Here is a 72,089-nt window from a genome sequence, read left to right as displayed (position 1 = left end):
TTTACAATGAAAGTTTGCATCTCTATTTATAGCAAAAATTCTATGGCGGTGAATGGTGTGAACGAAGAAGGTTGGCGGAAGTTGGCGGCCGTCATCGTGTTCAAGTTTGCTACTTCCGTATGAGTTGTTCAAAGCTGGAAACGTTGAACATCTAGATGGCAGCTGGAACAGAGCCATCTAGATGACGGCTGGAAACCACTGGAAACCATCAAGTGTGTGGTCAAGTTTCCTATTGAAGATGTCTCTGCTCTAGGTAAGAATCTTATTTAGTTAGTATGTTAAATACTCCGTATATAACTAAATGAGTAACTATCAATACAATTAACTAAATGAGCAACTATCATTAAATATCAAACGGTATGAAGCTTAATCTGACTTTTTTTGAGGATCAAGAAGCTGCAACGTCTCGAGCAATGGATTTCAAACTTTCCACCTAATACAGTTTACCATACTTAGAGGTGGCAACTTCAAACAAATTCCGATATTCACATTTTCTAAGTTGTCATATTTCTTAAAAAAATATATTTGAGTAATTCACTAAGAACATATGGTTAGTTTCATACTATCATGGCCGTATAAAGAGATCAATATGACCTAGGAAGCTAGAAAAGATTAGTTTCATAACTCGTTAAGTTGTCATTATTTACCATCAATGAGCATGCTAGAACCACAATAAGGTCACTCTAAGTCTAGATGCCAGTACAAAAAGGATTAGTAGCCTACCTTACAATGTAAGTCATACATTCAAACTATTTGCATTTGCATTTTTCTCATCCCTAAAACTCCCTTTCCTAATAATTAAAAAAAACACGGGATAATCTAAACCCTATAATGAATCAAATCGTCAACTTCTCATCGTTGATTCGACATTATCAAACCCTATATCATTTCGTTCATCCGAATATACAGAACGATCTTCGATTAATTTGATGAAATTCATCCAGACCGATCTTCGGGTCATGTCATTATTGGTAAGTAACTTCATTTTTAGTCGTTTCGTTCTATTTTTGTTTCTATTGTTATAATTTTAACTGTCAAACTAATTAATCGTTCATCAATTCGGTGTTATGTATTCGCAGTAGGCGTCTTTGGTTTTTTAGAAGAAAATGTAGAGTCACGATTTCATCCTTATGTATTTCTGTTTTAAGCTATTAACCCTATTTTTTGATTCTGGCATCTTCTTTTACTGTTTATGCAACTAATAAACATTAATTAGATGGATTAGGTAAAGGTCCATATAGTTTAAGACCAAGAATTTTAGGGTTTATAGTTTAGGGTTTAGATTTTAGAATTTAAGGTTTATGGTTTAGAGTTTAAGGTTTAGGGTTTAGGGTATAGCGTTGGTTGTTTAGGGTATAGCGTTGGTGGTCTGGGTTTTAGAGTTTAGGGTTTAGATATAGGGTTTAGAGTTTAGTGTATAGTGTTTAGGGTTTATGGTTTACGGGTTAGGGTTTAAATTTTAGAATTTAGGTTTGCAGGTTAATGTTTATTTTTTTGTGATTATGATCTTGGTGGAGGGTTTACATATAAGTTTTCTATAGAAGTGGACAGATGCAAAAATACCTATATAATCTATTCTTTGCAATACATTTTTATCCTAGAAAACAATTGTAATATTATAAAATGAGACAGAATACTAAATATTAATTGTGTGTTTAGTGTATAGGATTTAGTGTATAGGATTTAGAGGCTAATCATCATTTTTAGGAACCAGGCAAGCGAGTCCGTGACAATACTAATAAACTGCCAAAAATGCAATCAACGTCACACCCGTTATTAAAACAGTAATGTTTTTGGATTAATATTAGATTATATAATAACTTTTAACTGAATATATTGGCTTTCTCATTTTTATTAAAAATCTGGTTCTTTATAATTAGTAACTATGTTTTTATTCCATTTAGAGTTGAACAATACATGTCCAATTCAGTATCATATAATACTATTACTTTACATTTTATTACACTTCAATATTTACTTCATAAACTAAATGTGTAACCATTGTTTGTTGAAATACATAATGCATTGCTTAAACTTCCAAGCAAAACAAATGGGAAACATGATCAACTTCTCAAGGTGCATTGGTTTCACACAAAAGAAGTTTTTAAGACGCTGAACTATCTGATGATAGTTCGGAAGTCGTAGAAATAAGTAAAACAGAATTTCTCAATTCAACCAGAAATCCAGATGCATCCGTTCGTACAAATCTGAATATTAAAGAACAACTGGATGAAGCTGAAAGACGACAATCCTGGACAAGCTGTCAATACGTTTTTTGGAGGTGCCGAAAAACAAATCGTTGGGTGAGTTTATTTTTTATTTTTATTAGATAACCAGTAAAAAGTCACATTTAGAAGTACTTTTAACAATCTTTTATGTATGTGATTTAGAAGTGTCGGAGGAACTTCAAAAACTACAAGAGCTGGAAATCAATTGTGACTATGTGTGTTTGGATCTGAACTATATGGGGTGTGAGGGAAGACAAAAAATCGAAGAAAAAGATTGTTACTAAAGGGTGATTGTTGACTGAAAATGGTTATGTTCCGAACGATAGGTGTTTGATTGCTTTCGTGCGTAACGAACTCAGATTCCTCATTATCCTAGATGGAACTCACCCGGAGTAGAAGTTTGTTTTCATATCTAAATCTTTTGATTATGCAAATAGTACATTAGATTGTACAGAAATGTTTATGAATATGAAATTAGCTTCTGCTTACTATGATGATTAGGTATGTAATTATTAAAAACTTTAACAAATAACTTTTGAAGGTTGAAAACAATGAATACTTTGGCATGTAATTGAAATTCAATATATGCCAATGGTTGAATGAAGGTAATTTTGATATGATACAAATCTTAAATTATTAACCATTGTTAGATTCATTCAGACTAACAAAAATAAAAAACTATAAAAAAAAGGATGCTTTTGGATGATTTGTTTGTTTTTGGATTAATAACATCAACCATTGTTTCAAAAGTTGTTTTGTCAAACCACACTTAAAAGATCATTAAAGCCCACTAAATAGCCCATTAAAATCCATACATTACAAACCAAGTTTGGATTGTAAACCAATTATTAACGATAATCAATCATCCAACGATAATCCATTGAAATATATATTGATCATACAAACAATATATAAAGTTTAGGTAATAATCACAAACAACTACAAAAAAAAAAAAAAAAAAAAAAAAAAAAAACTTGATGTTATAAAAGTCAATATTGGATGCTAATTTTATTATTATTATAGATATTGCATAGTATATTTTTTTGAGTATAAATATATGTGTTATGAGTTCATAATTCACACATTTCAAACATATATAAAACACATACTTCTCTCATATTCTCTCTATATACTTATTAGTCTATAGTCAAGAACCAGACCACTAAAGGTAGTTATAAGCCTACTGAATTATAACACGTTATCAGCACGAAGTGCTCCATATAATCAAGGTTTATCTAAGCAAGCACACGTCACTAATCTAGGTAAGAAATTGTTTAACTTTTATTAACTTCACTAACATTTATATTTATGTTATTTAAGTTATATATGGTCGGTTATACCTCCTGAATTATATTTCTGTAATCTAACTTTTATTAACTTCACTAACATTTATATTTATGTTATTTAAGTTATATATGGTCGGTTATACCGCCTGAATTATATTTCTGTAATCTAACTTTTATTAACTTCACTAACATTTATATTTATGTTATTTAAGTTATATATGGTCGGTTATACCGCCTGAATTATATTTCTGTAATCTAATTTAACACCCCGCCAAATTACCATCTGACGGCGCGTTAATCAAGGTCCCACAGTTAACAGTTACGCCCTCTATATGAGACGTTTAAAGCAATCGCATTTAATTTTATTAAAAATTGACTTCAAAACATAAGTCAATAAATGAAATGTCCCGTTCTTATTGATTAAAAAACGTTCCATATTAATTGATTTCTTTGCGAGGTTTTGACCTCTATATGAGACGTTTTTCAAAGACTGCATTCATTTTTAAAAAAAACCATAACCTTTATTTCATAAATAAAGGTTTAAAAAGCTTTACGTAGATTATCAAATAATGATAATCTAAAATATCCTGTTTACACACGACCATTACATAATGGTTTACAATACAAATATGTTACATCGAAATCAGTTTCTTGAATGCAGTTTTTACACAATATCATACAAACATGGACTCCAAATCTTGTCCTTATTTTAGTATGCAACAGCGGAAGCTCTTAGTATTCACCTGAGAATAAACATGCTTTAAACGTCAACAAAAATGTTGGTGAGTTATAGGTTTAACCTATATATATCAAATCGTAATAATAGACCACAAGATTTCATATTTCAATACACATCCCATACATAGAGATAAAAATCATTCATATGGTGAACACCTGGTAACCGACATTAACAAGATGCATATATATAAGAATATCCCCATCATTCCGGGACACCCTTCGGATATGATATAAATTTCGAAGTACTAAAGCATATGGTACTTTGGATGGGGTTTGTTAGGCCCAATAGATCTATCTTTAGGATTCGCGTCAATTAGGGTGTCTGTTCCCTAATTCTTAGATTACCAGACTTAATAAAAAGGGGCATATTCGATTTCGATAATTCAACTATAGAATGTAGTTTCACGTACTTGTGTCTATTTTGTAAATCATTTATAAAACCTGCATGTATTCTCATCCCAAAAATATTAGATTTTAAAAGTGGGACTATAACTCACTTTCACAGATTTTTACTTCGTCGGGAAGTAAGACTTGGCCACTGGTTGATTCACGAACCTATAATAATATATACATATATATCAAAGTATGTTTAAAATATATTTACAACACTTTTAATATATTTTGATGTTTTAAGTTTATTAAGTCAGTTGTCCTCGTTAGTAACCTACAACTAGTTGTCCACAGTTAGATGTACAGAAATAAATCGATAAATATTATCTTGAATCAATCCACGACCTAGTGTATACGTATCTCAGTATTGATCACAACTTAAACTATATATATTTTGGAATCAACCTCAACCTTATATAGCTAACTCCAACATTCACATATAGAGTGTCTATGGTTGTTCCGAAATATATATAGATGTGTCGACATGATAGGTCGAAACATTGTATACGTGTCTATAGTATCTCAAGATTACATAATATGCAATACAAGTTGATTAAGTTATGGTTGGAATAGATTTGTTACCAATTTTCACGTAGCTAAAATGAGAAAAATTATCCAATCTTGTTTTACCCATAACTTCTTCATTTTAAATCCGTTTTGAGTGAATCAAATTGCTATGATTTCATATTGAACTCTATTTTATGAATATAAACAGAAAAGTATAGGTTTATAGTCGGAAAAATAAGTTACAAGTCGTTTTTGTAAAGGTAGTCATTTCAGTCGAAAGAACGACGTCTAGATGACCATTTTAGAAAACATACTTCCACTTTGAGTTTAACCATAATTTTTGGATATAGTTTCATGTTCATAATAAAAATAATTTTCTCAGAATAACAACTTTTAAATCAAAATTTATCATAGTTTTTAATTAACTAACCCAAAACAGCCCGCTGTGTTACTACGACAGCGTAAATCCGGTTTTACGGTGTTTTTCGTGTTTCCAGGTTTTAAATCATTAAGTTAGCATATCATATAGATATAGAACATGTGTGTAGTTAATTTTAAAACTCAATTTACAAGGATTAACTTTTGTTTGCGAACAAGTTTAGAATTAACTAAACTATGTTCTAGTGATTACGAGTTTAAACCTTCGAATAAGATAGTTTTATATATATGAATCGAATGATGTTATGAACATCATTACTACCTCAAGTTTAGTAGGTAAACCTACTGGAAGTGACAAGAAATGATCTAGCTTCAAAGGATCTTTAATGGCTTGAAAGTTCTTGAAGTAGGATCATGACACAAAAACAAGTTCAAGTAAGATTTTTACTCGAATTAAGATAGTTTATAGTTATAGAAATTGAATCAAAGTTTAAATATGAATATTACCTTGAATAAGAAAGATAACCTACTATATATAACAAAGGTTTCTTGATCTTAGATGATTACTTGGAATGGATTAGAAAGCTTGGAAGTAAATTAGTAAACTTGAAGGGATTTTTGAAGTGTTCTTGAAGTGTTCTTCCTATGATGATTATAGCTAGATTCTTGAAGTGATTTTTGATGAAGATGATGATTAACTACTGGAAAAATACGTTCATAATAGTGTGTGTGTGTGTTGAGAGAGAATTAGAAAGAGAATTGGAAGTGAAATGGAGTGAATGATGAGTGGTAATTGGTGAGTGGTGAGTGGGGTTAAAAGGAGTTCTAGTTAGTTGACTAGCTCATGGTAGAAGTTAAAATTGATTAGTCATACATGACATAATCAAGAGTGGAATCCCATGCTAGTTCCTATTGGTATATACTCATAGTAAGTACGTTTTGAAGCTGTGTATAATACGGGTAAGAATACGACTAGAATTCTTGATGAAAGAAAAGAATGGAAAAGTAACTGTAACCATTTTCGTTAAGTATGAGTGTTTTGATATATGTCTTGAAGTCTTCCAAAAGTATTTTAATACATCTAAATACACTACATGTATATACATTTTAACTGAGTCGTTAAGTCATCGTTAGTCGTTACATGTAAGTGTTGTTTTGAAACCTTTAAGTTAACGATCTCAATTAATGTTGTTAACCCATTGTTTATTATATCTAATGAGATGTTAAATTATTATATTATCATGATATTATGATATATTAATATATCTTAATATGATATATATACATTTAAATGTCGTTACAATGATAATCGTTACATATATGTCTCGTTTCGAAATCCTTAAGTTAGTAGTCTTGTTTATATGTATATAACTCATTGTTAATATACTTATGGAGATACTTACTTATCATAATCTCATGTTAACCATATGTATATCCATATATATATATATCGTCATGTCGTTTTTACAAGTTTTAACGTTCGTGAATCGCCGGTCAACTTGGGTGGTCAATTGTCTATATGAAACATATTTCAATTAATCAAGTCTTAACAAGTTTGATTGCTTAACATGTTGGAAACATTTAATCATGTAAATATCAATCTCAATTAATATATATAAACATGGAAAAGTTCGGGTCACTACAGTACCTACCCGTTAAATAAATTTCGTCCCGAAATTTTAAGCTGTTGAAGGTGTTGACGAATCTTCTGGAAATAGATGCGGGTATTTCTTCTTCATCTGATCTTCACGCTCCCAGGTGAACTCAGGTCCTCTACGAGCATTCCATCGAACCTTAACAATTGGTATCTTGTTTTGCTTAAGTCTTTTAACCTCACGATCCATTATTTCGACGGGTTCTTTGATGAATTGGAGTTTTTCGTTGATTTGGATTTTATCTAACGGAATAGTGAGATCTTCTTTAGCAAAACATTTATTCAAATTCGAGACGTGGAAAGTGTTATGTACAGCCACGAGTTGTTGAGGTAACTCAAGTCGGTAAGCTACTGGTCCGACACGATCAATAATCTTGAATGGTCCAATATACCTTGGATTTAATTTCACTCGTTTACCAAATCGAACAACGCCTTTCCAAGGTGCAACTTTAAGCATGACCATCTCTCCAATTTCAAATTCTATATCTTTTCTTTTAATGTCAGCGTAGCTCTTTTGTCGACTTTGGGCGGTTTTCAACCGTTGTTGAATTTGGATGATCTTCTCGGTAGTTTCTTGTATAATCTCCGGACCCGTAATCTGTCTATCCCCCACTTCACTCCAACAAATCGGAGACCTGCACTTTCTACCATAAAGTGCTTCAAACGGCGCCATCTCAATGCTTGAATGGTAGCTGTTGTTGTAGGAAAATTCTGCTAATGGTAGATGTCGATCCCAACTATTTCCGAAATCAATAACACATGCTCGTAGCATGTCTTCAAGCGTTTGTATCGTCCTTTTGCTCTGCCCATCAGTTTGTGGATGATAGGCAGTACTCATGTCTAGACGAGTTCCTAATGCTTGCTGTAATGTCTGCCAGAATCTTGAAATAAATCTGCCATCCCTATCAGAGATAATAGAGATTGGTATTCCATGTCTGGTGAGACGACCCGACCCAATCCATATGGACGAATAAAATAACATATGATTTCATCGCGAGGTACTTGACCTCTAAATGATACATTTTACAAACATTGCATTCATTTTTAAAAGACAATCTTTCATTACATCGAAAGTTTACATGTATGCATACCATTTCATAATATCCAAACTATAAATGACCTAATCTGTCATTTACTTAATAATAATCTTTAATGAACTTCAACGACTCGAATGCAACGTCTTTTGAAATATGTCATGAATGACTCCAAGTAATATCTTTAAAATGAGCTAATGCACAGCGGAAGATCTCTTTCAAACCTGAGAATAAACATGCTTTCAAGTGTCAACCAAAAGGTTGGTGAGTTCATTAGTTTAACATAAATAATCATTTCATAATTTTAATAGACCACAAGATTTCATATTTCCATTTCTCATAAACATACGTCCCATGCATAGAGACAAAAATATCATTCATATGGATTGAACACCTGGTAACCGACATTCACAATTTGTATATAAGAATATCCCCATCATTCCGGGATCCTACTTCGGACATGATATAAATTTCGAAGTACTAAAGCATCCGGTACTTTGGATGGGGCTTGTTGGGCCCGATAGATTTATCTTTAGAGTTCGCGTCAATTAGGGTGTCTGTTCCCTAATTCTTAGATTACCAGACTTAATAAAAAGGGGCATATTCGATTTCGATCATTCAACCATATAATGTAGTTTCAATTACTTGTGTCTATTTCGTAAAACATTTATAAAAATTGCGCATGTATTCTCAGCCCAAAAATATATATTGCAAAAGCATTTAAAAAGGGAGTAATGAAACTCACGCATATAAATATTGTAAAACAGTTATTAAAGCATTTGCATGTATTCTCAGCCCAAAAATGTAAAGAGTAAAAAGGGAGCAAATGAAACTCACCATACTGTATTTTGTAGTAAAAATACATATTACATCATTGAACAAGTGTAAGGTTGGCCTTGGATTCAAGAACCTAAATTATTTATATATAATTATGTATTTGTCAATATTTGTCCAATACATTAAGTTAAGTCATAGTGCACCACAATCCTAATGCTCGAGTCTAATATGCAAAGGTCAACAAAAATTAGTTTGACTCAAAATGATTTCCATTAAAAATGATTATTATATGATTTTAAATATCGTCGTTTTATATTTTTAAAAAAATATTTTAAAAGATTTAATAGAGTAAATAATATAATTCATTTATTAATAGATCCAATTTTATATTAAAATATACTTTTACATATCTTAAGTAATAAAATTTATAAAGTGCATTTAATATCATAAAAGTATTGTGATAGATTCTATTGAGGTAATTATATAATTCGTATTACCTTTTTTATTTGATAAACTAGTATTGATAATAATAATAATAAGTAACAGTCGTGCTATTTTGTAATAATAATTATTACTATTTTATTAATAAAAGCCAATATTTATATTTACTAAAAAATGATATTATGGTAAAATGATAATTGTAATTATGATATCTTTTACGATACTTTTTAATATTAACTTTAAAGTAATAATTTTCATTTAAAATGATAATAATAATGATATTTTATAATAACAATTCTTAATGATAATACTTTTATTGATAGTAATAATAATAATAATAATAATAATAATAATAATAATAATAATAATAATAATAATAATAATAATAATAATAATAATAATAATAATAATAATAATAATAATAATAATAATAATAATAATAATAATAATAATAATGATGATAATGATAATGATGTTAATAATAATAATTATAATATTAATAATAATATTAACAATTAGATAAAAATTAGGATAACGATATTAACGACGATAATAATAATCATTTTTACGAAATTTCAATTGGCTATAACTTCTAATCCGTCCATCAGATCCCTTTGGCACCTAAAGGTAAAGTTATTAATTTTTCACTAGCTTTCCAATGACATGCATATCTTATACCTTATTTCATCCCTAATATAACAACCTTTAAGATTCAACATAACCTATCTAAGGGCAATATCAAATATACAAGCATGCACAATCCTATATTCTCGAGCACTAGTCAGGGATACATTATTAATAGGTAAGAATTGTTTTAAGAGTACTCACGTATCAATATTGAGGTTCAATATTGCAGGAAAGGTACGTAGACGCAACGGAGATGACAAACACTAGATTGACCTTATGAGCTATACCCTGATCCATACCCATAACCTCCTTAGCTATAACCCATAATTTCCTGAGCCCTATCCCACTCGACAAACTCATTTTGAAATCACGCGGGCAGAACCTCGTCGTATTATTTTATGTATAACCACCAATAATAATAACGTTAAGATTAATAATAATATTATTAATAATAATATTAATAATATTAATTAACTTAAGTAATATAAAGAGCATATATAGGAGAATGTAAATTGAATTGAACGAGAACATTAGTCCAAGCTTTTTATAACCCATTACATCTCATTGTCACCTCCGCAAATAGTGACACTTAAAGGAATCCAATTCATGCTTAACTGGCTCAAACTATCTACGTTTATGTATAGTTAATTATATATATAATATTTAATATATAATATATTTAATCTTTAGAATTAATTAAATATTATATTATATTTACGTGCGTAGTAAAAATATAATTTTTACAAAAATGACTCGTACGTAGTCACTCGACTCATGTACCACATTCCATTTTTCGGGCGCACTTTCGTACGTTTAGAAAACTAGCCCTTTATATTACGTGACGTGTACCTTTTACAAAAATTAGACTTACATAACAATAAATTACCTTTATAAAAATATAACTTATAAAGTTGAGCGTTGTGGTCATTTCCTTCTATAAATCAAAGCCTCGTTATTTGTCAAAATATTTTATTTTAAATTAAACGTTTTGTGCCATGTACCTTTATTAATAACTAGACTTAAATTAATTAAAAACTAACCCACTCAGAGTGTAACTTAATCTTTTGAGTGTTTTGGTCATTTACTTTTATAATTCATACCCTCGTTAGTTATCGAAGTATATTTAATAACATTAACTTAAACCAAAACGTCTTTTGACTAAATTAAAATATATTTATAATATATAGGTTTGAAATACTTTAATAAAATATTTAGATTTTAATTATATTTCAAAGTATATTTGAAGATTCTTTATAATATTATATCCTATAACGTTTATACTTTAAAAAAAATATAATTTCCTTATGCGTCAACGTTTAGTTTGTTTTCCTTAAACTTTCTAAATAATGTAACTATATTCCCAAAGTTTCACTTTCACTCTAAATAATAGGAAGGTTAACTAGTTAACGTTTATATAGAAAGTCGAACAGAAAACTCCACTAACATTTGGCTAGTTCTCGTTAATTGACACATTTGTCTTCACTTATAACTCACTTTACCATTTTCTGAATACGATTAATAATAAGGGTTACCTAATTCAAAGTGGACCTCATAACAGATACTCTTAATCATAATTCAATGTATCTGATAATTCAATCATTTGATATTATCTTTTAATCTCGTCGATAAACTTACATCGAACAAATACATTCATGTAAAGTATTATCTATTCAATATCTTGATAGTATTTCTAGGTTCATAAAATAGATCTCATAGCTTATAATCATATCCACTAATCCGTTCTAGGTTTTATATAATATATCTCAATTTAATAATCACACATATGAATATGTATATATAATTGTTCGTGAATCGCTAGGCATGGTCAAAGGGTAATTGATTATATGAATATAGTTTTCAAAACTTTCGAGACTCAACATTACATATTTTTGCTCATCGTGTCGGGAACATATAAAGATTAAAGTTTAAATTTGATCGGAAATTTCCGGGTCATCACAGTACCTACCCGTTAAAAGAAATTTTGTCCCGAAATTTGATAGAGGTCGTCATGGCTAACAGTAAGAATGTTATTATGACGAATGTAAACTGATACATAGAGTTTTATCATCATTGAGTAATATAGATAACCCAATTTGATTATGCGAAGAGTATAAGTGAAGCTATCGCAAAAGAGTGAAAAATGAATAAATGCAGGTTTGACTTAACCGGCGGCGTGTTCAAGATTGCTTTCCGGAATTTAAGGAATTTAGAAGAAATCTTCATAATAGGATTTGATTCTTCGGTAATTAAGGAGATTTAGATCTTCTTTGGTTGAACGCGATAATCTGCTTTGATTGTTCTGTCGGATATTTCCCTATAAATCCGTCTTCTCCATTTCCTTACGACTCACACCCTCTATTCTTTCTTCCTCAATTCATACTTTAAAACATTCGTTAATATGCTCCATCCCATCCTGATCCTTGATATCCTCTTAACGTTCATATCCGCCATTCTTCTTTTTAATCTGCCACCAGAAGAATCTATTTACTTTTACTATACCCTAGGGTTTATAGTGTTTTTAGTTCTGCCGTGTCTTTACGTTGCTATATGCATCGATATATACGGTTTGTAATTTTTTTTTTTTTTTTTCGGGTTGTTGCTAGATTTTTATATCTTCCCTGATATTTCGATGTCCCTGCTTCTGTCTTCTATAATCATCATCATTCATAGTTAACGCTCTCTTCTATTTGCTGCGGTTTATACCCCACATTCCCATTTCGAAGCTTTGTCCTTTTGTTTCTTCTTCTTGCGATTAAATAGCTCTTGTAATGGTCCGGAATTCATATGTATGGATTTAAGAAGGAATATAGTAATTGTTCTAAGAAGGAAAGGATAATGGTAAATCCTGATTTGTTAAATTACCAGAATATCCTGAAAAAGACCGAATCATCAAGAAATATTTTCTTGATACATTTAGAGATTAGATAGAATGTAAGAGTCGTGTAAATGGTACATGATGATGGTATGTCCTGTGAATCATCACATCCATTAGAAACTCAGCATGAATTACTTTAATATAATGACGTTGATCAAGTGTCATTATATTATACTAACTCATGCATCAGTTCCCAACACTACTTCAAAAACATTCATATTCGAATTTTTCAGAATTTAGAAACTAACACGGTTTCTTTTATGTTGTAGATATTACGGAGAGATAAATGATACTTGATAAGAATAGTTGTGAAAATATCTCCAAAGATATGGAGAATATGTATAATGGAAGATACGAAGATATCTTATAACATTTAAGATATGATGATGATGAAGAATATCTGTCTGTGAAGGTTTAGAATAAGAAGTAAGGTGTTTGCTAACGAGTTCAGCAGGCACTGAATCATTTGGATCCTTTGAAGGCAGATTCAGTCTCTGTGATTTGTCCACGGCTTCCTTGATACTTTGCTCAATCCGTTTTTCAGTACCAAATCCTTTCTTTTTCTGAGCTTTACCAACTCACTATCTTTTATCATCAAACTTTTGACCGTTTAAACCATCTACCATTTTTATGTTTCCTCTGCATTTAATGCTAATATCTGAATCTTTGGTTAGCAATCCGAGGTGGGTTCAGAAGAATCGTGTTTTAGATGATTAAACGCTGGTGGTAATAGGGTGGAATATGAAAGATTCCCCAGTAATAATGACGAAAGGGCAACGTATCTATCAGGGTTATAATAAGACTGGTCCGACTGAAAAATCGAAGTTGACTTGCTGGAGCTGTGACAAAATTGGCTACTTTGAAAAGAAATCGAAATGTTGTTTTTGCTAATAAATGATAAAGAATTCGACGCATGTACATGTTAGATTATAACTTTGGTTTCGAGAGTTTTTCAGGTACAAAACTTCGGGTAACGTGTGGTTGGATCATCATCTCAATTGTTTATTATTTGAAGTGTCTTCTAGAATTTCGAAGGGTTTTAATTGCAGATTGTCATAGTCAATATCCAAATGATGAAATCGTCCTAAATCCCGAATGATTTTTCATATCCATCTTGTGTGTTACGATTAAAAGTGATGTGCTATCACATTTTTGAAGTCAAAGTATAGCTTTGAAAAATGTAAAGATCTAAGAGTGATGATTTTGGTTGTATCTCGAGTTGAATTCTGAAATTCCCAAAATCAGAATATGTAATTAGATTCGAATGAGTATGGTTGTTTTGATTTCTATAGAAGAATGTATATTGGTTTAGTTGATGATTAATTGTGATTTTATATATCTCTCGGGTATTACCTACCCGTTAAAAAAAATTTCACAAATAATATTTTGAACAAGAATTCTCATTACAATCTTTATGAAAATATATGTGGGTATATTTTCTTCAGATGTAGTACAGATTCAATGAGTTAATATCATACTAAGCTCATTTGATTTTCAGATTGAATTAGAAATGAATTTTTCTCTAAAACATTAGAGATTACATAATCTTTGCGGAGTATTTCACTAATGTAATCAATACTTTAATATTTATTTTTATTGATATTCCTCAGTGAATGATGTTGACGCTGGGATAATTCTTGCGAACTTTGCAATGTACGATTGATGTTTTCTAGGAAGTTTCGAGTGCATCGAAGATGAAAGTGTAAAATCAAACATGTTATTGAATGATACACTTGATTTATTATGAAATAAAATTCATTGAGCTGAAGCAGAGATTGTGGTTAGCAATGATTAAATTGTTAACGAAGAATGTACATCATAGCATATTAGTAATATGAATTAACCGGATAGTTAAGTTCCATACATAATAGCTTAGTACGAAAAGATTTCTTATGGTAAAATTTTTTTTTTATATATGTATATATAGGATATACATATAAATTCTTCGGAGGAACTGAGGTAATACTTCATGACTCGTTGATACAATATCCTCGTTATTAATTCGTAATGGTTTCCACAGTGATTCTTGAACTGAAGAAATATGTGATGTCATAAGTGTTGTTGATTCTGACGATGCTCACGTTACTGACTATACCGGTGATGCTAACGGTACTGTTGCTGCTGATGATACTTCCGGTAACTGCTAGCGATGCTTGTATAACAAGTCTAATTTGTAAATCGCGCACCATCCTTGTTAGGGTTTTGATTCTTCCTTGAATCATTTTGGTTCACTCATCTGATTTAGGGTTAGGGTGGAAATAGATAATCTCTAAGACTTTAGAGATTACATAATCGCCGTAGAATGTTCTTCCGATGAAGTTATGAATCAATACTTCATCGTTTGTTGTTGTTAGTACTCCTTGGTATCTATGGTGCGTGTGATGTTGATATCCGAGATACAGATTATGATGTTGAGGCGTGTGATGCTGCTGATGTTTAGGGTATCGGGGTTTGCGATGTTGATGCTACTGGTGGTACTGATTATGCTGCTGGTGCTGCTGATGGTGTTTGTAATCCTTGCACCATAAGCTCTAAAGCTGTCACGCGAGCACGAAGTTCGTTAACTTCTGCTAGTATACCGGGATGATTGTCGGTTGGGACAAGCGGGTAAATAAAATTTAGAATTTTATGTAATATATAATCGTGACGAGATACTCTGGAAATGAGAGAGAAAATGGTTTCACGAACAGGTTCGCCGGTAAGTGCTTCAGGTTCATCGCCAATAGGGCAATTTGGTGGATGGAAACGATCACCTTCTTCTTGTCTCCAATAATTGAGGAGGCTACGAACCCATCCCCATTTCATCCAGAATAGATGATGACTGATTGGTTGATCCATTCCGGTCACACTATTTTCGGAACTCGAATGGAAATCCATATCGACATAGCTGTCGAAATCTGAGGAGTTCGAACTAGATGCGGAATCCATCTCGTATGATCAGAGAAAGAATTTTGGTATAAAATAGATTGTAGAATTTAGATTTGGTATTCCTCAATACATAATTTACATATGTATATATAATACCAAAATCCCATAGATTTCGGAGAATCTTTGAAAAATGCCAGTCAAATTTCACAATAATAAATACGCTAAGATATTAATTAGCAGATATGCTAAGATGTGAATTTCGTCTATACGCTGTTATGCAATAAATGCAGGAAAACGCGTCTAGACTTAAGATGATAAGCAGATAATTTCCTAAGGATGATAAGTAGATGATTTCCTACACAAAATGATAAGCAAAACTTTTGACATGCAGACACGGTCGAAGTCCAGACTCACTAATGCATCTTAACAACTAACAGTAAGACACACTAATGCAAGACCTGGTTCGCTAAGACCACCGCTCTGATACCACATGAGACGACCCGACCCAATCCATAGGGACGAATACAATAACATATGATTTCATCGCGAGGTACTTGACCTCTAAATGATACATTTTACAAACATTGCATTCATTTTTAAAAGACAATCTTTCATTACATCGAAAGTTGACATGTATGCATACCATTTCATAATATCCAAACTATAAATGACCTAATCTGTCATTTACTTAATAATAATCTTTAATGAACTTCAACGACTCGAATGCAACGTCTTTTGAAATATGTCATGAATGACTCCAAGTAATATCTTTAAAATGAGCTAATGCACAGCGGAAGATCTCTTTCAAACCTGAGAATAAACATGCTTTCAAGTGTCAACCAAAAGGTTGGTGAGTTCATTAGTTTAACATAAATTATCATTTCATAATTTTAATAGACCACAAGATTTCATATTTCCATTTCTCATAAACATACGTCCCATGCATAGAGACAAAAATATCATTCATATGGATTGAACACCTGGTAACCGACATTCACAATTTGTATATAAGAATATCCCCATCATTCCGGGATCCTCCTTCAGACATGATATAAATTTCGAAGTACTAAAGCATCCGATACTTTGGATGGGGCTTGTTGGGCTCGATAGATTTATCTTTAGAGTTCGCGTCAATTAGGGTGTCTGTTCCCTAATTCTTAGATTACCAGACTTAATAAAAAGGGGCATATTCGATTTCGATCATTCAACCATATAATGTAGTTTCAATTACTTGTGTCTATTTCGTAAAACATTTATAAAAATTGCGCATGTATTCTCAGCCCAAAAATATATATTGCAAAAGCATTTAAAAAGGGAGTAATGAAACTCACGCATATAAATATTGTAAAACAGTTATTAAAGCATTTTCATGTATTCTCAGCCCAAAAATGTAAAGAGTAAAAAGGGAGCAAATGAAACTCACCATACTGTATTTTGTAGTAAAAATACATATAACATCATTGAACAAGTGTAAGGTTGGCCTTGGATTCAAGAACCTAAATTATTTATATATAATTATGTATTTGTCAATATTTGTCCAATACATTAAGTTAAGTCATAGTGCACCACAATCCTAATGCTCGAGTCTAATATGCAAAGGTCGACAAAAATTAGTTTGACTCAAAATGATTTCCATTAAAAATGATTATTATATGATTTTAAATATCGTCGTTTTATATTTTTAAAAAAATATTTTAAAAGATTTAATAGAGTAAATAATATAATTCATTTATTAATAGATCCAATTTTATATTAAAATATACTTTTACATATCTTAAGTAATAAAATTTATAAAGTGCATTTAATATCATAAAAGTATTGTGATAGATTCTATTGAGGTAATTATATAATTCGTATTACCTTTTTTATTTGATAAACTAGTATTGATAATAATAATAATAAGTAACAGTCGTGCTATTTTGTAATAATAATTATTACTATTTTATTAATAAAAGCCAATATTTATATTTACTAAAAAATGATATTATGGTAAAATGATAATTGTAATTATGATATCTTTTACGATACTTTTTAATATTAACTTTAAAGTAATAATTTTCATTTAAAATGATAATAATAATGATATTTTATAATAACAATTCTTAATGATAATACTTTTATTGATAGTAATAATAATAATAATAATAATAATAATAATAATAATAATAATAATAATAATAATAATAATAATAATAATAATAATAATAATAATAATAATAATAATAATAATAATGATAATGATAATGATGTTAATAATAATAATTATAATATTAATAATAATATTAACAATTAGATAAAAATTAGGATAACGATATTAACGACGATAATAATAATCATTTTTACGAAATTTCAATTGGCTATAACTTCTAATCCGTCCATCAGATCCCTTTGGCACCTAAAGGTAAAGTTATTAATTTTTCACTAGCTTTCCAATGACATGCATATCTTATACCTTATTTCATCCCTAATATAACAACCTTTAAGATTCAACATAACCTATCTAAGGGCAATATCAAATATACAAGCATGCACAATCCTATATTCTCGAGCACTAGTCAGGGATACACTATTAATAGGTAAGAATTGTTTTAAGAGTACTCACGTATCAATATTGAGGTTCAATATTGCAGGAAAGGTACGTAGACGCAACGGAGATGACAAACACTAGATTGACCTTATGAGCTATACCCTGATCCATACCCATAACCTCCTTAGCTATAACCCATAATTTCCTGAGCCCTATCCCACTCGACAAACTCATTTTGAAATCACGCGGGCAGAACCTCGTCGTATTATTTTATGTATAACCACCAATAATAATAACGTTAAGATTAATAATAATATTATTAATAATAATATTAATAATATTAATTAACTTAAGTAATATAAAGAGCATATATAGGAGAATGTAAATTGAATTGAACGAGAACATTAGTCCGAGCTTTTAATAACCCATTACATCTCATTGTCACCTCCGCAAATAGTGACACTTAAAGGAATCCAATTCATGCTTAACTGGCTCAAACTATCTACGTTTATGTATAGTTAATTATATATATAATATTTAATATATTTAATCTTTAGAATTAATTAAATATTATATTATATTTACGTGCGTAGTAAAAATATAATTTTTACAAAAATGACTCGTACGTAGTCACTCGACTCATGTACCACATTCCGTTTTTCGGGCGCACTTTCGTACGTTTAGAAAACTAGCCCTTTATATTACGTGACGTGTACCTTTTACAAAAATTAGACTTACATAACAATAAATTACATTTATAAAAATATAACTTATAAAGTTGAGCGTTGTGGTCATTTCCTTCTATAAATCAAAGCCTCGTTATTTGTCAAAATATTTTATTTTAAATTAAACGTTTTGTGCCATGTACCTTTATTAATAACTAGACTTAAATTAATTAAAAACTAACCCACTCAGAGTGTAACTTAATCTTTTGAGTGTTTTGGTCATTTACTTTTATAATTCATACCCTCGTTAGTTATCGAAGTATATTTAATAACATTAACTTAAACCAAAACGTCTTTTGACTATTAAAATATATTTATAATATATAGGTTTGAAATACTTTAATAAAATATTTAGATTTTAATTATATTTCAAAGTATATTTGAAGATTCTTTATAATATTATATCCTATAACGTTTATACTTTAAAAAAAATATAATTTCCTTATGCGTCAACGTTTAGTTTGTTTTCCTTAAACTTTCTAAATAATGTAACTATATTCCCAAAGTTTCACTTTCACTCTAAATAATAGGAAGGTTAACTAGTTAACGTTTATATAGAAAGTCGAACAGAAAACTCCACTAACATTTGGCTAGTTCTCGTTAATTGACACATTTGTCTTCACTTATAACTCACTTTACCATTTTCCGAATACGGTTAATAATAAGGGTTACCTAATTCAAAGTGGACCTCATAACAGATACTCTTAATCATAATTCAATGTATCTGATAATTCAATCATTTGATATTATCTTTTAATCTCGTCGATAAACTTACATCGAACAAATACATTCATGTAAAGTATTATCTATTCAATATCTTGATAGTATTTCTAGGTTCATAAAATAGATCTCATAGCTTATAATCATATCCACTAATCCGTTCTAGGTTTTATATAATATATCTCAATTTAATAATCACACATATGAATATGTATATATAATTGTTCGTGAATCGCTAGGCATGGTCAAAGGGTAATTGATTATATGAATATAGTTTTCAAAACTTTCGAGACTCAACATTACATATTTTTGCTCATCGTGTCGGGAACATATAAAGATTAAAGTTTAAATTTGATCGGAAATTTCCGGGTCATCACATCTAGAGACGACTTCCTTCAAATACAGTCGTGCTAACTTCTCCATCTTGTCATCTTCTCTTATTGGCAGGAAATGTGCTGATTTGGTGAGACGATCAACTATTACCCAAATAGTATCAAAACCACTTAAAGTCCTTGGCAATTTAGTGATGAAATCCATGGTAATGTTTTCCCATTTCCATTCCGGGATTTCGGGTTGTTGAAGTAGACCTGATGGTTTCTGATGCTCAGCTTTCACCTTAGAACACGTCAAACATTCTCCTACGTATTTAGCAACATCGGCTTTCATACCCGGCCACCAAAAATATTTCCTGAGATCCTTGTACATCTTCCCCGTTCCAGGATGTATTGAGTATCTGGTTTTATGAGCTTCTCTAAGTACCATTTCTCTCATATCTCCAAATTTTGGTACCCAAATCCTTTCAGCCCTATACCGGGTTCCGTCTTCCCGAATATTAAGATGTTTCTCCGATCCTTTGGGTATTTCATCCTTTAAATTTCCCTCTTTTAAAACTCCTTGTTGCGCCTCCTTTATTTGAGTAGTAAGGTTATTATGAATCATTATATTCATAGATTTTACTCGAATGGTTTCTCTGTCCTTCCTGCTCAAGGCATCGGCTACCACATTTGCCTTCCCCGGGTGGTAACGAATCTCAAAGTCGTAATCATTCAATAATTCAATCCACCTACGCTGCCTCATATTCAGATATTTCTGATTAAATATGTGTTGAAGACTTTTGTGGTCGGTATATATAATACTTTTGACCCCATATAAGTAATGCCTCCAAGTATTTAATGCAAAAACAACCGCGCCTAATTCCAAATCATGCGTCGTATAATTTTGTTCGTGAATCTTCAATTGTCTAGACGCATAAGCAATTACCTTCGTTCGTTGCATTAATACACAACCGAGACCTTGCTTTGATTCGTCACAATAAATCACAAAATCATCATTCCCTTCAGGCAATGACAATATAGGTGCCGTAGTTAGCTTTTTCTTCAATAACTGAATCGCTTTCTCTTGTTCATCATTCCATTCAAATTTCTTCCCTTTATGCGTTAATGCAGTCAAGGGTTTTGCTATTCTAGAAAAGTCTTGGATGAACCTTCTGTAGTAACCAGCTAGTCCTAAAAACTGGCATATGTGTTTCGGAGTTTTCGGGGTTTCCCACTTTTCAACAGTTTCTATCTTTGCCGGATCCACCTTAATACCTTCTTTGTTCACTATGTGACCGAGGAATTGAACTTCTTCCAACCAAAATGCACACTTTGAAAACTTAGCGTACAATTCTTCCTTCCTCAATACTTCTAACACCTTTCTCAAATGTTCACCGTGTTCTTGGTCATTCTTTGAGTAAATAAGTATGTCATCAATGAAAACAATGACAAACTTGTCAAGGTATGGTCCACACACTCGGTTCATAAGGTCCATGAACACAGCTGGTGCATTAGTTAAACCAAACGGCATGACCATAAACTCGTAATGACCGTAACGTGTTCTAAAAGCAGTCTTTGGAATATCATCTTCTTTCACCCGCATTTGATGATACCCGGAACGTAAGTCAATCTTTGAATAAACAGACGAGCCTTGTAGTTGATCAAATAAGTCGTCGATTCTCGGTAGTGTGTATCGGTTCTTGATGGTAAGTTTGTTCAACTCTCGGTAGTCGATACACAACCTGAATGTACCATCTTTCTTCTTGACAAACAAAACAGGAGCTCCCCACGGTGATGTACTTGGTCGAATGAAACCACGCTCTAAAAGTTATTGTAATTGGCTTTGCAGTTCTTTCATCTCGCTAGGTGCGAGTCTGTAAGGAGCATGAGCTATTGGTGCAGCTCCTGGTACAAGATCTATTTGAAATTCAACGGATCGATGTGGGGGTAATCCCGGTAATTCTTTCGGAAATACATCGGGAAATTCTTTTGCAATGGGAACATCATTGATGCTCTTTTCTTCAGTTTGTACTTTCTCGACGTGTGCTAGAACAGCATAGCAACCTTTTCTTATTAGTTTTTGTGCCTTCAAATTACTAATAATATGTAGCTTCGTGTTGCCCTTTTCTCCGTACACCATTAAGGGTTTTCCTTTTTCTCGTATAATGCGAATTGCATTTTTGTAACAAACGATCTCTGCTTTCACTTCTTTCAACCAGTCCATACCGATTATCACATCAAAACTCCCTAACTCTATTGGTATCAAATCAATCTTAAATGTTTCGCTAACCAGTTTAATTTCTCGATTCCGACATATATTATCTGCTGAATTTAATTTACCATTTGCTAATTCGAGTAAAAATTTACTATCCAAAGGCGTCAATGGACAACTTAATTTAGCACAAAAATCTCTACTCATATAGCTTCTATCCGCACCCGAATCAAATAAAACGTAAGCAGATTTATTGTCAATAAGAAACGTACCCGTAACAAGCTCCGGGTCTTCCTGTGCCTCTGCCGCATTAATATTGAAAACTCTTCCGCGGCCTTGTCCATTCGTGTTCTCCTGGTTCGGGCAATTTCTAATAATTTGCCCGGTTTTCCACATTTATAACAAACTACATTGGCATAACTTGCTCCGCCACTACTTACTCCGCCATTACTCGTTCCAACACCATTTTTTCCTTTAGTTCTATTAACCCCTGGTCCGTAGACCTCACACTTCGCTGCGCTATGACCATTTCTTTTACACTTGTTGCAAAATTTGGTGCAGAACCCCGAGTGATACTTTTCACACCTTTGGCATAGCTGCTTCTGATTGTTGTTGTTGTTACGGTTATTATTGTTGTTGGGATGATTGTTGTAGTTGTTGTTGTTGTTGTTGTTGTTGTTGTTGTTGGGCGGTTTGTTGTAGTTGCGATTGATGTTGCGATTGTTGAGATAATTGTTGTGATTATTGTTGTAATTGCTGTTGTTGTTGTATTGGTGATTCTTATCACCGTTTTCCTCCCACTTTCTTTTGACTTGCTTCACATTGGCCTCTTCAGCAGTCTGTTCTTTAATTCTTTCTTCAATCTGGTTTACTAGTTTGTGAGCCATTCTACATGCCTGTTGTATGGAGGCGGGCTCGTGTGAACTTATATCTTCTTGGATTCTTTCCGGTAATCCTTTCACAAACACGTCGATCTTCTCTTCCTCATCTTCGAATGCTCCCGGACACAATAGGCACAATTCTGTGAATCGTCTTTCGTACGTGGTAATATCAAATCCTTGGGTTCGTAACCCTCTAAGTTCTGTCTTGAGCTTATTGACCTCGGTTCTGGGACGGTACTTCTCGTTCATCAAGTGCTTGAATGCTGACCACGGTAGTGCGTACGCATCATCTTGTCCCACTTGCTCTAGATAGGTATTCCACCATGTTAACGCAGAACCTGTGAAGGTATGCGTAGCGTACTTCACTTTGTCCTCTTCAGTACACTTACTTATGGCAAACACCGATTCGACCTTCTTGGTCCACCGTTTCAATTCGATCGGTCCTTCGGTTCCATCAAATTCCAAAGGTTTGCAGGCAGTGAATTCTTTGTAGGTGCATCCTACACGATTTCCTGTACTGCCAGATCCAAGGTTATTGTTGGTATGTAGCGCAGCCTGTACTGCGGCTATGTTTGAAGCTAGAAAAGTACGGAATTCCTCTTCATTCATATTCACGGTGTGTCGAGTAGTCGGTGCCATTTCCTTCAAAATAGTCAAATGGAACAAGTTAATCATACAGAATATTAAGAGTAGTTAATAGTATTTCGTAGCATAATATGAACTCATTTATAAAAGCTTTTTCTTCATATTAGCGTTTTATAAGTTTAAATTCGGGTAGTACCTACCCGTTAAGTTCATACTTAGTAGCTAATATACAATTCAACTACTACAATTCTATATGAAAAACTGATTGTAATAATATTTCGCGTTCAAACTTTTATACAATATTTTACAAACTTACAATACCGCTTATTTTACATAAAGCATGAAATATAGCACACAATAACTTTGATACAAGATAGTTGTGAAGATAATTCTAGCTAGTACACAAGTCGTTCAGCAAAGGCAATAAAGACACGTAATTCATACGTCCAGAAACAAGTCATGCATTCTAGTTTTACTAGGACTACTTCCCATCCTTGGTCTTGTGGAACATAACCGTTATGGCCGTTGATAAGACAGCGTGTTGTAACGTCGTCAAAGGGACGAGGGTTACGTAATGACCAACAGTCTCGTAATAACCTAAAAACCTCATTTCTTACCCCAATTACCGACTCCATCACTTGTGGGAACGTTTGGTTTAATAGTTGTAGCCCGATATTCTTGTTCTCACTTTGGTGAGAAGCGAACATTACTAACCCGTATGCATAACATGTTTCTTTATGTTGCATGTTAGCCGCTTTTTCTAAATCACGAAGTCCTATATTCGGATATACTGAGTCAAAATAATTTCTTAACCCGTTGCGTAAAATAGCATTTGGGTTCCCCGCAATATATGCGTCAAAGTAAACACATCGTAACTTATGGATTTCCCAATGTGATATCCCCCATCTTTCGAACGAAAGCCTTTTATAAACCAAGGCATTCTTGGAACGTTCTTCGAATGTCTTACAAACTGATCTCGCCTTAAATAGTTGTGCCGAGGAATTCTGACCGACTCTAGACAAGATTTCATCAATCATGTCTCCGGGTAGGTCTCTTAAAATATTGGGTTGTCTATCCATTTTGTGTTTTTATACTGTAAAATAGACAAGAGTTAGATTCATAAAAAAATACTTATTAATACAAGCAATTTTTACATATATCATAAAGCATAAGCACACTATATTACATATATTACACCACACGAATACAACTATCATATTCCGACTCGCTCGTTTCTTCTTGTTTGGTTTTGGTTCGTTTTGCCAAGTTTCTAGGGATATATGATGTTCCCCTAATACGAGCCGTCGTTGTCCACATTGGTTTAGAAAAACCTGGTGGTTTAGAGGTTCCCGGGTCATTGTTACAACTTAAGGACTTCGGGGGTTGACGATACATATAAAGTTCATCGGGGTTGGAATTAGATTTCTCTATTTTTATGCCCTTTCCCTTATTATTTTCTTTTGCCTTTTTAAATTCAGTTGGGGTAATTTCTATAGCATCATCGGAATTCTCGTCGGAATCCGATTCATCGGAGAATTGGTAATCCTCCCAATATTTTGCTTCCTTGGCGGAAACACCATTGACCATAATTAACCTTGGTTGGTTGGTTGAGGATTCTCTTTTACTTAACCGTTTTATTATTTCCCCCACCGGTTCTATTTCTTCTTCCGGTTCCGATTCTTCTTCCGGTTCCGATTCTTCTTCCGGTTCCGACTCTTCTTCCGGTTCCTCTTCGGGAACTTGTGAATCAGTCCACGAATCATTCCAATTTACATTTGACTCTTCATTATTATTAGATGAGTCAATGGGACTTGTTCTAGAGGTAGACATCTATCACATAATATCAAAAACGTTAAGAGATTAATATATCACATAATATTCATATGTTAAAAATATATAGTTTCCAACAAAAATGTTAAGCAATCATTTTTAAAGAAAACACGGTCGAAGTCCAGACTCAGTAATGCATCCTAACAAACTCGATAAGACACACTAATGCAAATTTTCTGGTTCTCTAAGACCAACGCTCGGATACCAACTGAAATGTCCCGTTCTTATTGATTAAAAAACGTTCCATATTAATTGATTTCGTTGCGAGGTTTTGACCTCTATATGAGACGTTTTTCAAAGACTGCATTCATTTTTAAAAAAAACCATAACCTTTATTTCATAAAGAAAGGTTTAAAAAGCTTTACGTAGATTATCAAATAATGATAATCTAAAATATCCTGTTTACACACGACCATTACATAATGGTTTACAATACAAATATGTTACATCGAAATCAGTTTCTTGAATGCAGTTTTTACACAATATCATACAAACATGGACTCCAAATCTTGTCCTTATTTTAGTATGCAACAGCGGAAGCTCTTAGTATTCACCTGAGAATAAACATGCTTTAAACGTCAACAAAAATGTTGGTGAGTTATAGGTTTAACCTATATATATCAAATCGTAACAATAGACCACAAGATTTCATATTTCAATACACATCCCATACATAGAGATAAAAATCATTCATATGGTGAACACCTGGTAACCGACATTAACAAGATGCATATATAAGAATATCCCCATCATTCCGGGACACCCTTCGGATATGATATGAATTTCGAAGTACTAAAGCATCCGGTACTTTGGATGGGGTTTGTTAGGCCCAATAGATCTATCTTTAGGATTCGCGTCAATTAGGGTGTCTGTTCCCTAATTCTTAGATTACCAGACTTAATAAAAAGGGGCATATTCGATTTCGATAATTCAACCATAGAATGTAGTTTCACGTACTTGTGTCTATTTTGTAAATCATTTATAAAACCTGCATGTATTCTCATCCCAAAAATATTAGATTTTAAAAGTGGGACTATAACTCACTTTCACAAATTTTTACTTCGTCGGGAAGTAAGACTTGGCCACTGGTTGATTCACGAACCTATAACAATATATACATATATATCAAAGTATGTTTAAAATATATTTACAACACTTTTAATATATTTTGATGTTTTAAGTTTATTAAGACAGCTGTCCTCGTTAGTAACCTACAACTAGTTGTCCACAGTTAGATGTACAGAAATAAATCGATAAATATTATCTTGAATCAATCCACGACCCAGTGTATATGTATATCAGTATTGATCATAACTCAAACTATATATATTTTGGAATCAACCTCAACCCTGTATAGCTAACTCCAACATTCACATATAGAGTGTCTATGGTTGTTCCGAAATATATATAGATGTGTCGACATGATAGGTCGAAACATTGTATACGTGTCTATGGTATCTCAAGATTACATAATATGCAATACAAGTTGATTAAGTTATGGTTGGAATAGATTTGTTACCAATTTTCACGTAGCTAAAATGAGAAAAAATTATCCAATCTTGTTTTACCCATAACTTCTTCATTTTAAATCCGTTTTGAGTGAATAAAATTGCTATGGTTTCATATTGAACTCTATTTTATGAATCTAAACAGAAAGGTATAGGTTTATAGTCGGAAAAATAAGTTACAAGTCATTTTTGTAAAGGTAGTCATTTCAGTCGAAAGAACGACGTCTAGATGACCATTTTAGAAAACATACTTCCACTTTGAGTTTAACCATAATTTTTGGATATAGTTTCATGTTCATAATAAAAATCATTTTCTCAGAATAACAACTTTTAAATCAAAATTTATCATAGTTTTTAATTAACTAACCCAAAACAGCCCGCGGTGTTACTACGACGGCGTAAATCCGGTTTTACGGTGTTTTTCGTGTTTCCAGGTTTTAAATCATTAAGTTAGCATATCATATAGATATAGAACATGTGTGTAGTTAATTTTAAAAGTCAAGTTAGAAGGATTAACTTTTGTTTGCGAACAAGTTTAGAATTAACTAAACTATGTTCTAGTGATTACGAGTTTAAACCTTCGAATAAGATAGTTTTATATATATGAATCAAATGATGTTATGAACATCATTACTATCTCAAGTTTAGTAGGTAAACCTACTAGAAGTGACAAGAAATGATCTAGCTTCAAAGGATCTTGGATGGCTTGAAATTTCTTGAAGTAGGATCATGACACAAAAACAAGTTCAAGTAAGATTTTTACTCGAATTAAGATAGTTTATAGTTATAAAAATTGAATCAAAGTTTGAATATGAATATTACCTTGAATAAGAAAGATAACCTACTGTATATAACAAAGGTTTCTTGATCTTAGATGATTACTTGGAATGGATTAGAAAGCTTGGAAGTAAATTAGTAAACTTGAAGGGATTTTTGAAGTGTTCTTGAAGTGTTCTTCCTATGATGATTATAGCTTGATTCTTGAAGTGATTTTTGATGAAGATGATGATTAACTACTGGAAAAATAAGTTCATAATAGTGTGTGTGTGTTGAGAGAGAATTAGAAAGAGAATTGGAAGTGAAATGGAGTGAATGATGAGTGGTAATTGGTGAGTGGTGAGTGGGGTTAAAAGGAGTTCTAGTTAGTTGACTAGCTCATGGTAGAAGTTAAAATTGATTAGTCATACATGATATAATCAAGAGTGGAATCCCATGCTAGTTCCTATTGGTATATACTCATAGTAAGTACATTTTGAAGCTGTGTATAATACGGGTAAGAATACGACTAGAATTCTTGATGAAAGAAAAGAATGGAAAAGTAACTGTAACCATTTTCGTTAAGTATGAGTGTTTTGATATATGTCTTGAAGTCTTCCAAAAGTATTTTAATACATCTAAATACACTACATGTATATACATTTTAACTGAGTCGTTAAGTCATCGTTAGTCGTTACATGTAAGTGTTGTTTTGAAACCTTTAAGTTAACGATCTCAATTAATGTTGTTAACCCATTGTTTATTATATCTAATGAGATGTTAAATTATTATATTATCATGATATTATGATATATTAATATATCTTAATATGATATATATACATTTAAATGTCGTTACAACGATAATCGTTACATATATGTCTCGTTTCAAAATCCTTAAGTTAGTAGTCTTGTTTATATGTATATAACTCATTGTTAATATACTTATGGAGATACTTACTTATCATAATCTCATGTTAACCATATGTATATATCCATATATATATATCGTCATGTCGTTTTTACAAGTTTTAACGTTCGTGAATCGCCGGTCAACTTGGGTGGTCAATTGTTTGACTTGGGTCACTACAATAAACTCCAAAATAGAAACACTGTTGTGATCATAACCACAAGCCAACAATATTTAAACAGTTACAAAAGTTTTAAATGCGAAAGTAATTAATGTTCTTTAAATAATATGCTGACTCCACGGCCAGACCATGCAGCAAACACAGCGGAAGTCTACCTCTTAAGGACCTGAGAATAAAACACGCAAAAACAGGTCAACAAATAATGTTGGTGAATTTACAGGTTTAAAGTAATGTAACAGTGTCTGAAAACAGTTATCATAAAAATAGTTTAATTTCCTTGACCACGAGATTTTACAAGTACAACTCCAAGATGCGGAACGTTTGCATAATATATGTGCACCTGAATACTAGCAATGACCCGAGTATAGAATCCACTATACCCGCCTTTACCTCATAAAATGTTATACACTTGTTCGAGTGTCTTAATATTCAAAGTAAATGCACCACAGTTTTTATAGCGGGTGAGGTTGTCAACCTAATGGATCCGTCCATCTAAATTGTGCCTACACCGATGGTATTTAAAGTATTCAAGCTAGAGGCTTTTTGAACAAACTCAATATGCATATATAGTACTCGTGTCAATACAAAAGCATTTGATAATGTAAGTATAACAGCGTGTATTCTCATCCCTGAAAAACATGTAAAAAGCGGGACTGTAGACTCACATTGAATAAAGCTCGGATTGAAAAGTGGACAAATAACTTGTATGGTTTAGTGCTGAGTAATGCAACCTAAGTATACGTATTCAGGTTGGTCAACATATATGTCTTAAGCAAATGTGGTTTCATAGTGTAAGTTGTCTTATTGCTCGACTCGACGCTTTTCAAAGTAAAAGTCAACATATAGTCAACTAGATCATGCAAGTCAAACAAAGTCAACCAAAGTCAAACCAAAAGTCAAACTTGGTCAAAGTAGTCAACTAAGGTCAACATCAGTAGGTTCATGTCAAATGTTGGTCAACATGTCAAACATAAGTCAAACAACACTTTTTAGGTCATACATGGTCAATTTCACAATTTCAGTTTATCGTTGTGCACAAAGTTCATGTACATGTAGCAAACTTAGCATATTATCTCATAGTACAAAATTCATGCAAACATGGAAAACTCCAGATCATAAGTATACTCAAAATCGATTCCAAAAAGTCTGGCCAGGGTCTCATACGATAATTAAAAGTCAGGAATCAGAAGGGATATATTTATGGTTTGCCAAGTCAGTTTCTGACAGCACTCTGATTTCGTTTTGGCTATAACCGGAGCTAGGGACATGCAATTGATACAAGACTAGTGGTCATGGTTCAAGGACAAGTTAAACTAACACATATCAAAAAGCGAGCAATTTTTGTTTAGGCAATTTGTACCGACTAACCGATCTTTACTGATCTATCAGTTTTGGACAGTAACTAGACATGTCAACTTATCAAACTTATAACTCATGGAAATTAATTTTTTCAGATGTTAACATGCAAATGAAATATGTCAAGGAACATATGAAATAACATAATCCAGAAGATCAAAGCCTCAATCAATTTCTAGTCCACTCTAGGTAATTATTTCTAGCATTAAAACAGTTTTGGTACACTTTAACGTATGAATCTTCGTTTAAACATATCGGGATCATTACAAAAGCTTTTGATGCAATTACTAAGTCTAACATGCATGATTTTTCACAAGAATTACAGTAGTACACTTTTTATTAGCTAATTCAATAAATACATATCTCAGAGAATTCGGATTTCAATTATAAACTAGTCAAAACTTCGATTTAGCATATCTTAAGCATGCGGTAACGAAATCAAGTGAAATCAAAGCCTAAAGTTAATAGTTTTTCGAAAGATAAACATCTAAACATGTTAAATGATCAGATAAAAAGTCAACTCTCATCAGATCCTTGAAATACAATTCGTTTTTCATGTAAACAATATTAATTGATCAAATTAACGACTAACAACGAGTAATAACACAATCAATTGAGCACTAGACTTGACTACACTATAAAATTGAATAAAATTAGATTTAATTGAATTGGGATCAGTGTAATTATACCTCAAAACACAATTTGTGTATACTAGCGCGTAGAGAACGACGATCGGAGCAAGATTGATCAACGAGTAAGAGCAAACAAGCAAGTTTGATGGTTGATTTGTGTGTGTGTATGTGTGTGTGTGTTTGAAGTGAAGAAGAAGAGGGGGAGGAGGAATGAGCTGCACTCTTGTGGATATATGATAGAATGAGAGTGTAATAATTGTCTAGACAATTATCTAGTTAGTCATTTAGTGCTTAAAATTAAAAGTCAACAAACATGAGCTTAAAACTAATAGTCAACATGCATGGGCCTAAAACTAATAGTCAACATGCATGGGCTACTCATGAGATCAATGATGATGATGTATGAGGTCATGGCCATGTGGCCTCGGGCTCGGGTCTCGGCTCGTTTTGCGTAAAAGCTTGTACTCGTGGTCCGTTTCAAGTGCCGTTTAGTCGTACCGAAGGCCCGGAACGCTAAACCGATCGTTAAAACGCAACCAAACGTTTAATTTATTAAAAACCCAATAAATTAAATATTTAAAAAAAAGTTAATAATTAATAAATTAATTATTAAAATAAACCCGAGCGTTTCGTTGCTCGAAAAGCAGTTATCAAAACCGTATCGTTTTTATTGTATTTCTTTATCTGAAATGTTTATTCGCATTAATATCAACCCATATTAATTATTGTAACCCTCCAAGGATCAAGTATGTATTTATTACACATAAACGCATAAAATTCAAGTAATCGTCGTTAAATTAATTAACAGAAAGTTAACGGAAGTGACGGAAAAAGCAGGGTTGTTACATTACCCACCTGTTATTGAAAATTTCGTCCCGAAATTTTAGTGATCGTCAACTGAAGTAGTTTCCTCGGGAAACAGTTGCGGGTATTTTAGTCTCATCTGATCTTCACGCTCCCACGTGAACTCTGGTCCTCTTCTCGCGTTCCACCGAACTTTAACGATAGGAATTCTGCTTTGCTTCAACTGTTTGACCTCATGGCCCAAGATTTCGACAGGCTCTTCAATGAAATGAAGTTTTTCGTCGATACGCAGTTCCTCTAATGGAATAATCAAATTCTCGTCAGCTAAACACTTCTTCAAGTTGGATACGTGAAAAACGTCGTGTATACCACTGAGTGCTTGTGGCAGTTCCAACCTGTAAGCTACCGGTCTGACTCTTTCGGTTATCTCGAATGGTCCAACATATCTAGGACTTAATTTACCTCGTTTTCCAAACCGTACGACACCCTTCCAAGGTGATACTTTAAGCATAACTTTGTCACCAACTTGGAATTCTATGTCATTCCGTCTAACATCGACGTAACTCTTATGACAACTTCGAGCCGTTCTCAATCATTCCTGAATATGTAGAACTTTCTCAGTTGTCTCCTGAATAATCTCAGGACCTGTCAACTGACTATCCCCCAACTCCCTCCAACAAACGGGAGATCTACATTTCCTTCCGTACAACGCTTCAAAAGGTGCAGCTTTTATGCTCGCATGGTAGCTGTTATTGTATGAGAACTCAGCTAGTGGTAAGTACTTATCCCATCCATTTCCAAAATCGATGACACATGCTCACAACATGTCCTCAAAAGTCTGAATAGTTCGTTCGCTTTGGCCATCTATCTGGGGGTGATATGCTGTACTCATATCTAAACGGGTCCCCATTGCTTTCTGTAATGACTGCCAAAACCTTGAAGTGAATCTGCTATCGCGATCAGATATAATAGATATAGGAACTCCATGCCTAGAGACGACTTCCTTAATGTAAACCTGAGCCAACTTCTCCATTTTATCAGTTTCTATTATTGGTAAGAAGTGTGCAGACTTAGTGAGACGATCCACGATAACCCAAATAGTATCGTATCCTCCCGCCGTTCTCGGCAGTTTCGTGATGAAGTCCATGGTAATACCTTCCCACTTCCACTGGGGAATCTCTGGTTGAGTTAATAACCCTGATGGCTTCTGATGTTCAGCCTTGACTTTAGCGCAAGTCAAGCACTTTCCGACATAGGTAGCAATATCAGCTTTCAAATTTGGCCACCAATAAAACGCCTTCAAATCTTGGTACATTTTATCTTATCCCGGATGAATTGAGTACCTTGACTTGTGTGCTTCTTCCAACACTAGTTCTCTCAATCCACCAAACTTTGGTACCCAGATTCGATTAGCAAAGTACCGTGTTCCGTCCTCCTTGATGTCAAATTTCTTATCCATTCCTCTTAGAAATTCAACATCGACATTTTCTTGCTTCATGGCTTCTCGTTGTGCTTCCCGAATCTGTGATGTGAGATTTGTACGGACAACTATATTAAGAGCTTTAACCCTGAGGGGTTTCTCTCGCTCCTTTCTGCTTAAAGCATCCACCACAACATTCGCTTTGCCCGGATGGTATTGAAGTTTACAGTTATAATCGTTAAGTAGTTCCATCCAACGTCGTTGTCTCATGTTGAGCTGTTTCTGATCGAATATGTGCTGTAAACTCTTATGGTCAGTGAAGATAGTAAATTTGGTTCCATACAGGTAGTGTCTCCACATTTTAAGTGCAAAGACAACAGCTCCTAATTCAAGGTCGTGCGTAGTGTAGTTCTGCTCATGAATCTTTAACTGTCGCGATCTATAAGCAATAACCTTATTTCGTTGCATGAGCACGCAACCCATTCCTTGATGTGAAGCATCACAATAAACAACAAAATCTTCACTTCCCTCGGGTAGAGACAATATCGGTGCAGTTGTTAACTTCTCTTTCAACAACTGAAATGCAGTTTCTTGCGGCTCTGACCACTCATACTTCTTGCCCTTATGAGTCAACGCTGTTAATGGTCGGGCAATCTTAGAGAATCCCTCGATGAATCTCCTGTAGTAACCAGCTAAACCCAAAAATTGCCGGATCTGAGTTGGCGTCTTTGGAGTTTCCCAATTCTTAACCGACTCAATCTTTGCTGGATCGACCTGTATTCCATTGACCCCTACAACATGGCCAAGAAATTGTACCTCTGGTAACCAAAAGTCACACTTAGAGAACTTTGCATACAACTGCTCTTTTCTAAGCATGGTTAATATCGATCGTAGATGCTGTTCATGCTCTTCCTTGTTCTTGGAGTACACCAATATATCATCAATAAATACAATGATGAATTTATCTAGGTATGGCTTACACACACGGTTCATGAGGACCATGAACACTGCTGGTGCGTTCGTCAAACCAAACGGCATCACTGTAAACTCATAATGTCCATAGCGTGTTCTAAACGCCGTCTTCGGGACATCAGCTTCTTTGACTCTCATTTGGTGATACCCGGATCTTAAATCAATCTTTGAATAACAACTCGATCCTTATAGTTGAACAAATAAATCATCAATCCTCGGTAGCGGATACCGATTCTTGATTGTTAAGTTGTTCAATTCTCTGTAGTCGATATACAACCTCATCGACCCATCTTTCTTTTTAACAAACAAAACCGGAGCTCCCCAAGGTGAAGAACTCGGTCAGATGAATCCCTTGTCTAACAACTCTTGCAATTGACTAGATAACTCTTGAAGCTCTGGGGGTGCAAGTCTGTACGGTGCGCGAGCCACCGATGCAGCTCCAGGCACTAAATCTATTTGAAACTCAACTTCTCGATGAGGTGGGAGACCAGGTAATTCCTCCGGAAAAACTTCAAGAAATTCCTTAACTATAGGAACGTCTTCGGGTCTCCTTTCATCAGGTACAATTTGGTTTACATTAGCCATAAACGTGATACATCCCTTTCTCACATATCTCTGAACTTTCAAGCAGTTAATGAGATGCAATTGTGAGCCATTCTTTTCTCCATAAATCATCATAGGTTCACCGTTAGCAATAGGAATACGAATAGCCTTTAGGTCACAGACCACCTCGGCTTTGTTATCAGCTAACCAGTCCATTCCAACCACAAGGTCAAAACTTCCCAGTTTAATACGTATTACATCAATGCTAAAAGGCTTACCCTCTAATGTCAAAGTACAACCGCGATAAATCTTATCGGCTCTCATCAAGCTACCATTCCCTAGTTCTATGGAATACACGTTATCTAGGAGAGAAACGGGATTTTTAACATTGTGACAGACATCCTTAGATATAAAACTTCTATCAGCACCAGAGTCAAACAAAACATAAACAGGTTGATCATTGAGTGAAAACGTACCCGTGACTAGTTTCGAATCATCACGAGCTTCCGCAGAATTGATGTTGAATGCCCTGCCTCGAGCATTACCATTGTTGTTGTTCTTAGGACAGTCTTTCTTGAAATGACCTGGTTGTCCGCAACCAAAATAGTTCTTACCATTACCAGCATTGTTCGCATTGTTTGTAGTGTTGTTGTTGTTGAGGTTAACCTTACAATCTTTGGCCAAATGGCCAAACTTCTTGCACCGGTCACAAATTAGAACAGCACAGTTTCCGGTGTGATGCTTGCCACACATTTGATATTGTGGATTTTTGCCCTTATAACCGGAGTTAGTTCCGGTGACCCCAGTGTCGTTGCGGTAAGTATCTTGCTTCTTGAATGGCTGTTGGTTAAAATTCTTATCTTGACCACCATTCCACTTCCTCTTACCATCATTGGACTTATTCTCATTCACTCTAGTACCCTTCCCTCTCTAGGCAATCTGGTCCAATAACAAACTATCCATGTCAATAGCTTCTTGCACGTTTGCGGGTTTAGAAGTAGTGACCCCGCCTTGAATATTCTCACTTAGACCTTCGATGTACAGTTCAACCTTTCGCTTCTCAGGAGTAACCATTTCAGGACACATTAGCGCCAGCTCAAAGAACCTCTTGTTATAGGCGGTGAGATTATTGCCTACTAACTTCAATTCTCGGAACTCGCGTTCCATTTTCTTAATCTCATTCCGTGAACAATACTCCTCTATCATTCTTTGCTTCAAAGTTTCCCAAGGTAGGGCATAAGCTTGATCATGACCCAGGGATTGAGCATAGTTGTTCCACCAGGTGAGCGCACTGTCCGACATCATGCCCGTAGCAAAACCTACCCGGTCATTATCATTACACCCGCTGATGCGGAAAACCAACTCAAGCTTTTCAAACCAACGAGTGAGACCAACTGGTCCCTCAGTTCTGTTAAAAGGATGCGGGTTGCAACTAGTGAATGTCTTGTAAGAACATCCATTACGGCCTTGAGTGCCATTCCCATTGGTGTTGCTAGAACCACCGCGATCATTGCTGTTGCGGCCGTTGTTGAATTCTCTCAGTAGTTCAGCTCTCTCGGCCGCAATACCTTCAGCGACCAATCTCCTGATCTGAGCAGCGGTTGATTCCTTCGGAGGCATCTTCAACACAGAAAACACACTAAGTCAGTGTCAAAACAACGCTATATGAAAATATACTAGCAACGGGTGTTGAAGACTAGTAAATAATAATAGTACGAAAAAATTCGTAAGTAGTGAGAAGTAGTGTAAAGTAGTATTAGTAGTGGTAGTAGTGATAGTAGTGATAGTAGTGATAGTAGTGATTGTAGTGATAGTAGTGACACTAGTGGTAATAGTAGTGGCACTAGTGTTATGTAGTGATAGCAATGGTAGTAGCACTAAGTAGTAACAATGAAATCATGGCAGTATCATAAAACACAAGTATTATAATCATACAATGTTACTAAATACAGAATATTACTTCATGCAATAAAAGATAATAATCGTTAATAGCATAATCCACCATTATTATTATTACAATCCAAAAAGTAATAAACCAAATCCCAAAAGTAATAAAACCAAACAATAATCATAATGTGCTAGTAGCCCGGTTTAAACACCCGGTAAGTCTTATGTAATCAAATAAAGAAAGGATGGTGGATGAAAAAGAAAAGAAAGCTCATGGTCGGATGACCCTTCACATCCTCTTCTGTCGGGTACGGGAGGCAGGTCTATCATTCCTCGGCCTATCACGTTCTGCCTCCAACGCAGCAACCCTGGCAGTCAAGGCTGTTATCAATCGCTCCATGTCGAAGAACCTTGCTTCGGTCTCGTACATATAAGTGTGTATGGACGTAACCCTTGAGTCCAACCTGTCGAGATCATCAGGATGGGGGTATGTCCTTGCAACATCACTCAAAGCATTAACACGATCAATTACATTCCTGTTTCGATTAGTATGAATCAGATCCAAATCATAAAGTTTAACGGGATAGTTAGGCATCTGGTGTGGAGCAGGTGCTGGTGCATGAGCAGGTGCATTGGCATCAGCCACACTTGAATTGCTGCTATTTTCGGAATTCTATGACATCTATGTCACAAGACAAGAACACATATAAAGCAGGTTAGCCAAACAACTAACGTTAGTCATAAAGTACTCATGTAATGACTAAGTCCCGGTCGTAGTCTAGATTCACTAAAGTGTCCTAATGACCAAATCAGACACACTAATGCAAGTCCTAGTTTCCCTACGAACCGTTAGCTCTGATACCATCTTTAACACCCTGCCAAATTACCATCTGACGGCGCGTTAATCAAGGTCCCACAGTTAACAGTTACGCCCTCTATATGAGACGTTTAAAGCAATCGCATTTAATTTTATTAAAAATTGACTTCAAAACATAAGTCAATAAACTCCAAAATAGAAACACTGTTGTGATCGTAACCACAAGCCAACAATATTTAAACAGTTACAAAAGTTTTAAATGCGAAAGTAATTAATGTTCTTTAAATAATATGCTGACTCCACGGCCAGACCATGCAGCAAACACAGCGGAAGTCTACCTCTTAAGGACCTGAGAATAAAACACGCAAAAACAGGTCAACAAATAATGTTGGTGAATCTACAGGTTTAAAGTAATGTAACAGTGTCTGAAAACAGTTATCATAAAAATAGTTTAATTTCCTTGACCACGAGATTTTACAAGTACAACTCCAAGTTGCGAAACGTTTGCATAATCTATGAGCACCTGAATACTAGCAATGACCCGAGTATAGAATCCACTATACCCGCCTTTACCTCATAAAATGTTATACACTTGTTCAAGTGTCTTAATGTTCAAAGTAAATGCACCACAGTTTTTATAGCGGGTGAGGTTGTCAACCTAACGGATCCGTCCATCTAAATTGTGCCTACACCGATGGTATTTAAAGTATTCAAGCTAGAGGCTTTTTGAACAAACTCAATATGCATATATAGTACTCGTGTCAATACAAAAGCATTTGATAATGTAAGTATAACAGTGTGTATTCTCATCCCTGAAAAACATGTAAAAAGCGGGACTGTAGACTCACCTTGAATAAAGCTCGGATTGAAAAGTGGACAAATAACGTGTATGGTTTAGTGCTGAGTAATGCAACCTAAGTATACGTATTCAGGTTGGTCAACATATATGTCTTAAGCAAATGTGGTTTCATAGTATAAGTTGTCTTATTGCTCGACTCGACGCTTTTCAAAGTAAAAGTTAACATATAGTCAACTAGATCATGCAATTCAAACAAAGTCAACCAAAGTCAAACCAAAAGTCAAACTTGGTCAAAGTAGTCAACTAAGGTCAACATCAGTAGGTTCATGTCAAATGTTGGTCAACATGTCAAACCTAAGTCAAACAACACGTTTTAGGTCAATTCAACAATTTCAGTTTATCGTTGTGCACAAAGTTCATGTACATGTAGCAAACTTAGCATATTATCTCATAGTACAAAATTCATGCAAATATGGAAAACTCCAGATCATAAGTATACTCAAAATTGATTCCAAAAAGTCTAGCCAGGGTCTCATACGATAATTAAAAGTCAGGAATCAGAAGGGATATATTTATGGTTTGCCAAGTCAGTTTCTGACAGCGCACTGATTCCGTTTTGGTTATAACCGGAGCTAGGGACATGCAATTGATACAAGACCAGTGGCCATGGTTCAAGGACAAGTTAAAATAACACATATCAAAAAGCAAGCAATTTTTGTTTAGCCAATTTGTACCGACTAACCGATCTTTACTGATCTATCAGTTTTGGACAGTAACTAGACATGTCAACTTATCAAACTTATAACTCATGGAAATTAACGTTTTCAGATGTTAACATGCAAATGAAATATATCAAGGAACATATTAAATAACATAATCCATAAGATCAAAGCCTCAATCAATTTCTAGTCCACTCTAGGTAATTATTTCTAGCATTAAAACAGTTTCGGTACACTTTAACGTTTGAATCTTCGTTTAAACATATCGGGAGCATTACAAAAGCTTTTGATGCAATTCTTAAGTATAACATGCATGATTTTTCACAAAAATTACAGTAGTACACTTTTCATTAGCTAATTCAATAAACACATATCTCAGAGAATTCGGATTTCAATTATAAACTAGTCAAAACTTCGATTTAGCATATCTTAAGCATACGGTAACGAAATCAAGTGAAATCAAAGCCTAAAGTTAATAGTTTTTCGAAAGCTAAACATCTAAACATGTTAAATGATCAGATCAAAAGTCAACTCTAATCAGGTCCTTGAAATACAATTTGTTTTTCATGTAAACAATATCAATTGATCAAATTAACGACTAACAACGAGTAATAACACAATCAATTGAGCACTAGACTTGACTACACTATGTAATTGAATAAAATTAGATTTAATTGAATTGGGATCAGTGTAATTATACCTCAAAACACAATTTGTGTATACTAGCGCGTAGAGAACGATGATCGGAGCAAGATTGATCAACGAGTAAGAGCAAACAAGCAAGTTTGATGGTTGATTTGTGTGTGTGTGTGTGTGTGTGTGTTTGAAGTGAAGAAGAAGAGAGGGAGGAGGAATGAGTTGCACTCTTGTGGATGTATGATACAATGAGAGTGTAATAATTGTCTAGACAATTATCTAGTTAGTCATTTAGTGCTTAAAACTAAAAGTCAACAAACATGAGCTTAAAACTAATAGTCAACATGCATGGGCCTAAAACTAATAGTCAACATGCATGGGCTACTCATGAGATCAATGATGATGATGTATGAGGTCATGGCCATGTGGCATCGGGCTCGGGTCTCGGCTCGTTTTGCGTAAAATCTTGTACTCGTGGTCCGTTTCAAGTGCCGTTTAGTAGTACCGAAGGCCCGGAACGCTAAACCGATCGTTAAAACGCAACCAAACGTTTAATTTATTAAAAACCCAATAAATTAAATATTTAAAAAAAGTTAATAATTAATAAATTAATTATTAAAATAAACCCGAGCGTTTCGTTGCTCGAAAAGCAGTTATCAAAACCGTATCATTTTTATCGTATTTCTTTATCTGAAATGTTTATTCGCATTAATATCAACCCATATTATTATTGTAACCCTCCAAGGATCAAGTATGTATTTATTACACATAAATGCATAAAATTCAAGTAATCGTCGTTAAATTAATTAACAGAAAGTTAACGGAAGTGACGGAAAAAGCAGGGTTGTTACATCTAACTTTTATTAACTTCAATAACATTTATATTTATGTTATTTAAGTTATATATGGTCGGTTATACCGCCTGAATTATATTTCTGTAATCTAGCTTTTATTAACTTCACTAACATTTATATTTATGTTATTTAAGTTATATATGGTCGGTTATACCGCCTGAATTATATTTCAATAATCTAACTTTTATTAACTTCACTAACATTTATATTTATATTATTTAAGTTATATATGGCCGGTTATACCGCCTGAATTATATTTTCTGTAATCTAACTCTTATTAACTTCACTAACATTTATATTTATGTTATCTAACATTTATGATTACTTATGTAATTAATCATTATTTATTTCATGCATACTAATGTTTATTCTTAAATTTATTATTTATGCATAATATGTTTATTCTCTTAATCTTCGTATTTATACTAAATGTATTTTATAGTAATCATATTTATACTAATAAAATTCTTTTATTAAAAATTATTTTAATACAACGGCAACATAACGATCGTTAACATTAATTAACGACGTTACAACGGTCATATATACATAATGGTTGTTAACGTCGATTGACGACGTTACAACGACTATATTTTTCAAATATAAATTAAACATCCCCGTTTTCACATTTTCACAAATCAATCTTCATTTTCTCAAATTACTACTCTCCAAATTTTTTTATTAAAAGATGATTAACTCAAGGATGATTTTTCCTACTGTATTGGTCATAATAGCTATCATCCTTGTTGCTTGTACACCACTAGATGAACCTATATTTTATCCGTCTCTTATGGTTTTATTATTTGTAATCATACCATTATTCCTTTGTTTGCTACTTATGAATCTAAACTAATTCTAATTTCATGTTGTTATTTGTCTATGAAAAAAAAATTGATTATGATTATGATTATGATTTATGTTGTTCATCTTTCTGAAAATAGAAAATGTCAAACTTATCAAAGCTTGAGTTTGATGCCTTAGACATATCGGGAACAAACTACACATCATGAGTTATGGACGTAGAAATAAATCTTGGATCATTGGGTATTCTAGAAACTTTAAAAGGAAACAATACTTGTTCCGATCAAGATAAATTAAAATCAATTGCTTTTATTCGCAAACATATTGATACCACCTTAAAACATATGTTTCTCACTATCAAAGATCCACATATTTTATGGGAAACTATCAAGAGTAGATTCGATAATCAAAAGGAAATATTACTCCCAGCTGCGAGGGAAGAATGGAGAAATCTAAGGTTCCAAGATTTCAAAAAGGTAAGTGAATACAGCTCGGCCATGTTCAAGATCCGTTCAAAGCTCCAATTCTGTGGTCAAGAAATAAGTGATGCTGATATGATGGAGAAAACTTTCTCCACAATGCATTCTGCAAACATAACTGTGCAAGAAAATTTAAGATTGCAGAATTATAAAACTTTTTCCAAACTTCAAACTTATCTCTTAGTTGCAGAAGTTAATAAAGAATTACTGATGAAAAATCAAGAATCTCGTCCTACCGGTGCACTAGCATTTCCTGAAGCTAATGCTATTAACAATAATAATAATAAAAGAAGAAATGCACATGGACGAAGGCGTGGACAAGGTCGTGGCCATATTGGCCAAAACCATCATCATGGAAATTACCATAACAATAATAAAAATCATAACTATGTTCGAAATCACCCTTATGGTAATGGTCGTGGTGGTGGTCGTGGTCGTGGTGGTCGTGGTCATGGACAAAGAAATAATAATCCACAAAATTATAAAATCCAAACAACATACAATCCCACAAATCACAATGTTGAAGAAGGCTCTTCAAAGAATGTTGAAGATTCTTGTTACCGATGTGGTAAAATTGGCCACTGGTCTAAAAACTGCCGAACAAATCAGCATTCTGTTAATCGGTATCAACAATCCCTAAAGGGAAAAGGAAAAGAAGCAAATCTTGTGGATGACCTTGATACAAAAATCACTGAGCCAACTTGTGACTACTTTAATGAATAAATTTCTAATATCTATATATATATATATATATAGATATCCTATTATATGTTCCCGTTACATAAATGGTTGTAGATTTTCAATCTACACAATATCTAGTTTACTACATATTTCCTTATTATGTGCTATCGTTTGTAACATGTTTTGAATGTAATATATTGATGAATTATGTACTCATTATTTGTTTCTCATATTTTTTTTGAAGTTCATGATGTATACTGCTTGAGTAAAAAATCAGTCAAATGGTGGAGATATTTGTATTGCAGACAGTGATGCCACTCACACCATACTCAAATCTAAAAAATATTTCACAGACTTGAAAGCAACGGAAGGAACTATACATACTATATCAGGTCATGTGGACTTAATAAAAGGAATGGGAAAGGCAAAATTCATGTTACCAAATGGTACGAATTTTCTGATAAATAATGCCTTATTTTATCCCATGTCAAAGAGAAATTTGTTAAGTTTCTCTGACATATACCAAAATGGATATGATTATCAGTCAGTGACAACAGAAAATGAAAAATATTTAAGTATCACTGATAAGAATCGTGTAATTGAAGAACTACCAAGACTTCATTCTGGTTTACATTATACACATATAAATGTACCTGAAGTAAATGTGATAGTTAAAGAAAAATCATGTGATCCTGTAATGATCAGTTTGTGGCATAAGAGATTAGGCCACCCAGGATCAACAATGATGAAAAGAATAATACAAAATACACATGGACATCCATTGGCGGATCAAAGGATCCCTCATGATGCACTTATCCCATGTACATCATGCTCACTTGATAATAAGACCATCACCTCTTAAGGTTGAAAAAGAATCACCAATGTTTCTTGAAAGAATTCAAGGTGATATATGTGGACCAATTCATCCACCATGTGGACCATTTAGATATTTTATGGTTCTAATAGACGCATCTAGTAGATGGTCTCATGTTTGTCTATTATCAAGTCGAAATATGGCATTTGCAAAATTTCTTGCTCAAATTATTAAATTGAGAGCACATTTCCCTGATTATACTATTAAAAGGGTGAGACTAGATAATGCCGGGGAGTTTACGTCTCAAGCATTTAATAACTTTTGCATGTCTATTGAGATTATTGTTGAACATCCCGTTGCCAATGTGCATACACAAAATGGTTTAGCTGAATCATTAATTAAACGATTGCAGCTAATAGCTAGATCATTGATAATGCGAACAAAACTCCCAGTATCTGTATGGGGCCATGCAATTTTGCATGTTGCATCATTGATTCTCATTAGACCAAGCGCAAGTCATACATATTCTCCCTTGCAACTTGCTTTTGGCCATCAGCCAAATATTTCCCACCTTAGAACATTTGGTTATGCGGTTTATGTCCCTATCGTACCACCACAACGCACTAAAATGGGTCCTCAAAGAAGGATGGGAATATATATTGGATATGAAACATCTTCAATAATAAGATATATTGAACCCATGACGGGTGATGTTTTTACAGTACGTTTTGCTGATTGTCACTTTAATGAAACATTATTCCCTAGATTAGGGGGAGAAATAAAAAATAAAGAAAATGATGTTTCATGGTGTGAACCTCAATTAATGTATCTTGATCCTCGCACAAAAGAATGCGAGACCGAAGTTCAAAAAATAATGCATATGCAAGAACTTGCGAATAAATTGTCTGATGCATTTACAGATACAAAAAGAGTGACTAAATCATATATACCAGCAGCAAATGCTCCAGCTCGAATTGAAATTCCAAAAACTGGCAATAATGTCATTCTTGAGTCTTTGCCACGCCAGAAACGTGGGAGACCAATTGGTTCCAAAGATAAAAATCCTCGAAAAAGAAAATCAGCTGATAATGAGGTAAAAGAAAGTGTTCAAGAAGAACTACAAATCAATACTTCTTCTGCAGAGGAGATTGATGATGTCAATACGGAATTTTCAATCAATTATGCACATTCAAAAATATTATGGAACCGAAATGAAATGAAAAATTTTGATGAGATATTTTCATATAATGTTGCATATGACATCATGAATGATGATGATGATCCAGAACCAAAATCTGTCATGGAATGTCAAAATAGACATGATTGGGATCATTGAAAAGGAGCAATACGAGCTGAATGTGAATCGCTCAATAAAAGAAAAGTTTTCGGATCTATCATTCTCACACCTAAAGATGTGAAACCTGTGGGATATAGATGGGTTTTTGTGCGAAAAAGAAATGAGAAAAATGAAGTTACAAGGTATAAAGCTAGACTTGTAGCTCAAGGTTTTTCTCAAAGACCAGGAATTGATTATGAGGAAACTTATTCTCCTGTTATGGATGCAATTACTTTTAGATACTTAATCAGCCTGACAGTTTCTAAAAATTTAGAAATGCATCTCATGGATGTTGTGACTACTTATCTTTATGGATCACTTGATAGTGATATACATATGAAGATACCTGAAGGATTTAAGGTATCAGAAGCAACCAATGCAAAACCCAAAGAAATGTACTCAATCAAGTTACAAAGGTCTTTATATGGGTTGAAACAATCGGGTCGCATGTGGTATAAACGATTAAGTGATTACTTGATAAGCAAATGGTATACCAATAATCTTATTTGCCCATGTGTTTTCATTAAGAAAACAACATCCGGATATGTGATCATAGCTGTTTATGTTGATGATCTTAATATCATAGGTACAAATAAAGAGATCCATGAAGCCATTCAACTTCTAAAGAAAGAATTTGAAATGAAAGATCTCGGAAAAACTAAGTATTGCCTTGGTTTACAAATTGAACATATGCCTAATGGTTTACTTGTAGATCAAACAACATATACTGAAAAGATTTTAAAACGTTTTAATATGGACAAGGCAAAACCATTAAGTACTCCTATGGTTGTTAGATCACTTAATGTTGACACTGATCCATTTCGTCCCTGTGAAGATCATGAAGATATCCTGGGACCAGAAGTACCATATCTTAGTGCAATCGGAGCTCTTATGTATCTTACAAATTGTACAAGACCTGACATTTCTTTTGCAGTTAATTTGTTGGCAAGGTTCAGCTCAGCTCCTACCAAAAGACACTGGAATGGGATCAAACACATATTTCGATACCTTCGAGGAACTACTGATTTAGGATTATTTTATTCTAACGAATCGAAACAAGATTTGGTTGGTTATGCAGATGCAGGTTATTTATCTGATCCACATAAAGCTAAATCTCAAAATGGATATGTATTCTTAAATGGAGGTACCGCAATATCATGGCGTTCTCAAAAACAAACACTTGTTGCAACATCATCAAATCATGCCGAAGTGATTACATTACATGAAGCTACTCGGGAATGTTTTTGGTTGAGATCAATGACACAACTCATTACTGATTCTTGTGGACTAGAACGCGATAAAAGTCCAACAACTATCTATGAAGATAATGTAGCTTGCATAACACAGATGAAAGAAGGGTATATCAAAAGTGACCGAACAAAACACATACCTCCTAGATTCTTCTCATACACTCAAAATATCATTAAGGACAACCAGATTGAAATGAGATATGTTCAGTCCAGCAAAAACTCTGCTGACCTTTTCAACAAAGCACTTCCAACTGCTATTTTCAGAACACATGTTCATAATATTGGCATGAGGCATGTTCAGAAGATGTAACAACTCAGGCGTTGCCTACTTGAGGGGGAGTCAACTCTATACTGCACTCTTTTTCCCTTAGCTAAAGTTTTATCCCAATGGGTTTTCTTTAGCAAGGTTTTTAACGAGGCAGTACTAGTTATTCTCTAATAAAATTGTCATCCAAGGGGAAGTGTTATAAAAGTCAATATTAGTTGCTAATTTTATTATTATTATAGATATTGCATAGTATATTTTTTTGAGTATAAATATATGTGTTATGAGTTCATAATTCACACACTTCAAACATATATAAAACACATACTTCTCTCATATTCTCTCTATATACTTATTAGTCTATAGTCAAGAACCAGGCCACTAAAGGTAGTTATAAGCCTACTGAATTATAACACTTGAAATATAATTAGGATAGTAATTTAAACTTTCAAAATCCCCGCGAATTCGCGGGTCATTAACTAGTTAAGTAAAAATAATTTAATTTTTTTTTATTCAAACGGCTCCTGCTACTACTTCCCAACGGCTCCTTTTTTCAACCAATAAGAATTCGACACCGAGCAACAACGTCCGTTGGAGATGCCGTTGGAATGCTTCAAACGCCTCGAAAACGGGAAGTGGCAACGCCACGTTACGACAGCTGGCCGGCGTTTTTGGGGTGACACATCAGATACAACGGGGTTGTATCAACTGCGTTACAACTGGTCTAAAGGCCCTCGTTGATACTGCCATTACTACTATTTGTAATGAATATACTAAATTGTATAACAAACACCTTGAAGTAGCATATGTTATATTTACTAGCTTTGCCCAAGTTCCAAAAAACCTTGACTACATTGCATATTACATAGTCCAAGAAATTAAGACATAAGCAAGGTAGCAAACACATGATACCTTTCACTACGCATGAACTAATGTAGCAGTAGCTCAATGGTATCCCAGTACCTTTGAAGCTGGGACTTGCCATGTGGAAGCTTTGAAATTGAAATAGGCCAGGTTCAATCCACACTCACGGCAAGAATTTACAACTCTTGTGGCAGTACTTTTCTTCCTTTCAATGAAAATATATATTTTATTTTATCTGTGCTAACAGACTTCAACGAATTTATAAACTAAAAGACTAATCAAACTATACAACTTCAATGTGAAGATTGAATATTACTGTGAGTATAAACTTTTCGCCATTAATTAAGAAACTATGACTCATATATGCCTTATCGTTTCGTGAACATCCCTTGTGTTAACGATGAGAAATCGTATTCACCTCCTAACTTAGTCGGAATGCTTAATGGTCCTTTGGATGGTCTACTTGTTCCAGCTGGTTTCATACTCGGTCCAACTCGACTTGCAGCATACATACTGCAAAACAACAACACATCACCTATGCGAATTGGTAGTCGGTCACGAAATTTGGTCATTATAAAAAAAATGTGTGAATACACTGTTGAATTAGTGAAGTGATATACTATTATACTAACAAAAATATACAACATACACAAGGTATAACTTGTGATGGTGATTTATATTACCTGGATGTTGTGTAAAAACTAGGATTCCCGATAGGTCGATGAAAACCATTGACGGCATTTTGATGATAACCAATTGGCTTTGAATGTTGCTGAGTATGAACCGTTGCTTGTTGTTGAGGAATAGAAGACGGTGGCACCATAGTTGACTGATGCAAATGTCAAAGAACACATTAAGAAACTGTTGTTAAATGGGTAGAGATCAATATGGTTTACAGATATATGTAAATATAGATACCTTTTCGGAAAGTTTCTTGATGTCGTCTTTTATTTGGTTGGATGGTTCTTGGGTAAGACCTGCTACGACCCACTCTAATCCATCAAAAAGATCCTCAAATTCCAGTTTTGTTTGCACATTGTTGGTTGATTTCATGACATTATTGTCTTTTGCCACTGGTATTATTGAACTTAATGCTGCAATATCGTGGATTCAGTTAGTGGGATGTAAAAGGGTAACCGCGTTTTTAAATTTAAAATAAAATCAAGATTCTAAAAGTTTCTCGTTGGGGCCTAGTCGGTCAGGACCTTGCTAATCGGTCAAGGAGAAGAGTAGTCGGGACTACTCGGATGTTGACTAACTTTGACTTTATTTGACCTACTTTGACCAATTTTGATAGAATAAATCTGAGTTTGACCAAATAAATTGGATTTCTAACAACTTTGACCAAATAAAAAGACCTTACTTTGGGTTATTGTTTGACGATCCTGATTATTACTAGAAAGGCATTTGGAGCCGTTTTTTGCAAAGTTACAATCCACTGGGAGGCGATCAAAAAGATCGGTGGCATGATAATTAACAACCTTCTGATCCGAAACACTCTCAACAACTTTACAATCCTTTATTTCAGATTCTGGTTCAATTTGTTTTGGTCGAAGAATAACCTATATACATCAAAAGTCAACTAATTAAGTCAAGAATGCATAGTCAACCTGTACAGTCAATTTGAAAAGATTACAAGATACATGACAATGTTAGTACCTGCTGCTCACTAATAACTCCATTAGAAAGAGGAGGCCTAGTTTTGTTTACATTGTAAAGATGGGGGCTTTGTTTTAGTTGAGGTAAATGTACCATGACCCCAGTTGAAGTATTGGCTGTGGGCCCACGGTTAGAAACCAGGGCATGCTCTTCTCGTGCTATACTGAAATGAGATTCAACTTTTCTTTCTCGTGAAACCCATCTCTTGTCAACATACCTGATTGAAATCATTAAACGTTTTACTTGGTACACAAATAGAATGAAGAAATGACTAGCATTCTAACGTAATATTTTCTTTTAATGTAACAAAATGATGATGTTGTTCTTAGGAAAATGGCAAAAGGAACTATAATCCGAAATAGAAACATACTTTGCACGAATGAAATTTTCAATTCCAACTCGATCATATTTAGGAGGTAACTCAGCTTCCCAATAGCTATTTGATTTATTATTTCCCATGGCTGCAATAAAAATTAAAGTTTCGGTTAAAAAGTTTATCCAGCATGAGACCTGATTATCTCAACTCTTTTTTTTTGTGCATTCAAAGTATATTTTACCCTTTCTACGTTTTTTTTTTTTTTTTTTTTTTTTAAATATACTTTTGGTACTGAGCTAGAACCGGTCAAACATCAAATTTCCAGATTATAGTATTAGCAGTGATCAAAAATAGTAACCACTGTATCTAAAAACTATTGTAGTTACAACAGATTATCAGTTTCAAATTTCATGTAACAACGTATTAAGATATTTTTGCAACTACAAGGGATGTTTTAGTCAAATAGAATGGTCAAAAAGAAACTTACATTGTATAAATGTAATCTGATCTGGTAGCCAGGTATCAAGTGTAGCTGATCTCACCTAAAACGACATAAACAAACAATAAATAAATATAAATAAACCTTTTCACTGTCAGAAGTTTCTGGTAACTTGAAAGGACCTTTGATATGTGTACTCCAAGACTTCTATGAACACCAGAACATTGCATACATATAAAAATTCCAAGATTTACGCTAGCCCATCTTGGACTCCTGAAATAATAATAATAATGTAACATTTTTTATTTATGAAAAACTACGGTATCATTTTTACTGTGCTAAATTGTCAAGCAAACCTACTTGCTTTTGCAGTCCGCACATTCCCGATTCTCTGGTAATTTAAGTAACCCCTCGAGTATCTGCACCAAAGAACCAATGAGATAATTTAAAAAAAAAAAAAAAAAAAAATCGATAATTTCGGTCAACGAGAATCTATTAATCTACTATTGTTGAAGGATATATTGACAATGTGATAGTCAAATGTTGCAATAATTTAGAAAATAGAAGATGTAATATGCTAATAGTATTCCTATACCATTGGACAACTTCAAACAGAAACAAAAACATTCATTATAGTAGTCCAACAACTGAATTGATTATCGTTATAACTATCTCTATTATGAATTATGTTATGTTATGCTATGGGAGCTGATTCGTACACCGCTAATAATTAGCTATACACCACCAAAACTGTTTTACTAGGTTGTACAGTACAACATTCTAATGCACGTTTGGTGGTGTATGGATAATTTTACCGGTGTACGAATCAACACCGTTATGCTATGCTTACATGAGTTACAGCTCATAAAAGTGGACCCAGGTGCAGGTGCAGTATATCATCTTGGCATCTATCAAACATTCTTTGACAACTATGCTAACAACTCATGAAAGTGAATACAAACAGAAAAAAGGTCTTACAGCTGTTAAATATTGTATCATTTGACCCTTTATTTAATTGAATATTACCTCTTTGCATATATCAAACAAATTTTCATAGATAATTTCTAGAACTCTTTTGACTATATCGGAAAACAGGGGAAAATATATTACTTTTGCAGTTTGGCTAGTGACCTTAAATAATTATGTACTCCAAATGCCAGTTTTAGGTGTGACATAAGTTTTGGTCTTTTCTTATTTTGTGGTTTATAGTTGAATTAGGACAACCACTTGAAATTTCAACTACCTTACCAAAAATCTAGGCCTTTTTCCATGGAAATGTAAAGCTCTTACACTGCACTTTTCAATTCATAAAGTAATAGCATGGTTGATGGAATTACGTATTATCATTTATCATTATCATTATTATAATTATAATAATAATAATAATAATAATTTTTAAAAAATGGTTTACCAATTAGATAGCCACTCATTGTAACCTTTCATCTATGCTTAACAACTTGCACATCATGCAATAGTGGTTGTACTTCAAATCAAATTAATACAAAGAAAGTAAAAGAATTGCTGACTTTCATATTTTCAACCAACCTACTAACAACCAAATTATTGAAACCAACCATTTATTCTTTATTGACTTGTAAACCATGCAGCACTAGTTGTACTTTCTATATATGAAACTTTGATTATGTTAAGTAAAATTAGGCCAAGTTTCCTAATTTAGCAGGCTCTTTTCTTGCGAAACTAACTCTAACAAATATTCCAATAAGATATCTTGCTTTAAAACTTGTACATAATGCACAAAACTTTGTAAAAAGGTCATAGTTGTTTAGAATAAATGGTTGGAGTAGATTTATTATTGGATGTCAAAGTTGAGATCATGTCATCAAGCACCAAATCATCAAATCAATAATGACTTTTTTATTTATTACAAAACCTTCACTAATCATAATCTTATCAGCAAGCTGGCATAATCAAACCCTAAAAAAGCTACACATCATTGAAATAAGCCAAATAATGGATGATTCCAAGGCACTTGGTACACAATCAATCAATAGCAGTAATAAAAATAATAAAATTAAGTCTTTATTTTTCATACATAATAATAACAAAAATATAAATCAGATAAATTTATGCATAAAACTAATAAAAAAAAAACTGCACAAAACTAATAAGAATCAGAACTATAGTTCTTAAAAAAGAAGATAACAATCAATCATAAACCCTTCAATCTCTCGATAAACTAAAGAAATATTCCAATTATGTTGTCAAACACTAAAAACTGCAAATAAAATAGAATAAAACTAACCTTTCTGTGTTTTTCATCAAGCTCTTTACTAACGCGTGATTTTTGATTCATGTTTGAAGAAGATAATTTGTATATATAATTCTATGTTTGAAGGTTTTTGAAAGAAGAAGAAATGGAAGAATTTGCAGAGAGAATTTGGAGGTTTTAGAATTATTGGATTTGACTTTTATTAAATTTGATGGAAAAGTTAAAATTTAAAAAGGAACAAAAGATTCTATTTTTCTGCTTGGAGCCTTTTGGGCTTTGCGTAGATACGCAGGCCTTTCTCAATCCTTACAAATATAGTTATTTTAACAAGTTTGAATATTTCAACTTTGGTCCATCTTTAATCCTGGCAAAAAAAATCGACAAAAGCAACGAATCTCTTTGCATAGCACAAACCGATACAGTTGAAAATAAAATTTAGCCTTTATCAACAACCGCAACAAACACCCTCAAACGGTGACCTAGTGAATGATTTTTGGTGCGAGGTAGAGTTAAACGTAAACGGAAACCGAAGGGCCTGTTTATTTTTAGTTTATTTGGGATTAATGTTATAGAAAGATTATTCGGTCACCATCTTACATTGTTTACTTTTGACTTAATTTTTCAGATTATCTTAATAGAGAGCATTATAATTAATGTAAAAAAGGGCTGTTATCCCCATATAGCCACCTGTGTTCCACCTTTACCCTCTAAATTTCATCTCACAGCTTCTAAACAAAAACCCTCAACTAAACTAAAAATAATACTGTAACAATCAAAATCAATCATCATCTTCAAACGATCATCGGCCGTTGCTCCTCTGGTTTCCATCACTTGCTTCTCCGGTCACCGTCACTTGTTCCTCCGGTCACCGTCGCTTGCTCGGTTGCTCCTTCGGTCACCGTCCGTCACATGCTCCTCTAGGATTGAAGTTTTTATATATGATGATGACGATTAAACATTAATTATAGATTGCAAGTTGTAGTGGTTGTTTTAAAATTGGTTGATTTGGTTTTAATGTAGGTCTTTAATGATACTGCAACAGTGTGCGTATGCGTGTGCTTGTGTACGCTATGCGGTATGCGGATTGTATATGATTCCTTTGTTCTCGGTACAGCGGTTGCTTAGCTGTCAAGTAAATATCTTTTCCATAATTATATCCTTGATTCGGGGGAGTCAGTTATGGATGAGGTTATTATGATCTGGGACGGTTCTAGAATTAGGGTTTGCCTATAAATACAAACCCTAATCATCACCTACGATACACAGCATATTACGTAACCATCACCTACAATACACATTACGTAAAAAAGCATCGTTCAGCATCTTTTCAAGGTTAACAGGTTAGTCTTTCGTAAGCTAGTACCTACGACCTTATTTGGGGCCTCTTGATCGACGACCGTTATCGGAGGTGGACTTAATCACTTGGCCACCCCGCCGACATCATCATGTCGGCCAGGGTTATTCACGGTAGCCGGACCGGAGAGCCACGTTCTAAGATCCTTAAACCCCTCTACGTATTGAGCAGGCATATTTAACCCTATGGTAAAAATATGCATGATCAAGTGGTGCTTTCATTGAGAGTCGAATTAATTCAAGACTGTTTAATTGCTTTTTCTTTTAAGGTTTTGAATTGTATGACTCGTTATTTACAAAATTTTTGAATTTTTTCTTTAACAGTGTCATGACTTCCGAGGAATCATCGGAACATACCCAAACAGATATTCAAAACGCACCGTCTGGTAGTCAACAGACACCGGTTATGACTACGGAGGCGGCTATTCAGGCGGGGTACACGATGTACCCTCCACCGATATCCGGCGAACCCTTTCAGAGGTACAAGCCGATATATTCAGACGGGATTACACCGCCAAGAGCAAACTCACCAGTCACAACCACGCGGCTGGACTTTTCGTCAGTGGATCCAAGGGTCATCTTGGCAGGCACTAGCGGTGGAACAACGGGGCCGCATGTGGTTTGTTGCGGCCAGGTACCTATTTACAGTACCACTGTTTCAATACCTCTGCATACGCAGAGCATTCAGCAGAATTCGTCATTTACACCGTTGCAACCTTGGCAACCACCGCGCCCAGTTTCACAATTTTTAACTCCTGCGGATGGCGTTACTTAATAATTGGGGGTTTGGTGTCATCCCAGATGCAAACTCTCATTGGGCGCCGATAACAGCACAGCAGCAAAGCACAGCGCATACAGTTGGGCTTTTAAGTGTGTATCCTCAGGTTTCGCAGATATCTGCGCCACATGTTTCGCTTCCTTTACAACCACCTGTGTACTCTGCGTCTTCAAGTCATCCCTCTTTTTCAACGCAGCAGCCTTGGTTATATCCGCAGACGCAGGGTCAACCTTGGCAAAATGCTCAAGGGCAGGCAAATCTTGCAAGTCAATTCATGCAGGCCGCACCTCCTGATATGGTTCACTTATTTTCACAACCTGACTTTGTTCAGGACATGATGAAGCGTTTCTTTGCGAACTTGAAAGGGGATCCTGTTAAACCACCCTTCGAGCTACCGACTACCTTTGACAAGTTTCCTCCGCATATAACCGCATACCCGTTTCCATCAGCACCAAAGATACCTAGCACGTTGGGTACTTACAATGGCCTGACCGATCCAGATAATTTTTTACAGCGTTTCGAAGGCGCAATGCGCACTCAAGGCTGGGTGGATCCGGTTGCGTGTCAGATATTTCCTACGACACTACAGGGTATTGCTCGTGAGTGGTTTAATAAGTTGCCGGCGGGTAGTATTGCCGGGTTTATGGATCTGCGGACAAAGTTTTTACTGCAATATCAGAATCAGAGACCACGCAAGCGCACTCACATTGAATGCCATGACATCGTGCAGAAGTCCAAGGAATCTCTGGGCGAATTTCTCACAAGGTATACTAATGAGTGCCTGCGCATACCAGATCTTAAGCCAGAGCAGCAGATTTCAGGGCTCATACATGGTATAAATTCATAGCGTCACCCGACGCTGGTTAAGCGTTTACGCCATACGGTGCCAGCAACTTACGCTGAAGCACTTAAAGAATGCCATGATTATATGCGGAGTGGCGAAGATAACGATATTCCCACCGCTAGCTCGCGAAACAAAAGAAAAGATGATGATGATCGATCGCGTGATCAAAGTCGCGGAAGTAACTCTCGCGGACGATATCACAGCGGTGGTCCTATCAGGAGTGACAAGGGGAAGTCCAGTGGCAATTATCGAAACAATAATCAGCGCGACATCAATAATCAGAACTATGCGCTGCTCAAAAGTTTGTCCAAAACGCCCAAGGAAATTTTAGCAACGGAGCCAATATGCGCGACCTTCGCGGTTCCAACTCCGCTTACAGAATTTGGCAAGCGGGACAAAACAAAGTATTGTGAATTTCATGACGACTATGGTCACGACACCAATCGGTGTAAAAACTTGATGGAACGGGTTCTGGAAGCGCTTCGCGCGGGCAAATTGGATCATTTAAAACCACCTAAAAAGGATAAGGGAAAGGCCGCAGAAGAGGCTTCGAAGTCTAAGACTTTCGCGTGGCAGAAAGTTGACAAAGCGAAAAATGCCGACTTAACCATTAACATGGTTGACGCAGAGAAAATCAGCCAGCTGAGAAAGTATAATGATCACCAGGATTGGGAGCTTCTCCCAATCACTTTCCCTCCTGTAATGACAATTGATTCTATTAATGAGCCCATTATCATCAAGTGTCGCATCCCTAATTGCGGAATCCAGATTAAGCGCATGCATGTTGACACTGGCAGCGGTGTCGATATTATGTATGAGCATTGTTATCGTTTCCTTCCGGCAGAAGTCAAAGCGCAGTTACGCCAGCCTGATATTACGCTATCAGGGTTTTCCGGAGAAAACTCGTGGCCGCTAGGCCAGATAGAATTAATGATAGAGCTTGCGGATGACAGGAACCCGCAGATGATCAGGCATGAATTGGTCGATTTTTATGTGGTTCGTTCAGCTTCACGATATAATGCACTGCTAGGGAGAAACTTCATACGGCGTTTCAACATCATACCATCGGTAGTGCATGGTTTGATTAAGTTTCCCACAGTAGGAGGCGTTGCCACAGTTGCGTCACATCAAGCAACCGAGTTGTGTGGCTCTGTCGCGTCTGTAAGCGCTCCTAGCATAGGAGAGCAACTTGCAAACTGTGCAGTAATAACAAATCGCTTGCATCCGGATAAGCGAATTAAAATCGGCGCAGGCTTGTCAGCCGAAACAAAGGGCAAGTTGCATGGAATATTGTCAGCTAACGCATATATTTTCGCATGGCGCGAGTCAGACATGACCGGGGTTCCGCGGGATATTGCGGAACATAAGTTAAACGTTAATCCATCATTGACACCCATTAGGCAAAAGAAGCGGCATATGGCCCTAGACCGCAGTGATTGGTTGTGCACAGAGGTGGACAACCTTGTCAAAGCAAACATTCTGCGGGAAGTGCGTTATCAGACATGGGTTGCAAATCCTGTGTTGGTAAAAAAGGCTGACGGTACCTGGCGAATGTGCGTTGATTTCAAGGACATTAATAAGGCATGTCCTAAGGACAACTACCCTCTCCCGGAGATAGACTGGAAGGTAGAATCACTATCAGGATTTAGGTACAAGTGTTTTCTGGACGCATACAAGGGTTATCACCAAATCTTAATGTCTGCGGAAGATGAGGACAAGACTGCTTTTCATACGCCGCAGGGTATTTATTGTTACACGAAGATGCCTTTCGATTTAAAGAATGCTAGCGCGACCTATCAGCGTGTAATTGATGAAATGTCCCGTTCTTATTGATTAAAAACGTTCCATATTAATTGATTTCGTTGCGAGGTTTTGACCTCTATATGAGACGTTTTTCAAAAACTGCATTCATTTTTAAAACAAACCATAACCTTTATTTCATAAATAAAGGTTTAAAAAGATTTACGTAGATTATCAAATAATGATAATCTAAAATATCCTGTTTACACACGACCATTACATAATGGTTTACAATACAAATATGTTACATCGAAATCAGTTTCTTGAATGCAGTTTTTACACAATATCATACAAACATGGACTCCAAATCTCGTCCTTATTTTAGTATGCAACAGCGGAAGCTCTTAATATTCACCTGAGAATAAACATGCTTTAAACGTCAACAAAAATGTTGGTGAGTTATAGGTTTAACCTATATATATCAAATCGTAACAATAGACCACAAGATTTCATATTTCAATACACATCCCATACATAGAGATAAAAATCATTCATATGGTGAACACCTGGTAACCGACATTAACAAGATGCATATATAAGAATATCCCCATCATTCCGGGACACCCTTCGGATATGATATAAATTTCGAAGTACTAAAGCATCCGGTACTTTGGATGGGGTTTGTTAGGCCCAATAGATCTATCTTTAGGATTCGCGTCAATTAGGGTGTCTGTTCCCTAATTCTTAGATTACCAGACTTAATAAAAAGGGGCATATTTGATTTCAATAATTCAACCATAGAATGTAGTTTCACGTACTTGTGTCTATTTTGTAAATCATTTATAAAACCTGCATGTATTCTCATCCCAAAAATATTAGATTTTAAAAGTGGGACTATAACTCACTTTCACAGATTTTTACTTCGTCGGGAAGTAAGACTTGGCCACTGGTTGATTCACGAACCTATAACAATATATACATATATATCAAAGTATGTTCAAAATATACTTACAACACTTTTAATATATTTTGATGTTTTAAGTTTATTAAGTCAGCTGTCCTCGTTAGTAACCTACAACTAGTTGTCCACAGTTAGATGTACAGAAATAAATCGATAAATATTATCTTGAATCAATCCACGACCCAGTGTATACGTATCTCAGTATTGATCACAACTCAAACTATATATATTTTGGAATCAACCTCAACCCTGTATAGCTAACTCCAACATTCACATATAGAGTGTCTATGGTTGTTCCGAAATATATATAGATGTGTCGACATGATAGGTCGAAACATTGTATACGTGTCTATGGTATCTCAAGATTACATAATATACAATACAAGTTGATTAAGTTATGGTTGGAATAGATTTGTTACCAATTTTCACGTAGCTAAAATGAGAAAAATTATCCAATCTTGTTTTACCCATAACTTCTTCATTTTAAATCCGTTTTGAGTGAATCAAATTGCTATGGTTTCATATTGAACTCTATTTTATGAATCTAAACAGAAAAAGTATAGGTTTATAATCGGAAAAATAAGTTACAAGTCGTTTTTGTAAAGGTAGTCATTTCAGTCGAAAGAACGACGTCTAGATGACCATTTTAGAAAACATACTTCCACTTTGAGTTTAACCATAATTTTTGGATATAGTTTCATGTTCATAATAAAAATAATTTTCTCAGAATAACAACTTTTAAATCAAAGTTTATCATAGTTTTTAATTAACTAACCCAAAACAGCCCGCGGTGTTACTACGGCGGCGTAAATCCGGTTTTACCGTGTTTTTCGTGTTTCCAGGTTTTAAATCATTAAGTTAGCATATCATATAGATATAGAACATGTGTTTAGTTGATTTTAAAAGTCAAGTTAGAAGTATTAACTTTTGTTTGCGAACAAGTTTAGAATTAACTAAACTATGTTCTAGTGATTACAAGTTTAAACCTTCGAATAAGATAGCTTTATATGTATGAATCGAATGATGTTATGAACATCATTACTACCTTAAGTTCCTTGGATAAACCTACTGGAAAAGAGAAAAATGGATCTAGCTTCAATGGATCCTTGGATGGCTCGAAGTTCTTGAAGCAAAATCATGACACGAAAACAAGTTCAAGTAAGATCATCACTTGAAATAAGATTGTTATAGTTATAGAAATTGAACCAAAGTTTGAATATGATTATTACCTTGTATTAGAATGATAACCTACTGTAAGAAACAAAGATTTCTTGAGGTTGGATGATCACCTTACAAGATTGGAAGTGAGCTAGCAAACTTGAAAGTATTCTTCTTTTTATGTAACTAGAACTTGTAGAATATATGAAGAACACTTAGAACTTGAAGATAGAACTTGAGAGAGATTAATTAGATGAATAAAATTGAAGAATGAAAGTGTTTGTAGGTGTTTTTGGTCGTTGGTGTATGGATTAGATATAAAGGATATGTAATTTTGTTTTCATGTAAATAAGTCATGAATGATTACTCATATTTTTGTAATTTTATGAGATATTTCATGCTAGTTGCCAAATGATGGTTCCCACATGTGTTAGGTGACTCACATGGGCTGCTAAGAGCTGATCATTGGAGTGTATATACCAATAGTACATACATCTAAAAGCTGTGTATTATACAAGTACGAATACGGGTGCATACGAGTAGAATTGTTGATGAAACTGAACGAGGATGTAATTGTAAGAATTTTTGTTAAGTAGAAGTATTTTGATAAGTGTATTGAAGTCTTTCAAAAGTGTATAAATACATATTAAAACACTACATGTATATACATTTTAACTGAGTCGTTAAGTCATCGTTAGTCGTTACATGTAAGTGTTGTTTTGAAACCTTTAGGTTAACGATCTTGTTAAATGTTGTTAACCCAATGTTTATAATATAAAATGAGATTTTAAATTATTATATTATCATGATATTATCATGTATGAATATCTCTTAATATGATATATATACATTAAATGTCTTTACAACGATAATCGTTACATATATGTCTCGTTTAAAAATCATTAAGTTAGTAGTCTTGTTTTTACATATGTAGTTCATTGTTAATATACTTAATGATATATTTACATATCATAGTATCATGTTAACTATATATATATCCATATATATGTCATCATATAGTTTTTACAAGTTTTAACGTTCGTGAATCACCGGTCAACTTGGGTGGTCAATTGTCTATATGAAACATATTTCAATTAATCAAGTCTTAACAAGTTTGATTGCTTAACATGTTGGAAACATTTAATCATGTAAATATCAATCTCAATTAATATATATAAACATGGAAAAGTTCGGGTCACTACAGTACCTACCCGTTAAATAAATTTCGTCCCGAAATTTTAAGCTGTTGAAGGTGTTGACGAATCTTCTGGAAATAGATGCGGGTATTTCTTCTTCATCTGATCTTCACGCTCCCAGGTGAACTCGGGTCCTCTACGAGCATTCCATCGAACCTTAACAATTGGTATCTTGTTTTGCTTAAGTCTTTTAACCTCACGATCCATTATTTCGACGGGTTTTTCGATGAATATGAGTTTTTCGTTGATTTGGATTTCATCTAACGGAATAGTGAGATCTTCTTTAGCAAAACATTTCTTCAAATTCGAGACGTGGAAAGTGTTATGTACAGCCGCGAGATGTTGAGGTAACTCTAGTCGGTAAGCTACTGGTCCGACACGATCAATAATCTTGAATGGTCCAATATACCTTGGATTTAATTTCCCTTGTTTACCAAATCGAACAACGCCTTTCCAAGGTGCAACTTTAAGCATGACCATCTCTCCAATTTCAAATTCTATATCTTTTCTTTTAATGTCAGCGTAGCTCTTTTGTCGACTTTGGGCGGTTTTCAACCGTTGTTGAATTTGGATGATCTTCTCGGTAGTTTCTTGTATAATCTCCGGACCCGTAATCTGTCTATCCCCCACTTCACTCCAACAAATCGGAGACCTGCACTTTCTACCATAAAGTGCTTCAAACGGCGCCATCTCAATGCTTGAATGGTAACTGTTGTTGTAGGAAAATTCTGCTAACGTTAGATGTCGATCCCAACTGTTTCCGAAATCAATAACACATGCTCGTAGCATGTCTTCAAGCGTTTGTATCGTCCTTTCGCTCTGCCCATCAGTTTGTGGATGATAGGCAGTACTCATGTCTAGAGGAGTTCCTAATGCTTGCTGTAATGTCTGCCAGAATCTTGAAATAAATCTGCCATCCCTATCAGAGATAATAGAGATTGGTATTCCATGTCTGGAGACGACTTCCTTCAAATACAGTCGTGCTAACTTCTCCATCTTGTCATCTTCTCTTATTGGCAGGAAGTGTGCTGATTTGGTGAGACGATCAACTATTACCCAAATAGTATCAAAACCACTTGCAGTCCTTGGCAATTTAGTGATGAAATCCATGGTAATGTTTTCCCATTTCCATTCCGGGATTTCGGGTTGTTGAAGTAGACCTGATGGTTTCTGATGCTCAGCTTTGACCTTAGAACACGTCAAACATTCTCCTACGTATTTAGCAACATCGGCTTTCATACCCGGCCACCAAAAATGTTTCTTGAGATCCTTGTACATCTTCCCTGTTCCAGGATGTATTGAGTATCTGGTTTTATGAGCTTCTCTAAGTACCATTTCTCTCATATCTCCAAATTTTGGTACCCAAATCCTTTCAGCCCTATACCGGGTTCCGTCTTCCCGAATATTAAGATGCTTCTTCGATCCTTTGGGTATTTCATCCTTTAAATTTCCCTCTTTTAAAACTCCTTGTTGCGCCTCCTTTATTTGAGTAGTAAGGTTAGTGTGAATCATTATATTCATAGATTTTACTCGAATGGGTTCTATGTCCTTTCTGCTCAAGGCATCGGCTACCACATTTGCCTTCCCCGGGTGGTAACGAATCTCAAAGTTGTAATCATTCAACAATTCAATCCACCTACGCTGCCTCATATTCAGTTGTTTCTGATTAAATATGTGTTGAAGACTTTTGTGGTCGGTATATATAATACTTTTGACCCCATATAAGTAGTGCCTCCAAGTCTTTAATGCAAAAATAACCGCGCCTAATTCCAAATCATGCGTCGTATAATTTTGTTCGTGAATCTTCAATTGTCTAGACGCATAAGCAATCACCTTCGTTCGTTGCATTAATACACAACCGAGACCTTGCTTTGATGCGTCACAATAAATCACAAAATCATCATTCCCTTCAGGCAATGACAATATAGGTGCCGTAGTTAGCTTTTTCTTCAATAACTGAAACGTTTTCTCTTGTTCATCATTCCATTCAAATTTCTTCCCTTTATGCGTTAATGCAGTCAAGGGTTTTGCTATTCTGGAAAAGTCTTGGATGAACCTTCTGTAGTAACCCGCTAGTCCTAAAAACTGGCGTATGTGTTTCGGAGTTTTCGGGGTTTCCCACTTTTCAACAGTTTCTATCTTTGCCGGATCCACCTTAATACCTTCTTTGTTCACTATGTGACCGAGGAATTGAACTTCTTCCAACCAAAATGCACACTTTGAAAACTTAGCGTACAATTCTTCCTTCCTCAATACTTCTAACACCTTTCTCAAATGTTCACCGTGTTCTTGGTCATTCTTTGAGTAAATAAGTATGTCATCAATGGAAACAATGACAAACTTGTCAAGGTATGGTCCACACACTCGGTTCATAAGGTCCATGAACACAGCTGGTGCATTAGTTAAACTAAACGGCATGACCATAAACTCGTAATGACCGTAACGTGTTCTGAAAGCAGTCTTTGGAATATCATCTTCTTTCACCCGCATTTGATGATACCCGGAACGTAAGTCAATCTTTGAATAAACAGACGAGCCTTGTAGTTGATCAAATAAGTCGTCGATTCTCGGTAGTGGGCAGCGGTTCTTGATGGTAAGTTTGTTCAACTCTCGGTAGTCGATACACAACCTGAATGTACCATCTTTCTTCTTGACAAACAAAACAGGAGCTCCCCACGGTGATGTGCTTGGTCGAATGAAACCACGCTCTAAAAGTTCTTGTAATTGGCTTTGCAGTTCTTTCATCTCGCTGGGTGCGAGTCTGTAAGGAGCACGAGCTATTGGTGCAGCTCCTGGTACAAGATCTATTTGAAATTCAACGGATCGATGTGGGGGTAATCCCGGTAATTCTTTCAGAAATACATCGGGAAATTCTTTTGCAATGGGAACATCATTTATGCTCTTTTCTTCAGTTTGTACTTTCTCGACGTGTGCTAGAACAGCATAGCAACCTTTTCTTATTAGTTTTTGTGCCTTCAAATTACTAATAAGATGTAGCTTCGTGTTGCCCTTTTCTCCGTACACCATTAAGGGTTTTCCTTTTTCTCGTATAATGCGAATTGCATTTTTGTAACAGACGATCTCTACTTTCAATTCTTTCAACCAATCCATACCGATTATCACATCAAAACTCCCTAACTCTACTGGTATTAAATCAATCTTAAATGTTTCGCTAACCAGTTTAATTTCTCGATTCCGACATATATTATATGCTGAAATTAATTTACCATTTGCTAATTCGAGTAAAATTTTACTATCCAAAGGCGTCAATGGACAACTTAATTTAGCACAAAAATCTCTACTCATATAGCTTCTATCCGCACCCGAATCAAATAAAACGTAAGCAGATTTATTGTCAATAAGAAACGTACCCGTAACAAGCTCCGGGTCTTCCTGTGCCTCTGCCGCATTAATATTGAAAACTCTTCCACGGCCTTGTCCATTCGTGTTCTCCTGGTTCGGGCAATTTCTAATAATGTGGCCCGGTTTTCCACATTTATAACAAACTACATTGGCATAACTTGCTCCGACACTACTTGCTCCGCCATTACTCGTTCCGACACCATTTGTTCCTTTCGTTCTATTAACCCCTGGTCCGTAGACCTCACACTTCGCCGCGCTATGACCATTTCTTTTACACTTGTTTCAAAATTTGGTGCAGAACCCCGAGTGATTCTTTTCACACCTTTGGCATAGCTGCTTCTGATTGTTGTTGTTGTTGCGGTTATTATTGTTGTTGGGATGATTGTTGTAGTTGCTGTTGTTGTTGTTGTTGTTGTTGTTGGGCCGGTTGTTGTAGTTGCGATTGATGTTGCGATTGTTGGGATAATTGTTGCGATTATTGTTGTAATTGCTGTTGTTGTTGTATTGGTGATTCTTATCACCGTTTTCCTCCCACTTTCTTTTGACTTGCTTCACATTGGCCTCTTCAGCAGTCTGTTCTTTAATTCTTTCTTCAATCTGGTTCACGAGTTTGTGAGCCATTCTACATGCCTGTTGTATGGAGGTGGGCTCGTGTGAACTTATATCTTCTTGGATTCTTTCCGGTAATCCTTTCACAAACGCGTCGATCTTCTCTTCCTCATCTTCGAATGCTCCCGGACACAATAGGCACAATTTTGTGAATCATCTTTCGTATGTGGTAATATCAAATCCTTGGGTTCGTAACCCTCTAAGTTCTGTCTTGAGCTTATTGACCTCGGTTCTGGGACGGTACTTCTCGTTCATCAAGTGCTTGAATGCTAACCACGGTAGTGCGTACGCATCGTCTTGTCCCACTTGCTCTAGATAGGTATTCCACCATGTTAACGCAGAACCTGTGAAGGTATGCGTAGCGTACTTCACTTTGTCCTCTTCAGTACACTTACTAATGGCAAACACCGATTCGACCTTCTCGGTCCACCGTTTCAATCCGATCGGTCCTTCGGTTCCATCAAATTCCAAAGGTTTGCAGACAGTGAATTCTTTGTAGGTGCATCCTACACGATTTCCTGTACTGCTAGATCCAAGGTTATTATTGGTATGTAGCGCAGCCTGTACTGCGGCTATGTTTGAAGCTAGAAAAGTACGGAATTCCTCTTCATTCATATTCACGGTGTGTCGAGTAGTCGGTGCCATTTCCTTCAAAATAGTCAAATGGAACAAGTTAATCATACAGAATATTAAGAGTAGTTAATAGTATTTCGTAGCATAATATGAACTCATTTATAAAAGCTTTTTCTTCATATTAGCGTTTTATAAGTTTAAATTCGGGTAGTACCTACCCGTTAAGTTCATACTTAGTAGCTAATATACAATTCAACTACTACAATTCTATATGAAAAACTGATTATAATAATATTTCGCGTTCAAACTTTTATACAATATTTTACAAACTTACAATACCGCTTATTTTACATAAAGCATGAAATATAGCACACAATAACTTTGATACAAGATAGTTGTGAAGATAATTCTAGCTAGTACACAAGTCGTTCAGCAAAGGCAATAAAGACACGTAATTCATACGTCCAGAAACAAGTCATGCATTCTGGTTTTACTAGGACTACTTCCCATCCTTGGTCTTGTGGAACATAACCGTTATGGCCGTTGATAAGACAGCGTGTTGTAACATCGTCAAAGGGATGAGGGTTACGTAATGTCCAACAGTCCCGTAATAATCTAAAAACCTCATTTCTTACCCCAATTACCGACTCCGTCACTTGTGGAAACGTTTTGTTTAATAGTTGTAGCCCGATGTTCTTGTTCTCACTTTGGTGAGAAGCGAACATTACTAATCCGTAAGCATAACATGCTTCTTTATGTTGCATGTTAGCCGCTTTTTCTAAATCACGAAGTCCAATATTCGGATATATTGAGTTAAAATAATTTCTTAACCCGTTACGTAAAATAGCATTTGGGTTCCCCGCAATATATGCGTCAAAGTAAACACATCGTAACTTATGGGTTTCCCAATGTGATATCCCCCATCTTTCAAACGAAAGTCTCTTATAAACTAAGACATTCTTGGAATGTTCTTCGAATGTCTTACAAACTGATCTCGCCTTAAATAGTTGTGCCGAGGAATTCTGGCCGACTCTAGACAAGATTTCATCAATCATGTCTCCGGGTAGGTCTCTTAAAATATTGGGTTGTCTATCCATTTTGTGTTTTTAAACTGTAAAATAGACAAGAGTTAGATTCATAAAAAAAATACTTATTAATACAAGCAATTTTTACATATATCATAAAGCATAAGAACACTATATTAAATATATTACACCACACGAATACAACTATCTTATTCCGACTCGCTCGTTTCTTCTTCTTCAGTTTTGGTTCGTTTTGCCAAGTTTCTAGGGATATATGATGTTCCCCTAATACGAGCCGTCGTTGTCCACATTGGTTTAGAAAAACCTGGTGGTTTAGAGGTTCCCGGGTCATTGTTACAACTTAAGGACTTCGGGGGTTGACGATACATATAAAGTTCATCGGGGTTAGAATTAGATTTCTCTATTTTTATGCCCTTTCCCTTATTATTTTCTTTTGCCTTTTTAAATTCAGTTGGGGTAATTTCTATAACATCATTGGAATTCTCGTCGGAATCCGATTCATCGGAGAATTGGTAATCCTCCCAATATTTTGCTTCCTTGGCGGAAACACCATTGACCATAATTAACCTTGGTCGGTTGGTTAAGGATTCTCTTTTACTTAACCGTTTTATTATTTCCCCCACCGGTTCCGATTCTTCTTCCTGTTCCGATTCTTCTTCCGGTTCCGATTCTTCTTCCGGTTCCGACTCTTCTTCCGGTTCCTCTTCGGGAACTTGTGAATCAGTCCACGAATCATTCCAATTTACATTTGACTCTTCATTATTATTAGGTGAGTCAATGGGACTTATTCTAGAGGTAGACATCTATCACATAATATCAAACACATTAAGAGATTAATATATCACATAATATTCATATGTTAAAAATATATAGTTTCCAACAAAAATGTTAAGCAATCATTTTTAAGGAAAACACGGTCGAAGTCCAGAATCACTAATGCATCCTAACAAACTCGATAAGACACACTAATGCAAATTTTCTGGTTCTCTAAGACCAACGCTCGAATACCAACTGAAATGTCCCGTTCTTATTGATTAAAAACGTTCCATATTAATTGATTTCGTTTTGACCTCTATATGAGACGTTTTTCAAAAACTGCATTCATTTTTAAAACAAACCATAACCTTTATTTCATAAATAAAGGTTTAAAAAGCTTTACGTAGATTATCAAATAATGATAATCTAAAATATCCTGTTTACACACGACCATTACATAATGGTTTACAATACAAATATGTTACATCGAAATCAGTTTCTTGAATGCAGTTTTTACACAATATCATACAAACATGGGCTCCAAATCTCGTCCTTATTTTAGTATGCAACAGCGGAAGCTCTTAATATTCACCTGAGAATAAACATGCTTTAAACGTCAACAAAAATGTTGGTGAGTTATAGGTTTAACCTATATATATCAAATCGTAACAATAGACCACAAGATTTCATATTTCAATACACATCCCATACATAGAGATAAAAATCATTCATATGGTGAACACCTGGTAACCGACATTAACAAGATGCATATATAAGAATATCCCCATCATTCCGGGACACCCTTCGGATATGATATAAATTTCGAAGTACTAAAGCATCCGGTACTTTGGATGGGGTTTGTTAGGCCCAATAGATCTATCTTTAGGATTCGCGTCAATTAGGGTGTCTGTTCCCTAATTCTTAGATTACCAGACTTAATAAAAAGGGGCATATTTGATTTCAATAATTCAACCATAGAATGTAGTTTCACGTACTTGTGTCTATTTTGTAAATCATTTATAAAACCTGCATGTATTCTCATCCCAAAAATATTAGATTTTAAAAGTGGGACTATAACTCACTTTCACAGATTTTTACTTCGTCGGGAAGTAAGACTTGGCCACTGGTTGATTCACGAACCTATAACAATATATACATATATATCAAAGTATGTTCAAAATATACTTACAACACTTTTAATATATTTTGATGTTTTAAGTTTATTAAGTCAGCTGTCCTCGTTAGTAACCTACAACTAGTTGTCCACAGTTAGATGTACAGAAATAAATCGATAAATATTATCTTGAATCAATCCACGACCCAGTGTATACGTATCTCAGTATTGATCACAACTCAAACTATATATATTTTGGAATCAACCTCAACCCTGTATAGCTAACTCCAACATTCACATATAGAGTGTCTATGGTTGTTCCGAAATATATATAGATGTGTCGACATGATAGGTCGAAACATTGTATACGTGTCTATGGTATCTCAAGATTACATAATATACAATACAAGTTGATTAAGTTATGGTTGGAATAGATTTGTTACCAATTTTCACGTAGCTAAAATGAGAAAAATTATCCAATCTTGTTTTACCCATAACTTCTTCATTTTAAATCCGTTTTGAGTGAATCAAATTGCTATGGTTTCATATTGAACTCTATTTTATGAATCTAAACAGAAAAAGTATAGGTTTATAATCGGAAAAATAAGTTACAAGTCGTTTTTGTAAAGGTAGTCATTTCAGTCGAAAGAACGACGTCTAGATGACCATTTTAGAAAACATACTTCCACTTTGAGTTTAACCATAATTTTTGGATATAGTTTCATGTTCATAATAAAAATAATTTTCTCAGAATAACAACTTTTAAATCAAAGTTTATCATAGTTTTTAATTAACTAACCCAAAACAGCCCGCGGTGTTACTACGGCGGCGTAAATCCGGTTTTACGGTGTTTTTCGTGTTTCCAGGTTTTAAATCATTAAGTTAGCATATCATATAGATATAGAACATGTGTTTAGTTGATTTTAAAAGTCAAGTTAGAAGGATTAACTTTTGTTTGCGAACAAGTTTAGAATTAACTAAACTATGTTCTAGTGATTACAAGTTTAAACCTTCGAATAAGATAGCTTTATATGTATGAATCGAATGATGTTATGAACATCATTACTACCTTAAGTTCCTTGGATAAACCTACTGGAAAAGAGAAAAATGGATCTAGCTTCAATGGATCCTTGGATGGCTCGAAGTTCTTGAAGCAAAATCATGACACGAAAACAAGTTCAAGTAAGATCATCACTTGAAATAAGATTGTTATAGTTATAGAAATTGAACCAAAGTTTGAATATGATTATTACCTTGTATTAGAATGATAACCTACTGTAAGAAACAAAGATTTCTTGAGGTTGGATGATCACCTTACAAGATTGGAAGTGAGCTAGCAAACTTGAAAGTATTCTTGATTTTATGTAACTAGAACTTGTAGAATATATGAAGAACACTTAGAACTTGAAGATAGAACTTGAGAGAGATTAATTAGATGAAGAAAATTGAAGAATGAAAGTGTTTGTAGGTGTTTTTGGTCGTTGGTGTATGGATTAGATATAAAGGATATGTAATTTTGTTTTCATGTAAATAAGTCATGAATGATTACTCATATTTTTGTAATTTTATGAGATATTTCATGCTAGTTGCCAAATGATGGTTCCCACATGTGTTAGGTGACTCACATGGGCTGCTAAGAGCTGATCATTGGAGTGTATATACCAATAGTACATACATCTAAAAGTTGTGTATTATACGAGTACGAATACGGGTGCATACGAGTAGAATTGTTGATGAAACTGAACGAGGATGTAATTGTAAGAATTTTTGTTAAGTAGAAGTATTTTGATAAGTGTATTGAAGTCTTTCAAAAGTGTATAAATACATATTAAAACACTACATGTATATACATTTTAACTGAGTCGTTAAGTCATCGTTAGTCGTTACATGTAAGTGTTGTTTTGAAACCTTTAGGTTAACGATCTTGTTAAATGTTGTTAACCCAATGTTTATAATATCAAATGAGATTTTAAATTATTATATTATCATGATATTATCATGTATGAATATCTCTTAATATGATATATATACATTAAATGTCTTTACAACGATAATCGTTACATATATGTCTCGTTTAAAAATCATTAAGTTAGTAGTCTTGTTTTTACATATGTAGTTCATTGTTAATATACTTAATGATATATTTACTTATCATAGTATCATGTTAACTATATATATATCCATATATATGTCATCATATAGTTTTTACAAGTTTTAACGTTCGTGAATCACAGGTCAACTTGGGTGGTCAATTGTCTATATGAAACATATTTCAATTAATCAAGTCTTAACAAGTTTGATTGCTTAACATGTTGGAAACATTTAATCATGTAAATATCAATCTCAATTAATATATATAAACATGGAAAAGTTCTGTTCACTACAATTGACGCAGCATTCAAGCACCAAATCGGTAGAAATCTTTAAGCGTACGTCGACGACTTGATAATTAAAAGTAACACCGAAGAAGACATGCTCGCGGACATCCTGGAAACGTTTGCATCTCTGCGCAGGATCAACATGAAGCTTAACCCGCTTAAATGTAGTTTTGGGGAAGAGGAAGGCAAGTTTTTAGGTCATGTGGTGACAGCGCGGGGTATCAAGGCCAATCCCAAAAAGATTGAAGCCATTGATAATTGTCCATCTTCGAAGACAAAGAAAGATGTGCAGAGTCTAACTGGGAAGCTTGTAGCTATCACACGGTTTTTGTCGAAAGCCGCAGAACGACAGTTACCATTCTTCAATACTTTGAAAAATTGTTTGAAGAAAAAAGACTTCGTATGGACTCAGGAAGCAGAATCAGCCTTTCAGGAGATGAAAAAGGTGCTTGCAGAATTACCAACACTTACTGCGCCAGTATCAGGAGAAACGCTAACGCTGTACCTCGCGGCATCGAAGGAAGTTGTCAGTTCAGTTCTCATCGCGGATCGCGAAAAGGTAATCCATTAATTTACATGCTTTATTTATTTCGCAGAAACTTAACGATTGAGGTTTTTCTCAGACGCAAATGCCGGTATACTTCGTACGCAAGACGCTGACATCAAGCGAAGTAAACTACTCACCGATAGAAAAGCTCGTATATGCGCTGGTCCATACGGCACGGCGTTTGCGCCGATATTTTCAAGCACATCCAATCGTGGTCCTAACTGATCAACCAATCAAACAGGTTGGTAAACGCCTACTTTGCGGCAATGACCGGGGTTACCGCATTGACTAACGCAATCATTTTTCTTTCAGGTGTTATACAAGCCTGAGATTTCTGGCCGAATGGCTAAGTGGGCAGTTGAATTAGGAGAACATGAAATAAATTTTTCTTCGCGCAATGCGGTTAAGGGTCAAATACTTGCTGATTACCTAGCAGAATTACCTGCGGATGTCGAGGCATCAGTAGAACATCAGGATCCACCTGCACCAACTTTGTCACCATGGGAATTGTACACCGATGGTGCATGCAGCGCATCTGGTGCAGGTGCGGGTGTAATTTTAACAGGCCCGGATGGCAAAGAGCATACATACGCACTGCGGTTTAATTTTGCTGTTACGAACAACGAAGCAGAGTATGAGGCTCTGTTAGCAGGTATGCGCATTGCGCATAAGTTAAATGTTAAAATTTTGCACGCATATGTGGATTCAAAGCTAGTATGCAGTCAGGTCAGCGGAGATTTCGAAGCGCATGACATAGCCATGCAGCAATATCTATTCCTTGTTCACAACCTCGCTGACCAGTTTGAAGCTTTTCAAATCTTCCACGTAATGCGGGGGCAAAATAAGAAAGCGGATGCGCTAAGCAAACTGGCTGCCTTGGCTTTTGATCATATGGGGAAGAAAGTTCTAATAGAAGAACTCAATGCGAAATCCATTGTTATGATGCCTTTAGTGGCACCAGTTGAGGAATCAAGCTCAACATGGATGACGCCCATCGTGGCTTTTCTGCGGGATGGCACTTCTCCTGCGGATTCCGCTGATGCAAAGAAAGTCTGCGTTAAGGCACCGCTGTATGCCCTTGAGGGTGACGTCCTATATCGAAAGAATTATTTGAGACCGCACTTAAGGTGCATTGGCCCGAAAGAGGCGGAGGAAGTTGTACGCGAGGTGCATGAGGGTGCATGCACACTCCATTCGGGGCACAGGTCCATTGTGTCAAAAATAATGCGGCTAGGATATTATTGGCCCACCATGTACGCGGATACTGCGCGCATAGTTAAGCAATGCGAATCATGCCAAATACATGCACCTATTAGCAGAGCACCTGCGCATCCAATGATACCAGTCTCCTCACCATGACCATTCTGCAAATGGGCAATCGACATAGTCGGACCATTCCCAAAAGACCGAGGTAATTTTGTCATTTATTTTCTAAACATGTTACTCACATCAGTATCTTACGCACATTCTACACACGCAGGAAACATCAAATTCTTGATTATTGCAATCGATTATTTCACAAAGTGGGTCGAAGCGAGACCGCTGGCAGCAATCTCAGGAAAAAGGGTGCGAAATTTTGTATGGGAAGACATCGTCTGTCGATTTGGTATACCAAACGAAATTGTTAGTGATAACGGTACGCAGTTCGCGGGTGACCCTTTTCGCAGCTGGTGCGCGGAGCTTAATATTAAGAAAACTTTTACATCTGTTGCGCATCCGCAGGCGAATGGCCAATGCGAAGTCACCAACCGGGACATAGTAGTTGGAATCAAAGCTAGGTTGGGTCATGGTCACGTTGGTTGGGTGGATGAACTACCGAAGGTTTTATGGGCGCATAGAACAACACCCAAAACAAGCACTGGTGAGACCCCGTTCAGTTTGGTCTATGGATCAGAAGCTGTTGTACCCGCAGAAATTGGGGTACCAACGTTCCGCATACAAAATTTTGATGAGAAAAATAACTCTGAAGCTTTGCGGGAAAATCTTAATTTGCTGGAAGAGCACAGACTCTCTGCGGCTGTCAACGAAGCAAATAACAAGCAAAAAATTGCAAAGTACTATAATCGGCGTGTGCGTTCGCGCTCTTACAAGTGCGGTGACTTGGTTTGGCGTCAGAACGACGCAAGTCATGCGGAGGATACTGGGAAAC

At 34.8% G+C, this 72,089-nt stretch overlaps 1 protein-coding gene across 5 annotated transcripts; it reads right to left on the bottom strand.

Annotated features, from left to right (window-relative positions):
* Positions 1 to 36,187: 36,187 nt before the first annotated feature.
* Positions 36,188 to 51,751, bottom strand: LOC139897394 (ADP-ribosylation factor GTPase-activating protein AGD5-like). 5 transcript variants are annotated; one of them, XM_071880089.1, is made up of 10 exons: positions 51,558 to 51,751; positions 49,655 to 49,713; positions 49,477 to 49,567; positions 49,343 to 49,397; positions 48,910 to 49,000; positions 48,540 to 48,756; positions 48,244 to 48,442; positions 47,799 to 47,974; positions 47,564 to 47,709; positions 36,188 to 36,298 (listed from the first exon to the last, which is right to left on the bottom strand). In XM_071880089.1, the coding sequence occupies exons 1-10, from the start codon at positions 51,606 to 51,608 to the stop codon at positions 36,217 to 36,219; spliced, it is 1,167 nt and encodes a 388-aa protein (XP_071736190.1). In that variant the 5' UTR covers positions 51,609 to 51,751; the 3' UTR covers positions 36,188 to 36,216. The 5 variants fall into 5 exon arrangements, with proteins under 5 accessions (XP_071736190.1, XP_071736188.1, XP_071736189.1 ...); XM_071880087.1 differs by lacking the exon at positions 36,188 to 36,298 and adding an exon at positions 37,587 to 37,731; XM_071880088.1 differs by lacking the exon at positions 36,188 to 36,298 and adding an exon at positions 41,518 to 41,788 and having other exon boundaries at positions 51,558 to 51,750.
* Positions 51,752 to 72,089: the final 20,338 nt, after the last annotated feature.

Source organism: Rutidosis leptorrhynchoides, chromosome 3, assembly GCF_046630445.1.
Source record: "Rutidosis leptorrhynchoides isolate AG116_Rl617_1_P2 chromosome 3, CSIRO_AGI_Rlap_v1, whole genome shotgun sequence".
Lineage (NCBI taxonomy): Eukaryota > Viridiplantae > Streptophyta > Magnoliopsida > Asterales > Asteraceae > Rutidosis > Rutidosis leptorrhynchoides.
Note: the sequence above shows the minus strand (reverse complement) of the source record. Positions and strands in the feature narration are given on the sequence as shown.

Bases quoted from the DNA above. Each gene is read 5' to 3' on its own strand.
- LOC139897394 (XM_071880086.1), bottom strand. From the start codon at position 51,608: ATGAATCAAAAATCACGCGTTAGTAAAGAGCTTGATGAAAAACACAGA. The intron at 47,710-47,798 runs GTATCTATATTT...CATTTGCATCAG, and splicing joins TCAAGAAACTTTCCGAAAAG to TCAACTATGGTGCCACCGTC. The intron at 47,394-47,563 runs GTAATATAAATC...GTTGTTTTGCAG, and splicing joins AGTTTTTACACAACATCCAG to TATGTATGCTGCAAGTCGAG.